Source organism: Bidens hawaiensis, unplaced genomic scaffold, assembly GCF_021521415.1.
Source record: "Bidens hawaiensis isolate Kalapana, Puna unplaced genomic scaffold, B.hawaiensis_p1.1 tig00012335_1, whole genome shotgun sequence".
Taxonomy (NCBI): domain Eukaryota; kingdom Viridiplantae; phylum Streptophyta; class Magnoliopsida; order Asterales; family Asteraceae; genus Bidens; species Bidens hawaiensis.
Window position 1 is genome coordinate 395,868 of NW_027492005.1, and position 71,237 is coordinate 467,104.

The 71,237-nt window shown below is 35.7% G+C and overlaps 6 protein-coding genes across 7 annotated transcripts; 2 read left to right on the forward strand and 4 right to left on the reverse strand.

Annotated features, from left to right (window-relative positions):
• Positions 1-11,130: 11,130 nt before the first annotated feature.
• Positions 11,131-21,935, forward strand: LOC143540780 (uncharacterized). Its single transcript, XM_077033749.1, has 7 exons — positions 11,131-11,195; positions 11,269-11,375; positions 11,456-11,557; positions 14,458-14,525; positions 15,118-15,199; positions 15,299-15,574; positions 21,594-21,935. Exons 3-7 carry the CDS (start codon positions 11,459-11,461, stop codon positions 21,933-21,935), a joined length of 867 nt encoding a protein of 288 aa, XP_076889864.1. The 5' UTR covers positions 11,131-11,195; positions 11,269-11,375; positions 11,456-11,458.
• Positions 21,936-38,529: 16,594 nt separating this feature from the next.
• On the forward strand, positions 38,530-42,366 carry LOC143540805 (3-hydroxy-3-methylglutaryl coenzyme A reductase 1-like). Its single transcript, XM_077033782.1, has 4 exons — positions 38,530-39,649; positions 40,161-40,342; positions 40,424-40,770; positions 41,880-42,366. Exons 1-4 carry the CDS (start codon positions 38,601-38,603, stop codon positions 42,120-42,122), a joined length of 1,821 nt encoding a protein of 606 aa, XP_076889897.1. The 5' UTR covers positions 38,530-38,600; the 3' UTR covers positions 42,123-42,366.
• Positions 42,367-43,822: 1,456 nt separating this feature from the next.
• Positions 43,823-49,872, reverse strand: LOC143540806 (AT-rich interactive domain-containing protein 6-like). The gene is made up of 14 exons (XM_077033783.1): positions 49,466-49,872; positions 46,228-46,864; positions 46,033-46,166; positions 45,909-45,948; positions 45,735-45,787; positions 45,474-45,519; positions 45,282-45,377; positions 45,097-45,198; positions 44,959-45,010; positions 44,814-44,886; positions 44,637-44,703; positions 44,508-44,558; positions 44,320-44,412; positions 43,823-44,215 (listed from the first exon to the last, which is right to left on the reverse strand). Exons 2-14 carry the CDS (start codon positions 46,855-46,857, stop codon positions 44,111-44,113), a joined length of 1,542 nt encoding a protein of 513 aa, XP_076889898.1. The 5' UTR covers positions 46,858-46,864; positions 49,466-49,872; the 3' UTR covers positions 43,823-44,110.
• Positions 49,873-54,866: 4,994 nt separating this feature from the next.
• Positions 54,867-57,118, reverse strand: LOC143540808 (cyclin-dependent kinase B2-2-like). Its single transcript, XM_077033787.1, has 8 exons — positions 56,767-57,118; positions 56,029-56,170; positions 55,882-55,943; positions 55,678-55,789; positions 55,501-55,594; positions 55,337-55,406; positions 55,111-55,249; positions 54,867-55,006 (listed from the first exon to the last, which is right to left on the reverse strand). The coding sequence occupies exons 1-8, from the start codon at positions 56,982-56,984 to the stop codon at positions 54,914-54,916; spliced, it is 930 nt and encodes a 309-aa protein (XP_076889902.1). The 5' UTR covers positions 56,985-57,118; the 3' UTR covers positions 54,867-54,913.
• A 1,258-nt stretch (positions 57,119-58,376) lies between these two features.
• On the reverse strand, positions 58,377-63,783 carry LOC143540786 (pyrophosphate--fructose 6-phosphate 1-phosphotransferase subunit alpha-like). Its single transcript, XM_077033757.1, has 19 exons — positions 63,652-63,783; positions 62,540-62,712; positions 62,027-62,139; positions 61,849-61,923; positions 61,658-61,771; positions 61,499-61,566; positions 61,339-61,422; positions 61,211-61,264; positions 61,010-61,090; positions 60,837-60,930; positions 60,692-60,765; positions 60,468-60,578; positions 59,677-59,721; positions 59,494-59,550; positions 59,315-59,419; positions 59,113-59,229; positions 58,934-59,037; positions 58,673-58,838; positions 58,377-58,511 (listed from the first exon to the last, which is right to left on the reverse strand). Exons 1-19 carry the CDS (start codon positions 63,739-63,741, stop codon positions 58,392-58,394), a joined length of 1,845 nt encoding a protein of 614 aa, XP_076889872.1. The 5' UTR covers positions 63,742-63,783; the 3' UTR covers positions 58,377-58,391.
• A 1,721-nt stretch (positions 63,784-65,504) lies between these two features.
• LOC143540807 (signal peptide peptidase-like) lies at positions 65,505-70,723 on the reverse strand. Of its 2 annotated transcripts, XM_077033785.1 has the most exons (13): positions 70,621-70,723; positions 69,370-69,492; positions 69,168-69,283; positions 68,398-68,439; positions 68,165-68,316; positions 67,975-68,060; positions 67,177-67,304; positions 67,045-67,095; positions 66,872-66,958; positions 66,250-66,319; positions 66,031-66,167; positions 65,853-65,930; positions 65,505-65,689 (listed from the first exon to the last, which is right to left on the reverse strand). In XM_077033785.1, the coding sequence occupies exons 2-13, from the start codon at positions 69,407-69,409 to the stop codon at positions 65,621-65,623; spliced, it is 1,056 nt and encodes a 351-aa protein (XP_076889900.1). In that variant the 5' UTR covers positions 69,410-69,492; positions 70,621-70,723; the 3' UTR covers positions 65,505-65,620. The 2 variants fall into 2 exon arrangements, with proteins under 2 accessions (XP_076889900.1, XP_076889901.1); XM_077033786.1 differs by lacking the exon at positions 68,398-68,439.
• Positions 70,724-71,237: the final 514 nt, after the last annotated feature.

Below are 71,237 nucleotides of genomic sequence, written 5' to 3' on the forward strand. Positions count from 1 at the left end.
CTTTCCGAGTACACTGTCTGCTAGCAGTTCTCTTCCGGGCACACTTTGTACTCTAGGAAGGTTATTCGGGTATACTTTGCATAAGAAGGTTGTTCGGGCACATTAAAACATTGTGAAGGTTGTTCGGGCACACTATGCCTCCAAGTATGCTTGATTGAATATGTTTTTAGTATGCTTGATTGAATATGTTTCTTATTCTGATAGGGTTTATGCTAGATTGAGTTATTTAATTTGAATTCAAGAAATTTATACTGGAATCTTAATTGATTCCTAGCAAGAATGTTTATTTGATATTTTATACTTGATTATTGCCTTGTGATTAAGTTCTCAAGAAATCTGGTATTTCAGGTGAGCTTTCTTCATAGTGTCTTGACTTTAAATTACTTAGCTTAACCAAGTAAGGTTTGTGAAAGGGATCGAGCTAACTTTGTGTTTTTAAATGAAAATTTTACCAAGCAAGGTTTGATGCTTATATTCGAGTAAGCTTGGTAAATGGAAGTATACCGAGTAGACTTTGGAAAGATTTACTTTTCCGAGTAAGGTTTGCTAAACCAAAAATGATAAAGAATTATATGTTTTATAAATGTTTTTAATACATCAAGTGGATAATGTTACTGTTTGACAGCTAATAACTCACTAAATGACAAAAAGCATTTAAAACCCACTTTCAAAAGGTATATAAGAGGGAGTTAGAAAAATTTTCAACATTACTTTTTCCTCTCTCTCCTTCCACTGCAACTGCTTACTCGCAAAGAAACCTAAACCGACTTATCGCATTCAACTTTAATCCAAACCCTAACTTGAATTAGCCCTCTAATTCCGACTCGGTAAGTAATAATAATGTGTTTTCCGATCACGATTAGACAATAATGGGCATTGATTATGTATTTGATTACTAATACTCTGTTTGTGTGTTTAGGTTGTAAACTTATCGAAGAACAGGTTCTTGATGATTTTCTCTCTTTCTTTTTCATTTTTATACCTTGAAATTATTTAAAGTACTGAACTTTATGACTAATTTCACTTTGAATATGTTTATTATGTGATTCAGATATGGCAGAAGATCAACCCAAATATGCCTTCGAACCAAAACATAACATGTGTGCACTGTTACAAGTCACACCTGACAACGAGCCGATGGCAAGGATGATAACATGGATGGCTAGGTCAAATGTCAGCTTTGCGTTCACTGAATGCCCTGTCATCTACAGAAATCATTCATTGTATTTCTGGAGATATGCAAAACTCGTTGAGGACATCAATGGAAAGAGAATCGAAGCAACTGTTGCAAGACAAGAAATACACATAACAGAAAGGTTGATAAGAAGATGTTTACGGTGAAATTATGATGATCACAATTCAATAAACTTCAGCACACCTCACTTGATGAGGATATTTGAGCAAACGATGGGGTATCAAGGAACTATACATGATGGACAGTTTCAAAAGGGGATGTTCCATATGTTGTTTAGTTTTCTTATCCATCATGTGATACATGGATTTGCCCCAAGGAAGGGATCATGCACCTTGATGAGTCATGATTTGGCAAATGCCACGGTTGGAATTATGTATGATCTACCCTTCAACTTTTCAAAGATGATATTTGAAGGATTGGTAGGAAACTTGAAAACGGCCGAGAAGAACAGATTCTTATAATATCTAAGGTTCCTACAGATAATCTTTAATAGTGAATTACAAGATTTGTCCACTGTTGGCATTACACACCTACTGCAAAATCCTGACACATACAGAAGAATCATTATCCAGGTGTTTCTAATATGTATAACTCAAATGTCCCATTTGAGATCTTGCCATGGTTGTTGGACCATGACTTGAATGTGATGCTAGTGCCTGAGTTAAGCTCAGAGGAGGAAGGAGGAGATGATGTCGAAGATGATGATGATGGTTCTGATGATGATATTGATGGAGATGAAGGGGGGCTGGAGGAGCCATGATTGTTGGTGCATACGATCAGGGGGAGCAACCAGAGCAACAAGAACAACCCATTATTTCAACACCACCACAATCACCACCACACATTGACCAACCCATTATACCATCAACACCAGAAACTCCACCACATCAAACCACTCAATCCCCACCCCAAACCTTAACCATAAGCCAACTTGAAACATTAACACATACATCCCCAACACCACCAACATTTAGCACAACTCATTCTGATCCATTCATTTCAAGGCCACCAACACCACAATCACCACCACTATCCATATTCCAAACCCACACCACAAACCCAGAACAGCCTGAACATGAAACATTCTCCACAGCACCACCTACAACACCACTCACCTACACAGACTTATTCCAGAGAAATCTGGATTTAATGTTAGAAAATGCAGAATTGAAGAAAAGAAATGAGGAGGTGACTGATGAAAATGTAATGTTGATAGAGAAGTTGGTAAGAGCTGAATTGAAAATAAAGTCCCTGGAGCAGGAGGTTGAGAAGACCTCAGCTGCCCCAAAACAGGGGGAGAATGAAAGTATGCCAACTGTCTCTGAGGTAAATGTTGAAAATTAAACTGTAACATTTGTAGAGACTGCAGACAGTTTAAAATTGATTATGAATGTTTAAGATAATGGAGAGGAGAGTAGTGAGGAGAGGAGGGCTGAGGATGATGAGTATGAAGGTGATAGATAAGATGTTGAAGAACAGGATTATGATTATAATGATGAAATAGTGAATGTGGAGAGGGATGATGAGAATGTTGAGACAGAGGATAGGATTGAAAAGACAAATGTTGAAGAAAATGTAGCTGCTACTGATACAGCTACTGATGTCCTAACTGACTTTCAGACTGGAGTAGAGACTGAAGTGATTAATGAAGGGAATACTGCTGCCGAGGAGCCCATCACTCAAACTGAACAACCAGAAAGCTCCAAGAGGGCAGAGTATGACCCTGAGTTAGAAGCACTTGAGAAGGAAATTGATGACTATGTACAGTCTGAAGATGAAGAGGATGTGGGGAGGAGAATTGAGAAAGGTAAAACAAAAATCAGTGTAGAAGAGCCTGTTAAGTCATAGAAAAAGACGTGTAATTTAAAGATGATGCTATTGCTGATGAAGCTGCCTTAAGAGAACAAGAAAACATTCTGAGAGAAACAAGGGATAGGGAGATACTGGCCCAATCCCTGACTCCTGAAGAAATGAAAGAACAAGAAGCCTTGATCAGACAAGCCAAACTTGCAAAAGAAATCATTGATGATGTGGCTGATCAAGAAGCAATTGAAACACTGATAATGATGAACAAAACTAAGGAAGCTGACAATTCCTTAGCTATGGTGGTTAGTATGTTTCAACCACAGAGCCAACCTGAAAATGAATCTAAAGAAATGCCCCAAAAGGAACCTGAAAGGGAACCTGAGAGGCCAACTGGTGAAACTGTTGAAGAAATGATGGCTAATATCACCAGAATCAGGATGGAAAGAGCCAAAAGATATGAGCAAGTGTATACAAGAAAGAGGAAGTTTGATGAACAGAAAAGAAATGATGAGAGGAAAACAAAGAGGAGATGGGATAAAAAGAATAATTTATATATTGAAACTTCTGATGATGATGGTGATAATGATGCTAGCCCAATAAGGGCAATTCCATTGCAGACACTGCAACCAGGTCAACAGATTCCAGGTGTTCCTGATGTGCCTGTTAGAACCCAACAAAATCCAGATCATCCACCCTCAGATGAGCCAAAGATAGATGCAGTGAATGTATCAACTGAAGAGGATGATGAAACTGATGATTCTGATGAGAACAATGATGATCAAGGGAAAGTAGGTGAAGCTGTCAATGTTGAATCTCCACAAGTTGAAATGATTGATGAGTAGAGAGCCAATATTGAGTTAAGTATGAGAGAAGCAAAAAGAAGCCATCCATTGGTTGTGAAGTTGAGGAGGTATGGAATAAGTTTTGAAACCTTGGCTGATCTTGATGATGATCAGTTGCAAAGGAGACTTGATAAGGAGAGAGACGGTCTCAAGAAAAAGATGGAAGAAAAGAACAGGGATAGCCAGAAATTCAGAGGATATCTCAGAAGGCACAATTATTCAGAGAAAGATCTGTCTCACTTCAACTTTGATCAACTTCAAGATCTATATAACAGTGAAAGAGAAAAAGTGATTAAGAAGTGTGTAAGAGAAAATGAGAAACTTGAAAAGATTGAAGCTTTGAAGAAAAAGTATGGAGGCATGTGTGGATATTTGCTGGAAAAAGGTTTGAAGCCTGAGATTGTTGAGAACCTATCTAGAGAATCAGTGTTGGACCAGTACAATAAACTAAAAAGAAAAGAAAAACTGAAGAGGGTCCAAACTGAGAGCTCCACCAAACAGTCTGAACCAACTGATGAACCTCAAGCAAAGAAGAGAAGAATTCAAACTATGAGGGAGAAATTAAAAGAACAAGTCAGATCAGTTGAAACCCCTACCCCACAAGAAGTGATGCCTGGACCTGAAGATGAACCCATAGTTCCTTGGGAAAATGAAGAAATGATAAATATTCTAAGAAGGATTATAATAAATCAAAGGGAAATGAGTGAAGCAGATTTTAATGTCTTGGAAAAGGAGGATTTGAAAAATCTTTCTTATATCCAAAAGGCAAAGTGGGAGAAAGCTCTAAGGGAAGGAGAAAACCCTAGAAGCTTTGTAGATGGAAAACTTGTACCTGCTAGTCTGTCAAACAGACCTGGTATGGCAAAGATGCTGCTTGATCTTAAGGAATTAGCAGGACTAGACATTGTCGATCTTGCCAACCTTCCACCTGAAATGGTAGAGGCAATCTACATTAAAGTTTTCAACTTAAGGCCTGAAAAACCAATGAAGTCTATACCTTTTAGGCCTCCAATCTCAAGAAGACAGTCACAAGGTGGAAGAGGTGAATCAAGTAGAACTGCACAACAAAGAACAATAAGACCACAGTCTGATATGGATCTTCCAAGAGAACTCTACTATGATTCTGTCACTGAATCTCTGAAAGTAATTATGGAAAGCAGATTACTAAGAGAAATTGTTTTGAGAAGTGACTTTCGTGAGTATACTAAAGAACAATTGGAAAGGATGGTCACTCTTAACTTGTATGATTACAGAAACAGAATGGCAGGAAGGCAGATGAATGACTTATCAAAAATTTTTGAAAGATGAAGCCGACAAAGGGTTCAAGTTCTTAAAGGAAAAGAGAAGCTGTAGATTGATTCAACTTCACAGGTCAAAGAGGACAGAAAAATTGAAAAGAATGGACATTGATGAAAGAGACTATATGATGAATGTCAGAGATGAGAATCCAGTATCAAACATGAATACATGCATAAGTCTTGGAAGAAGAATGATACGCCGCAACTACACAGTACAAAAGAATGGCATCATAGCTGAGATTGAGTATAAAGAAAATGCTGGTCATTATGTACTGAGAAACTCTAATGGAAAAATACTGGGGATTATTAAGAAAGATGAAGACTTGACCTGCCTGCATAATGAAGATCTGATGGATATAAGGGATTTGGTTATACGAGAAAGTCATACTCATTACCGAATCCTTAATATCTTTAAAATGAAAGCTGCATCAGAGATAATCAATAGAAGACAAGCCGCCTATAATGCAAGAAAGAGACAAAATTAATAGAATAGGTTTTGTTTTGTAATGTCTTCGGACAGCTTTTGAATATGTAATTTGTTTATGTTATTTGAATATGTAATTTGACTTTTAATTTGATGTGTATTTTTGACTAAGTGTAAGTAACCTTAGAAATGTTTTGGTCAGCTGAGGTGTTCCAATCTAGGGGGAGATTGTTGAGTCAAAGATTTGACCAAAATGAGATATATGGAAGATTGGAATCTTCTCAACCTCCTCAGAATTCACTGAGTATGGAACCGGGCACACCTTAGACCTCCGAGCAAGCTTTTACTTAGCCGAGTACGATATTTTGCCTATCGGGCAAGGTTATCTTCAAGTAGTCTTCTTTAGTGGATATCCGAGCAAGGTTTGCAAATTAGTGCATTGCCGGGCAAGGTTCACTAGTTTATGTAAATCCGGGCAAGGTTCACTTTATCAAGCAAATATGTTCTTCAAAGCCAAGTAAAGTTCACTCCCGAGTAAGCTTTTGGCTAACCAAGTCCATGAAGCCAAGTGATTGGAAGACCGGGCAAGGTATTCATTAATAATAGTAATCCGAACAAGCTTGATGTATAAATGGAATAACTCTAACTAACATCGGGCAAGGTTCAACTCAAGCAAGGAACAGTACTCCCGAGTACACTTTGCTAATAAGTTATTTTATAGCAAGGAGTTGAAATGGACCATTGAAGAACAAGGTTGCTCGTAAGGGTTTGTCGGGCAAAGTCTTGCAAAGTCAAGAAGACTGGAGTCTACCTGGTGAGTATTTTACTTGGTAAAATACTCTTCAAGTAAAGTCTACCCGGAAACTGATCCCAGGCACACTTCTATGTTACCAAGTTGTGAAGGATGGCAGAGTACACAGCGTACTCGGAAAATGAAGATTGATGCAAAGCCTACCCGGAAGACTTGTTTTACACTTAGAATATTTTCTAATTATGTAATTTGAATATGTATTTACGTTTGGGGTTTCTAGAAGGAATGACAGCTGTCCTAGGGTGGCAGGCCTATAAATAGAATGTTTGAGGGCACGTCGCCTATGGGATAAGGACAAGGCAAACAGACATATTAATTAAGAAAATAATATTATGTGTGTGACGGCTGTCTTATCTTAGTACGGATAAACCCTCCTTCAAGAAACCCTAAATAGATTATCGTTTGTATGATTGATATTATATAAATGGAAATCTTTTGAGTGAATCTTGTTTGTGTTGGTTACTTTTGAATACTGATTAAGCAACCGTATGTTTGTTATTGATTCCGCCTTTAACAAACGGTCATCTTTCTAAATATAGCAACCCGTCATTAACTCTCTTGTCGACACATTTATTGTGTGAGTTATGACATGATTAAGTAAGATCCAGCTGAAATCGGGGACCAGACACATAAATATTAAAATACTTAAAAGTGTTTTAATGTACATAATTTGGTCGATATTCAAACCATTTTAATGTAAAGTTATATGTTAATTGATTTCTTACATCGAATAAAATTTACCAAATAAATGTATTTGTTATATGCATTAACAAATAGTTGAGAAATTTATAATCAAAAACATTAAATGATAGTCGTTCATGCAGTATAATGACAATGAAAAATAAGGATAATTGTAAATATTAATAACTCATTTAAGTAATGTATCAACAAAAGGACATAATTAGGGTTTATTATTAAGTCGTTATTAACCAAAATTAGGACTTACAAACAAACAACTTCTACAAAATAAACTTAAAATACTTAAAATTGATGAAATACCATCGATTAATGCAGATCATACCTAAAATAATGAATCGTGGTAGAATAGATCGACAATTGAAAGACATATACCAAATCAATATTATATATGCGTCGTATTAGTGTTTGTGGGTGAATTTTGGAAGATGCGGAAGAAGAAGATACAATAAGGATTTAAGGGCAATGTATTTGTGATGCATATAAAATTATACATCTTTTTAGCATCAAATAATTTCTAAAAACTGCAACTTCTATCAAATAATATAGTTCAAATAGCTACTTATCATGTTAAAATGTATTTTCAGGTAAACTCAAGCCTCAAACGAATAAATGAATGAAAAGCCAACGAATAATCAAAGAAAACCCAAGAAAACACTAAAACACGCCCAAATGCTTTCATGTGCAAGAAAAGACAAAAATCTGTTAGAAAAGACAAAATACTGGACAACTGGACATGGGGCCGTGCCATAGTAAGCACGGGGCCATAGTCACATTTCAGAAAAGACAAAAAATATGTAAACAAATCACCAGAAACATGGGGCCGTGCCTCATGAAGCACGCCCCTGTGGTGTGTTGATGTTTGCGTACGGTGCGTTAAAATATTAATGAGTTGGAGATTAGCTTTGCACAAGATCGTGTTTTAAATTTATAAAAGTGAGTTTTACTAAAGTAAAGCTAAACACACACAAAATAGACAAGTGTACCTATCGTATATGTAGAATAGTATTGGTAAGAACCAAGTATAGATCCGTGGACACAAATGTTTCTAATAGTGAGTCCTTGTTTAAGTTCAATTGGAGAGTTTTAATCATTTTAGGTTGATTTTCAAACTTTTTGTAAAATATAAATACTTATCTCTACTATATATAAAGAGGGAGTGAATGACCTCTTAAATTTTAAGAGGTACAATCAAGTATGCAACATGTACAATTGTAAATGCTTATATTTTTAAAAATTTGAGGATATTTATGTATTTAACCAACATTCAATAACCGTAGCTTTTCATTTTATTTCAATAATTACAATAATTACCCTTCTATAGTTATAATAATTACCCTTGAACTTTAGATAGCATTTGTAATTTATAAGAATAGTTACACATCTAACCCTCATCTTTATCCAAAAACTTGACAAATTTGTTTATGTTTTTGTTTCCGTCTATATTTTTAAATATATTATGTTTTACAAAAAACTGAACATACCATTACGACGTGCTAATTTTTTTCGACGTTTAGATATAAAAAAATCTTCCAAACCAATATGTATATTATAATGTACAAGTTAATGAAACATTAATGTATAAGTTAGATATGCAACTATAAACCTATAAATAAATTTACATTATCTAACTATATTTACAATAACTACCCTTAAACTTTATATGGTTTTTGTAATATTTAGGAATTGTTGCATATTTTACCCTTCATCTTTAGCCAATAATTTGACAAATTTATATATTTATTTTTTTCCTCAATATCTTTAAATATCTATGTTTATAAAAGAACCAAAACCTATATTTCGGCGTGCATGTTTTTGTTGACGTTTAGATATAAAAAAAATTCAACACCAGTGTGTAGATTATAATTTACAAGTCAATGAAACATTAAAGTACAACTTAGATATGCATTATGAACCTATAAAATGTTTAAACGCATAAAGATGCCCTCTGTTTGACTTTATCAAATTAGAATTTACAAAAAACCAGTCTTCCCATTTATATAACTCAAATTAAAAAATAAAAATAAATAAATCAACTCCAATTAATATTATTTTGGATATGAGTTATAATTCTTTTAGTGGCATATACATTTATGGGTGTCCAAAAACCCCCGCGACTCGCCCAACGCAATCACTCGAAAAAAGTTGATTAGAAATTGAGTCGAGCCGGCTCGTTTTGTAATCGAGTCCAGGTGGCTCGGCTCGGTAGATAGATTAATATGCATATGTAGAGTATTTTGTTTATATATTCAACCTTTTAATATCAAAAGTGTTCAAGCTAATTTAGCTTGCTGCTTCTCAACACTGGTACACGCAATTCGCTTCCCTCCCGAGTTCAAAACATGTTTCTCTCAAATTATTTTTCACATTTTCTTTGCATGATTGCATCCCACATCAGCTGGCTCTCAAATATACTCTAAAACTTTGCATTCTTGAATGGTCTCTAAAAATAATAGTCATAACAACTAATTCAATGTAAGATATTGTGGCTAGGTTCAAACTAATGAAAAACCAAAAATAGCTCAATAGAAAAGGGTTCGAGCCATTTCGAGTTGACCCAAGCTGGCTTAATTTATGAATGAGCCAAGCTTAAGCTCCCATGTTCAGTTCGCTAAAAGTTTCGAGCTCGAGCCGAGCTAGCTCGACATGTATTCGAGTCGAGCTTGGCTCAACTCGGCTCATTGACAACCCAACATACATGTAACAACCGAACCAATTCAACAATTAACGTAATAAACTTTTGTAAAACATTAAACAATTAAGAAAACTATCATAAGTATAGGAAAACTGTTAATCTATAAAGGGAGACAAAAAATAATAGTGTGAGAAGTATTTGTAACCTCGAAAGAAACTCCTAAAAAATTTTAAGAAAAATATTAAAAAAATAATAACTCAAAATATAAATAAAAAACAAAAAAAAACATAATATAACATAATGCCAAGAAAAATATAACATAATGTAGCTTAACATAACAAAATTAAGAAAAAAGACACTATCAATAAATAAGACACAATCAATGACGAAAATAAACAAAAAACACAATGATTTTTTTTTAACATTTTTTTTTTTGAGAATGAGGAAGACGGGAGGAGCATTTTTGTTTTTTTTTTGTTTACTTTTTTTTCTTTTAATTAAATTTTGAGTGATGATTTTTTTTTATATTCTTTATTCTTTTTCTTTCTTTCTCTAATTTTTATTATTGTTTTGAGGGTTTTTTTTAGCACAAATCATTTACATCTTTCTCAATGTTATCACCTTTTTGTAAAATAACTTGAACATGTATGGATAAATACTATACATTATATCATAAGAGGATTGATATACTAACATAAACAAATATCAAATTGCAAATTCTTGTCGCCTCAGCACCGCGCGAGTTTTATACTAGTATATAATATATAGGTGACAAGAAGAGAAGTTATAAACTAGTAGTTCAATTATATGAAGGTTACCATATAAGATCAAGAATCCACTCCATTTATCCTTGATGATTATAAAGTAATCACGTGATAAACTTGTCGTGATAATACATGATAGAATAGCCCCTTATTTCTAAGTGAGCATATCCTATGACATAAAAGAAAGTAGCATGCACATTTTAAAGTCAACCCTTTCCTAATGTCATGCTACCACGAGAATGTCAATTTGAGTTTACAAGTAGTTTAATAAAGTAGAAAGATTAGAAATGACTTCGATTTCTCAAATACCAATTCTAACAACTTTAGATGGTTATAGTTTAGTCACACAACCTCCCATTGGTTTATTTAAGTAGATTATAATTACACATTCCGTTAACATATGATTTCTTTAACTAGCATGATCACCTAAGCAATTGTGTTAACGATGTTATTTTAGAATTATCAAAACTAGAGAAATAGATCATAACATATATCTCATCATTTCTAAGTACAATATAAGGAACCATGTTTCGATAAATTATCAAAGTAACTTGAAAACGCGTATCGCTTTTAAAATATAAAATAAACATTTTGAGTAATAAAAAAGTTAAAGACTTTCAGTACATCTATTTATTTACTTTGCAACTAATTAATGTTGTAGATGATTCATTTTATAACGATGGCGTTAGGAGGAGAAGGCTACCTTAATTTCATGGGAAACGAGGTAAGTTTATAAACATATATGTATATATTTATTTATTTCTTGCTCATGTTTAACAAAGTAATATTTGTTATAGTTTGGTCATCCCGAATGGATTGATTTCCCGAGATTAGGAAAGATTGGAGCTACAATAAGTGCAGACGCCAATGGGAACTTGTTGATACCGAGCACATAAGATACAAGGTTTGTTATATATATGTATGACAAACTGTCATTAGGACCATGGGACTTGATATAAAATTTAAGAATATTTTTTTATGCAGTTTATGAATGAATTTGATAGAGCCATGAACTTGCTTGATGAAAAGTTTTCCTTCCTTGCATCAAGCAAGCAAATCGTGAGCTGCGCGAATGAGGAAGACAAGGTACTACATTTCTATGCAGTTTATCGTTATCATTACTAGTTGTCGTATGGCTTTTTCCCAAGCCTTAGTGGGTGCTCTGGGTAAGGTGGCGGCTATGCCAGAGTCTGTTGAGGCGTGGGTGAAACTGTTGTTGTTACCACGTTGCACCTTACGAGTTTTCAGACCTTCTAATCGTCAGCAACGCAGGTCTGGCAATAGAAAGTCTGAGCAATGCCGAATTATTCAACGGTCGCTATCTGCTTAGGGTGACCGTGACGGTTTCTTTGAGCTCCTTATATCACTTTTTAACCAATCCCTAGGAGATGCCCCGGGTGGTGATGCGTTTGTACCCGAGTCTGACAACGCCGGGTTGGGCGCCAATGTTAAACAATGTTTACGAAAAGTTGAGGACGGGCATTTCACTGCTGCGGTCAAGGTATTATGCTCTTCAGGGGTTGCACCTTTCGGTAAGGATACTTTGAACTCTTTGTTATCTAAGCATCCCATCATGGCACCTCCGATTATGCCTGCTTCCTTGCTTTCTGAGTCTCCCCTTGTCGTGGACGTTGATAGTGTGCATGGGTGCATTAAGTCTTTCCCTAAAGGGACTTCGTGTGGGCGGGACGGTTTGCGAGCCCAACACATTTTAGATGCGTTGTGCGGAGAGGGGTCTCCGATTGCGGATGGTTTGCTCAAGTCTATCTCTGCGGTGGTTAATTTATTTTTGGGGGAAGGTGTCCTAAGGTGTTGGCAGAGTTTGTTGCATCTGCCCCACTTACGCCGTTGCTTAAACCGGACATTGGGATTAGACCTATTGCCGTTGGGGCCATTTGGAGGCGGTTGGTCTCTAAGGTGGCTATGAGGGGTGTCGGGAAGGAGATGGCTAAATACCTCGGTGACTTTCAATTTGGGGTGGGAGTCCCCAGTGGGGCAGAGGCCGTGCTTCATAGCGCGAACAGGTTTCTAAATCAGTTTCATTCGGATGGGTAATTGGCTATGCTTACTGTAGATTTCTCCAATGCCTTCAACTTAGTAGATAGGACGACCCTTCTACATGAGGTCCGGATTCGATGTCCTTCCATTTCTCTTTGGGTGGATTTTTTATATGGGCAGTCGACTAGGTTATATGTGGGTGATACTTTCATTAAATCCACCACTGGGGTTCAACAGGGGGACCCTCTTGGGCCTCTCCTTTTTGCCTTAGCTTTGCACCCACTTGTTCACCAAATCAGAGATCGGTGCAAGCTTCTCTTTCATACTTGGTACTTGGATGATGGCACGATTATCGGGGATACTAGAGAGGTAGCCAAAGCATTAGATATTATCAGGTCAGAGGGGCCTCGTTTGGGTCTTGAATTAAACGTTAAGAAAACAGAGTTATTTTGGCCAACATGCAATGGGGTGAAGGCACAGGAGGGGTTGTTCCCTTGCGGGATTGGAAGGCCGGTGCTTGGCGTGAAACTCCTTGGTGGTGCTGTAAGCCAGGATACGGGGTTTATCAGCAGTTTGGCTATGAAAAGGGCATCTAGCGCTGTGGAACTGATGAGCTGTCTCCCAAGACTTCGGGATCCTCAATACGAGCTTCTTTTGCTTCGCTCATGTATGGGAGTCGCCAAGCTTTTGTTCGGTTTGAGAACGTGCCAACCTATGTATGTGGGGGAAGCTGTTTCTATATTTGACAATGGTCTTCGAAGAGCGATTGAGGACATCGTAGTTTGTGGAGGTCCGTTCTTTGGGGATCTCCAATGGAGGTTGGCATCACTTCCGACCCGTTATGGGGGGTTGGGTCTCTGTTCGGCCGAGGATGTATCTACATATGCGTTTGTGGCTTCGAGAGCACAGTCGTGGTGTTTGCAAGACCATATTCTTCGGGGTTGTGATATTTATGGGTTGGACTCTGATTATGGGTGTGCGATGGATCGTTTACGTACTTCACTTCCAGATTTTGATCATAGCGGGTTCTCTAATAAGGACACCGGCCCCCCTAAAGCCCAACATGTTGTAGCGAGTGCCTTATTTAGTGGAATCGTCAAGAGTTTAGAAGTGAAATTTGATCTATCCCCTCGCCAAAAGGCGGTGTTTGAATGCCTTCGGGCTCCTCAGGCTCCGGATTTTCTAACGGCCATCCCCATTGAAGGATTAGGCCAACGTATGTCGGGTTTGGAGTATCGGGCTATCCTTAAGTACCGGTTAATGATCCCTATGTTCCCAACGGATGAACCTTGCCCAATTTGTCGCAAGGTCTGTTTGGATTCTTTTGGTGACCATGCGGTGCATTGCAAAGAATTGTCTGGCTTTAAATATAGACATGATCTGGTTAGGGATGTTCTGTGTGATGTTCTTAAACGGGCAAGGATTTCTGCTAAAAAGGAGGCCCCTGTTAACTTTCTCACGGATCCTCTTGAAGGGAGGTCTACTTTACGACCAGCTGATATTCTTGTGTTCGGGTGGGCAGGGGGGAAACACGCCTGTGTGGATCTTACAGGAGTGTCTCCTCTTGTTGGGCTCAGGGACCGTGGGTTTGTTGTGGGTCAGGCTGCGTTGAAGGCTGAATCGGGCAAAGTTGTTAAACACGAGAAAGCTTATTTAGATAATCAGCATGTCTTTCTACCATTTTCCTTTGATACATTTGGTTTTCTGGCTCCAGAGGCTGTGAAATTTTTGAGTAGGGTTCAGCGCGTCGTACACGGAACCTCTTCAGCTTATAGGTCCCAAAGCTTCGTTTTTAGCAGGATTGGCTTTGCTATTCAAAAGGGGGTTGCGGCGCAGCTTGTTGCCCGTTTGCCTGCCACTTTATTGTAATCGTTTTATAGTAAATTATAATAAACAAAAAATAATCATCCTAAAAAAAATTACTAGTTGGAATAGGATGATGATGATGATGATCATATCATTATTGGTTGTATTATTTTGATTCACAGGTTATCGTGTTTGAAAGGGGAGATCTAGTGTTTGTTTTCAATTTCCACCCGGATAATACGTATGACGGGTATGCACATCTTCACCCTATCATTTATCTCCATTTGTAGGAGTGTAAACGAGCTGGGTCTGAGTTTGACTGGGATCAAGTTCGGCTCGTTTCGAGCTTTATTTCTAAAGCTCAAGCTCGGCTCAGGTTCTGTTTGTTTATTATTTATTAATTTATTTATATTCATTTTTTAGTTATAACTTTCTATAAAAATATTATGTATGTAATTTAGTTATTTTTTTTATCATAACTGGATATACAATAGCAAAAAGTATATAAACATACACTCAATATATTAAAGAGCGCCCGACATTAAATAAAAACTATATAAATAACATGATGGCTCGTGAGCCAGCTCGAGCTTGATAAGTGAAGCCTGAGTTCAAGCTCAATTATTAAACAAACTTATGCCTATGCTCGAGCTCGTTTAAGTTCGGCTCGATCTAGCTAGCCGATTTGAGTAGCACACGAGCAGCTTGAATTGTTTACAACCCTAGTCAAATGTAAAAACTCAAAACACCCTTTTAACAAAGTAGGGAATTCTTGTTGACCAAACTTACAACATGAATATCATGAGTAAGTAGGTAATATCATGCATATTGTGATATGATAGGTACAAAGTTGGTTGTGATTTACCGGGGAAATATAGAGTTGTTCTTGATAGCGATGCATGGGAATTTGGTGGGCACGGAAGAGTAAGCATATTATTTAGATGTTTACAAACTTTTTTATGAAAGTCAAATATAAAAAAATTTAAATGTAATTTAAAGAGACGCTTCATGAATTTTGGTTAGTTTGGTCATGATGTTGATCATTTCACTTCACCCGAAGGACTACCAGGAGTCCCGGAAACAAACTTTAACAACCGTCCTAACTCGTTCAAAGTTCTCTCACCGCCACGAACTTGTGTGATAAAACATCTACTCACATTATCCAAACATACAACTTTTTTAAATTTTATTTTTAATATTTTAGAGTTATTAATTATGAAGGTTTATTATCGGGTTGAAGAAGATATTGTTGATGAAACCGAAGATGATGTGGAGGATGATGGAGATTTAAACATTATTGTCACTGAAAGCAAGGAACAAAGTTTAGAGGAGGAGGAGGAGGAGGAGGAGGAGGAAGAAGAAGATGATGATGATGATGATGATGATGATGATGATGATATGAATAGTGATGATGATATGAATAGTGAGTGAATATTATGGTTGCTTTTGGAGAATAATAGGAACATTTTGTTCCATGTTATGTTATTTGACATGTAATGTGCTTAATTAATTTTTCTAGTAGCAGTTTAAAGTGTTGGTGTTAGTTCATTTTCTGCATTCATTCTTCTCACGAACATGCCTAGTCAGCCATAACATCATATTTTTATCAATTCTTTTCACAAGTAGATTTTACCTTCAATGCTATTAAATTCATTCTCCCTACAAACACCTCATTTGTTAGTTGTTACCGCATTAAAAGAATTTTTTTTAATTAGATGGGCCCACCATAACCCTCATGTGAGTGTCCATCATGGCGTGTACCTCCAGCATGCATGTGTAGCCTCAACGCAAAACCTTTTCATTTACCCCATAAATGGGATGCCAGCTAGGTGTGAGCGGTTGTGGCTACTTTGCGTTGCGGGGAGTCTTAGCAATAATTGTTGTAATCGTACTTGATTCCCGAATGGAGCAACGCCTAAATCACAAATAATTCATCAACCTCATGTTTCGAAACTCTAACATAGAATCTCATATGTTATTACTGATTGTTTTCTTACAAGACTAAGTGTAGTTGGGTGGCGCCCCATGCCACCTCACCCAAATGGGTCATTACACAACATTACGCACTCAAAATTGGGTGGTGTGCCATGCCTTCTAACATTCTTTTTAAAAGAGAGATCTTAAATTCACAAATTTCTTAAAAGAACAACATACTTGTTCTAGAAAAAGAATGGAAGCCTAGTTTGTCATTGTATGGTTTCCAATCATATGACTGCTACATCTATTTAACCTTTAGCACCAAGGACGAAAATTCCTAGACGCAAGTAAAGTGTTTTGCCGATCAGAATTGGCCATTTGCCAATAAAGTAGGCGTGACGAGTAAATTGTTAAACAATAAACTCACCAGAATCAAGAACTTTGCTTACACCAAAGCACTCGGCCACGACAACTGCATGCATCTTTGTGTCTTATGTCGTCGGTGAGTGATTTTAAAGTCAATGTCGGTTTAGAGCTCATTATTTAATTCCACGCCACCACCATTTCATGGATCTCCATCATCGCCTCCCTCCTACACCTCCCTCTATAACTAAACCCCCCCCCCCCCCCCCCCCCACCACACACACCACCACCACCACCACCACAATAATAATAATAATAATAATAATAATAATAATAATAATAATAATAATAATAATAATAATAAACCCACCATCACAAGGTAGAATGTGTCTTTTAAATTATATTTGAAATTCAAAATTATATATGTAAACAATTCTGTTTAAAACATTTTATAAACTTTTTCTAAGTTTATAAAACTAACAACCTAACTTAACTAAGTTGTTAACTAATCTTCATTGGATTGGTCTAGTGATTTCTTCATCCTCTTGTTGATGTAGAGATCTTCATATAACACTTTGTTGATTTGGATTTGTTAATTTCTCTAACTTTGATCTTGAGTGTGTTGTATTAATTAAGTACTTTATTGCCTAATTGTGGCTAATGAAGAACAATCAAGTGTTAAGGAACATCTGTGTGACATATAAAATCAATGATGAACTAATACTCTTTTATGTCACGATGTCTTAATTAAGTCATTTTGAAAACATTAAGGTTTTTTTAAAGTTTAAACCATTGTTTTCCCAACACTTCTTGTGCAATTGATATCCCATCCTCTCGTTGACACTTACTTCCTCTACAAGGAGAGATATTAGGTTAACTTCTAGAGATTTGACATCTCAAACATGGTCAACATAACCTTCTTAAAATAAAAAGTTATACTCGAGCTTGTACCTATCACCAACAACTCATCCACATACGTGACTACAATAAAAAAACGTGTTTCACGTTTGTCTTTCGGTAACGTGATTGTTCATGGATCTTTGAGATTTTAGATCTTTTAGAATTTGGTCGAGATTTGTGTTCTAGGCTCAGGGAGCCTGCCTTAACACGTATGAGGCCTTTGACAACTTGTAAACTTTTGCCTACTTGCCTTTCTTTTCATATTCCTGGGGTTGTGAAATGAAAACGACTTCTTTAATTCACTGTGTAAGAGCGTTGTTGTTACGTCAAGATGGTAAATTTCCCACCCTTTTGACATGGCTAAAGCAAATAAGATTTGGACGGTCTTGATTTAGGTCAACAGAGCAAAAAAATTATCATCAGAAGTATATCTCGGTTTGCCGCACGTAGCCCTTCTCAACCAACCGAGCTTTGTACTTTTATATTGAACCATCTGCATCCCGTTTGATTTTAAAAACCCACTTTAGCCCAATAGCTTTCACACCCCTCGGAAGATCGACCAAATTCTAAGTTATATTTTGTTAATCGACTCGACTTTCACATTCATAGCACATATGCATTCTTTATTTGACTTTGCTTAGTGATAACTCGTTGGCTCTCCATTAGGTGCCAATGAAAGCATCTCGTAATCATCGATTGAGAACAAGACATAATTGTCTTTAAGTCTTCTTAGTAAAGCCGACACTTGAGTAGATCGCCTAAGACTCGGATGGGCCTCACCGTCACTCGATTGGGTTGGAGGACCCATTTTTGTGGATTGGGTTTGTGAATGCGCTAGATCCGCTAGAGGCTGACCCGATCAACCCGTCAGTATCATGGGTTTCAATTACAGAGAGTTTAGTGTTTGTCAAATAAGAGTTGTTAAACGTAAAGTGAAAAAGAACCCAAAAACATCGTCGTCCCTATAAACACCTAACTTCACTGTTGAATTCCGGCCATCATTTCTTCATTTTTTTGAGTCTCCATATGTGTAACCACTAACAAGGTACCCACATACATTAACTAATATCTTTGTAATTCTGAATCTGAATCTGAAACTAACCCAATTGATTACATATTTTCAAGTAAATTACTAGCATGGTTGTTATGTAAACAGGTAATAATATTGAACTCAATTTCTTCGTTGATCTTATTAATCTGAAACTGTTATGATGAAAACCCATTTAAGATTAATTACAAATTGTAAATCTCTGGCATCATTTTCTTGATTCTCCGGCGACCCTCCATCGACACTTTCTTGATTTTCTGGCGTTTTTTTCTTGATTCTCCAACGTGGGTCTACTTTCGTCAACGGGTAATATATTCAACTTAATATCTTTATAATATGAAGTCGTTATAATAAACATTGTAGAGGTAGGGTCCTAGACCCTAGGTACGACCTTTATTTATTATATTATTATTGTCTACTAACCAAGCCCCAATGGGCTGGGGGGTTTTGTGAATGTAACCCCTTATTGGGCTTGGTCTACTAAGGCTAGGGTTTCATAATGGTGGTCATTGACTTCCCTATATAAGTGGTCTTCACCTCTCATTTAGGGTAGGCTCTTGGCCTCCACCATACTTTTTGTATTTGGGAAACTCCAGACACTCACCTCCAACCCCCTCTTATGTGGAATATCTCAAGCAAGCCGGAGAAGAAGATCAATGTGGGGCTTTTTTCATCTTGAAGACCGGACACAATTTATTCAACCCGACCAGGGTTAAATCTATGTCTCTTCATTGGCGCCATCTGTGGGACATGGTAACGAACCACCCTTTAATTTTCTTTTCGGCTCTTCGATTTGTGCTATTAATGCTACAAAAGATTCATTGATCCAAAAATCCCTCTAGATTCGAGGTCATATCAAGTCGTCATGATACAAGAGAAAAAATCTTACTTTTTCTTAAAACACACTTTTTTATTTGGTTTTGATTTCTTATCATAAAAAAGAAATACATATGGTTTGTTTTGTTATTTTGTACGAAAAGCCTGATCACACAGACACCATACATATGAAAAGCATGTGCAAGTTTGTTATTTTATATTTATATCGTAAAACAAAAAAAATTAAGAGGGAGCAGGGAAGAAAACCCCAACTAAGAGCCAGGTCAATAACATCATTTAAAGTTTGCAACCATCAAGCTTTCCCTCATGCGAAAAATTTTGCAACAGACGCGCATTCAGATCATGACTAAAATTAATGAAGTGTATCTAAGACCAATCACTCTAGACCAGCTGAAATTGCATCGTCAAAATGTCCTCAAAGATATTCATTAGCAGATTGAAGATCTTGGCAATCAACTAAGAATCACAAAAGGTCGTATCGAGGATTTTCAATGTTTAAAAGTAGCCGGTGATAGAGATCCAATTCTACTAAGGCATGGTATGAGAGGTTAACTGACAAGGGAGTTCCGCGAGATGTTGAGGCAGATCAAAGACCTGATAAAAACATAGCTATCGCGTTGAGAACGGGTTTCAATAAATTGTTTACTTAGATAAAAAGATGTTGATCCATTTCCATCAAGAGCTTGAGGAAGAAGACTTGAGGTTGAGGTTTGAAATGACTACACAAAAGATGCGAGGAGAAGGAAGATTTACGTTGCGCGTTGCGATGTTAAAAATATGAAAATAACAACTAGTCTCTATTAAACTTTTGTTGTAAAAGTAACAATTAAGCTTATAGTAACTTCTCATATTAAGGAATGACCTCAAATCAAGCCATAATATTTTATCATTGAATTTCTATTATTATATAGAATGCATTTAATATATATTGTAACTGAATATATTTTTCTTCTTAGATTAAGCATTGGGTTATTGATTCGTGTACAACACAGGTGGAAATATAGAAATCGTAAACTAAAGACATAGAATTTGGAAATAATAAACCCAAACTCGTTTTTAACTTCTCGTGGCCGTTTTAGAACATCTGGGGATGATTTTTGGAGCTAGGAAACACCAATAAACAGTATTCGATCGATGACTAATGGATTCCAACCATCAATTGAAGATCTAATGGCTACCATGAGAGGCTAATTCCCTTCGAGTCATACCCGGGATGTAGAGTTTGTATCATTTTCGTTTTCTCATGTATTAAAGAACAAATACTTTGTAATTATAGTTTGCTTAATCTATGAGTATTGATGTTTAGTATTGTTGTGCATTCAATCGGTTTTGGTTTACTTTGATCAGAACGATTATTTTGTCGGTTGCTATAATAATTGCTCATAGGACTGTTTTGACTAGTTGAATTCAATGAAGCATGAAATTGCCCTTCGTTGAGTCACACTGGTAGGGATTGTTTGATAACCAGTGTCGTGTGTTAGCGAATGTTGGTGCCTAAGGTTTAGCTCGTCAGCCAATCTGTGTTAATAAGTGATAGTTAATATGTTAGGTTGCATGAGATTACTGTTTGTGTGCATTCTTGAACCCCGGGTGTGATTTGCTTTTATTAATTGCTTGAAGTTGTTAAAGTGTTTAATCAGTATTAAAACTAAATCTTATTTTCTTGTGTAATCAGCACTCTAATATGTTACTTCATAATATTAGAAATCTGTTGCATGATTACATTGACCACATACTCCTCGTGGTTCGACACCCTACTTACCCTAGCTTTCTTAGGTGATTAGGAACTAATATTAATTGTTTTTGAATAGATATCGAAAGTCTGGCATCAAAATGGCGCCATTGCCGGAGAGTTAGTGCGCTTAGTGTTTTTCGTGTTATTTGATTTTTGTGTTTATTTAGTTTATTTTAGTTTTTAGTTTAAATTTTATTTTTTCCATTTTACGCGGGGTGTGTTATTTGTGTATGTAACAGGTTTATGCACACCCGCCACTCGGGCAGACAGTCACCACTTAACTTCGAGCCCGAAATTGAGAGACTAGCTCGGCAGAACCGAGCTCAGAACAGAACTTCAAAGATGGAAGATCAAAACCCAAACCTAAACCAAAACCAAAATCAGAATCAGAATGAAAACCAGAACCAAGACCCAAACCAACTCCCAGAAAATAACATTTTTAACCCAGAAAATAACCCACCTCCACCATTAAATTCCATCCATCAAAACAACCCGAACAACTCAGCTCGTTTTTCCAGAAACGAAATCTGTTTCAAGCCGGACCATCAGCCCCACATAACACCCTTAGACGTAGAGTTCGGATTTATCTTGATGACGATCACCCCGTTAATCACGCCGAAGATGAAGAAGAAGGGGAAGAGAATGATGCGGGCCAAGGTTTTGAAGCTGATAACGAGGTAAATCGGCGAGGTAGAAGGAATGAGGTATTTGTGCAAAAAACCGAGGGTGATGAAAATTGGGATGAAGTGGTGGAAGAACCAGTGAATCAGAGACAGGGTGATGCAGTTAACGGAAACAGGGGAAAAAACGGTATGGGGCGCAACAGAGTTAATCAGACAGAAAGGGCCGGAAGAGTTTGAGGTATTCAGGTGAACAAATGAGGATTAGTAAATCCCGGGGGGGTGGGGCGAAACGGGTCGAGTAAAAAATTTACATTAAACAAACTACGTATAGAAATGTAAACAGTAAATTTCATTAAAGATTGCCCTGCTTGCAGTGCACACATATAATGTATATATGTGTGAACCCTCGGGTGGGAAAAAGTGAAATTGCATTAATTTTGACGTTATTTTACTAATCTCGTGAAAATAACGTTAAATGTGGCAGAAGGTTAATCAGGCATCATGTGGTGGCGTTCATAGCCTGACAAGGGTACATGCACCAATCGGCGATGTCCTGATGGTTGAGTGCTATGTGCCTTATGTCCAAGGTTTGATACAAAACTACTATTGAGTCGAGGTCTCACCGAAAGTAGCATCTCTATTCTTAAATGGTAGAGGACAGGTTGTCTACATCTTACCCTCCTGAGACCTTACCTTAGCTTTGCTATTGGTGGGATATACCGAGTATGATGATGATGATGAAATTTCATTAAAAATAAATAAAATACATATTACAATTGACCTCCACGTGATTTAATCTTTTGAAAACGTTCAATTACAGCTTCATTCGTAACAATTAAAAGTGCTTCTTTTTCAACACTACAAATTACACAAGCATTCAAAAAAACTTATGGTTGGGTCACTAAATTGTTTTTGGATGGGTCACTAAATTTTTTTGGATGGGTCACTTGGGTCTTTGGACCTAATATATTACAAATTTATAAAAATAAACTATGAACTTGAGTGGGTGCAAACGCTCCCCTTGACCGAACTCTAGATCCGCACCTGTCCACATGTCTAAGACGACAAGCTCTAGAATACCTGAATCTCCAGAAGAGTAATCAACTTACTAGATCAGGTCAAATGGGCATGTATTATAAATCGATTGACCTTATGTAACATGTATAATAAATGTTAGCTAGGGTTGGTAATTAATAAGTTAAAGAACAACCCGTTTAAAACTAGCATTAAAAGACTGATTAAACCCATATGAGACTCACATACATGGGGGTTGCGAATAATGTACGCATCCATATCTTTCATTTATGCAAGAGACTGTTTTCATTACTCATGCCCGTAATCTTTAGATCACATGACAACAACCTTATTGTTCCCTCATTTAAAATTAGCATTTAAATGTTAAATATAATTTGCATGTCACTTGCTATGTATTTTATACCCCAACAAAATACAATAAGTCCCATATACAATACATCAGGTTACCAGACGATTACACATAAGCTAGTCACTAAAAGATTATAAATCTTTGGTTGATTTTAACTAAATCCACAAACCTAACTGAAAATGAAATCGAACTCGATAGACATAGGACAAGAAATAAAACGATTGTTCGTGGAAGGTACCACCATGTATGTGATTAGTTCTAAAATTCATGTAATCGACACATTAATGGTATTAGATAATGCCCGACTTAATCATCCAAAAACATTTTTTAAACAGCCAACGAATCATTTAAATGGACTACTGGCTAACTTCCATGGGCGGTGTCACACCCCGACTAGGTAGCTGCGGAAGCGTAATTCGAGAATCTAACAGATAATACTGGTATCAACCACATTGTTTATAAAGAAATTCAATAAACTAATTTACATCATATCACATGGGTTGGTACTATGTTTACAAACTAGGTGAAAATAACATAACCAGTTCAAAGGCTTCTTATTCATTACTATGTATTTGCATCTAATTACAGCTATTCAACTCTGCTTCTAACACCAAGCATGTAAGCAATTCATTCCAACTTCGGCTTACCTGAAAAGCATGTTAAAACGGGTCAACTACGTCTAGTTGGTGAGTTTCAAGTTTCACGAGTACGAACAAAATCAGTATACGAGTTCGTAAAGTTCACAGTATGTATGCATATATGTATGTGTATGATGTATTATACTAAGCCACAAGTGAAACCGAAACGAGCTAAAACACATGGCCACCCCTGCCCATGCACTCCCGTTGGCATTTAACAGCCACTTTGCCCCAAGTATGTACTATGTCTAACACCACATATGTACAATCCATCCGAATTGTCCGAATTCTCGTAAAAAGTTCGTTTTTATCAAATTCATCCAAAAGTACGATATTTTACCACTTTTAATATTTTGACATACCAGTCAGTCCGTTAAACACAAAACTGCCCGCTTCGTTAAAACAAATATAGTTTAAATATTTGATTAATCATAATTAATTATGTACTTATATATAAATTATGAAAATTTTTGTAAAAATAAATTAAAACATGGAGAATTTTATATAAATATTTTTAGAAATTTTAAGATTAATTATCTATTTATAAAAATTCATTAAATGTGTTATAATTAAGTAACAAATAGCCAGTTTATACCAAACGACATCCGAAAAATCCGATATTTTTCCAAGTGGTCAAAATACCATGAAATAGCTCTTGCAAAATCTCCAGAATCTAACTCTTTGGCCAAATTGTCTTTTTGTGTGTTTTTCGACTGTTAAAACTCGATTAAAACACAATTGCACAAAAACTACTTAGACATCTCCAAATGTTCCCAAATTTTTCCAGTGATCTTAACGTAACATTTATGGGTTCTAGACCAAATTTCATAATTTTTCATGAATTTTACCTATTTTTCCCGAATAAACGGTAATAAATTCGCCAAATATTCTCCGTTTATCGAAAGATTACCAAATTTGAACAGGGACTCACTTATGTAATCCCTGATGTCCCTGAAAAGTTTCATGTCCTAAAATCAAGAACGTCATAATCAAATCACAAACAGCCCCTAAACGAGTTAAACGGTAATACCTTGTCGGTTTTCGGTGATTTTTGATAGTTTAAACGACTCTCCGGGTATTGGGTTGCAAACTCAGTGTATCTGCATATCATATAAAATCAAACCAAGCATAAATCATCCATTGAACAGCCTGGTTAACTAGGGTTTCGGTTTTGGTTTCAAACCGAACTTTCAAACCGTAAAAACGTTGTATTGATGTTCTAATCCGCGTTTTTGACCAAAAATCTATATGATACTGCTTTGTAGACATGTTTAACATCAAGACATGATTTTTCTGGATTTTTATGGTTTTTGGATGGTTAAACATGTTTAAAACTAATCAAGACTTAATTTTTCATGTTTAAACAATATTAACCAAGCTTGAAATCACAAGAATTTGGATGTTTACCTTGAGAGTTTTGGCTTGAAGATGAAAAGGATCAGCAGAAAATTGGTTTAGTTGGTGTTGGTGCAAAATATCTCTATTTATATATCATTTACAACCAACTAGAAAGAATGGGGTGTTTCCCCTTTTTGCGTCCGGAAGAAGGGAGGGGCCCAATGGGCCTCTTTTTGGCCCATTGGTGCCTTGGTTTTCGTGCCACGCGTAATTGTTGGTCCAAAATTTAATTCGGGTCTGGTTTTTTCGCAAGAAAATTAATTCGGGTGTGAGAAATAGCGAGAAAACGAGTGTTTTTCGACTCATTTTGCAAAATAATAAAAACATATTAAAAGATTGTAAAAACCCAAAATATTTTCACGGATTGCTTAGAACATGTTATATAAGTGTTTTATAAATCTTTTTCGGCTTGACGGATGCTAGAATGCTCGTTTTGTTGTTAACGATTGTGTTTAAACTCATAGCGTATCAATAAACGAAACATTTTTCGTTTAAATAGTTTTAAACGTACTGAGGCCTAAATATCAATATGTTTGCCACTATAATATATATATATATATATATATATATATATATAACTCGTATATGACCCCTCAGTATATATACGGGCCATAATCGGTATCGGTCGGTTACTCGTTTAAGCACTACGAATTAACCGATCTATCGTTTACTCACTACGTAGTGAATAAAGTATACCTCGTTTTGTCACGAATGTCACATTCTCCCCCCGTTAAGAAATTTCGTCCCCAAAATTTGATATGTCGACGGTTTTCTTTTTAGGGAACATGTGTGGGTATTTCTTTTGGAATTCATCCTTTCGGAACATGTGTGGGTATTTCTTTCGGAATTCATCCTTTCGTTCCCAAGTAAATTCGGGTCCTTGTTTTGAATTCCACCGAACTTTTACTAATGAAATTTTATTGTGTAGTAACTGTTTGGTTTTCCTGTCCACAATTTCTACTGGTTCCTCTACGAAGTTGAGTTTTTCATTGATCTGAACATCTTCCAGTGGTACTATTGTCATTTCATCAGTCAGACACATTTTCAGATTCGATACATGAAACACATCGTGATTGGTACTCAGTTCTAAGGGTAATTTCAGTAGGTAGGTTACGGGATCAATTTTTTTTTCAATAATCTCGAAAGGTCCAGTGTATCTCGGGGCTAACTTACCAGTCTTTTCAAACCTTATAATGTCTTTCCATGGCGATACTTTCAGAAATACCTTGTCGCCTATTTCAAAAGATAATGGTTTTCTGTGAACATCAGCATAACTTTTCTGTCGGTTACGGGCGGCTTTCATTTTTTGTTTAATCTTATGGATCTTATCAGTGGTTTCTTGAATTAAATCAGACCTTGTAATTTGAGTATCAACCAATTCTGTCCAACAAAGTGGCGATCTACATTTCTGCCCGTATAATGTTTCATAAGGTGCTGCTTGTATACTACTGTGGTAACTATTATTGCATGAGAATACAAAGAGCGGGAGGTGTTGATCCCAATTCCTTTTGAAATCTGACACACAAGCGCAAAGTAAATCCTCTAAGGTTTGGATGTTCGTTCGGATTGGCCATTAGTTTGGGGTTGGTAGAATAGTGAGGTAAAGTGACTGTCTCGATCTGAAATAATCGAAAGGGGTACTCCGTGTCGAGATACAATTTCATCGATGTAAATTTGAGCGAGTTTTTCGATAGAGTAATTGTTACGGATCGGAATAAAGTGTGCGGATTTGGTTAATCGGTCTACAATTACCCAAATCGCACTATGTCCTCGGGAGGTTTTAGGCAGATGTGTTACGAAATCCATGGTTATTTGTTCCATTTCCACTGTGGGAATTCGGGTTGTTGTTACATTCCTGAAGGTTTTTGATATTCCGCCTTAACCCTTGCACATATTGAACACTTACTTACATACAAGGCTATTTCCTTTTTCGTGTCAGGTCACCAGTAAAATTCCTTAACATCTTTATACATCTTATCAGTACCTGGAGAATAGAATATTTGGATTTGTGTGCTTCATCAGGAATAAGTTCGCGGATTTTATGAAGTGTCGGAATCCAGACCCGGTTTTTATAATAGAATATTTCATCAATTTTCTTCTCAAAATTCTTTTCGTTCTCATGTATTTCTTCCTTTTCTAACTGGTCTGCTTTTAAGGCTTCGTCTTGTGCAACACGAACTTGTTCGATTAGGCTACTTTGAACAATCATTCCGAGTGCTCGTACCCTCAACGGTTTAACTCCGTCTTTTCGGCTTAAAGTATCAACTACTATATTGGCCTTTCCCGGATGGTATTTAATTTCACAGTCATATTCATTTAATAGTTCTACCCATCTTCTTTATCTCATATTCAGCTCCTTCTGATCAAATATGTGTTGTAAGCTTTTGTGATCGGTATAAATGGTACATTTGGTGCCTTACAAGTAATGTATCCAGATTTTCAATGCAAAGATAACTGCTCCCAATTCCAAGTCGTTGGTCGTATAATTCTTCTCATGTACCTTTAATTGTCGGGAGGCATACGCTATTACTTTCTTTCGTTGCATCAGTACGCATCCCAAACCTTTACGAGACGCGTCATAATAGACCACCAATTCACCAGTTTCATCTAGAAGGCTTAATATTGGAGCTTCACATAACTTTTGTTTTAACGTTTGGAAGGCCATTACCTGTTCTTCTCCCCAATCATACGTTCGATCTTTCTGAGTTAGGAGGGTTAAAGTTTGAGCAATACTTGAAAAGTTTTCAATAAATCGTCGGTAATACCCGGCTAATCCCAAATATTGGCGAATTTCTTTCGGCGATTTAGGTACTTGCCAATCCTTAATAGCCTCAATTTTACTGGGGTCTACTTGGATTCTTTGATGATTCACAACGTGTCCTAAAAATTGGACTTCTTGTAGCCAGAATTCACATGTGGACAGTTTGGCGTATAGCTTTTCTTATTCATTACTATGTATTTGCATCTAATTACAGCTATTCAACTCTGCTTCTAACACCAAGCATGTAAGCAATTCATTCCAACTTCGGCTTACCTGAAAAGCATGTTAAAACGTGTCAACTACGTTTAGTTGGTGAGTTTCAAGTTTCACAAGTACGAACAAAATCCGTATACGAGTTCGTAAAGTTCACAGTATGTATGTATGTATGTATGTATGTATGTATGTATGTATGTATGTGTATGATGTATTATACTAAGCCACAAGTGAAACCGAAACGAGCTAAAACACATGGCCACCCCTGCCCATGCACTCCCGTTGGCATTTAACAGCCACTTTGCCCCAAGTATGTACTATGTCTAACACCACATAGCAGTATGTAATAAGTTTAAATGACAATGTGCAACTGGGTTAACATGTTCCGGCATACCCCACCGGCCCTGTCAGTTGGGTTTGTCAAACCGATAGTACTATCCACACGTCACCGGCACGAAGTTAATCACTTGTGTTTGTGGGGACTTTCAAGTGTTAGTACTTAGATAATCCACATCATCACACGTTTCCAAGTATATAAGTATATGTAAACATGCTTTCCACCCCAAAAGTTCGTAAAAAAGTTTAGAAAGTGGGGTCGTGAAACTCACCTGATCGTAGTTTGAGCGGGTAATACGTGTCAGTAAGTAATATGCCTCGATTATAGCTTGAATCCTATAACCGGTATCGTACTGTTAACACTAGTACAGTGTTTAAGTTAAATCGGGCTGTATAACTAGTCTGGGTATATATGTTAGGCCCAGAACATGACCATAGTCTTAGATTGTGACGTTGTATACTATGAAATGTTCAAAATCATATTTGGCCCTGTTTCACCGTTTTCCGAGCCTAGCCAAGTTGATCGTTTATGCGTTTCGGGATCATGTAAGATCACACAAACTTAAGTCAACATATTGATTGAATAAATGATTTGATTTATGAAAGAATTCTGAAGTTTCGGTATCTGGTTTGATTGTAGGGTTCGTTTCCGTTTTCTTACGGATTTGATTATACAAAACGCGTACAATCCATCCGAATTGTCCGGAATTCTCGTAAAAAGTTCGTTTTTATCAAATTCATCCAAAAATACAATATTTGACCACTTACTTACATACAAGGCTATATCCTTTTTCGTGTCAGGTCACCAGTAAAATTCCTTAACATCTTTATACATCTTATCAGTACCTGGAGAATAGAATATTTGGATTTGTGTGCTTCATCAGGAATAAGTTCACGGATTTTATGAAGTGTCGGAATCCAGACACGGTTTTTATAATAGAATATTTCATCAATTTTCTTCTCAGAATTCTTTTCGTTCTCATGTATTTCTTCCTTTTCTAACTGGTCTGCTTTTAAGGCTTCGTCTTGTGCAACACGAACTTGTTCGATTAGGCTACTTTGAACAATCATTCCGAGTGCTCGTACCCTCAACGGTTTAACTCCGTCTTTTCGGCTTAAAGTATCAACTACTATATTGGCCTTTCCCGGATGGTATTTAATTTCACAGTCATATTCATTTAATAGTTCTACCCATCTTCTTTATCTCATATTCAGCTCCTTCTGATCAAATATGTGTTGTAAGCTTTTGTGATCGGTATAAATGGTACATTTGGTGCCTTACAAGTAATGTATCCAGATTTTCAATGCAAAGATAACTGCTCCCAATTCCAAGTCGTTGGTCGTATAATTCTTCTCATGTACCTTTAATTGTCGGGAGGCATACGCTATTACTTTCTTTCATTGCATCAGTACGCATCCCAAACCTTTACGAGACGCGTCATAATAGACCACCAATTCACCAGTTTCATCTAGAAGGCTTAATATTGGAGCTTCACATAACTTTTGTTTTAACGTTTGGAAGGCCATTACCTGTTCTTCTCCCCAATCATACGTTCAATCTTTCTGAGTTAGGAGGGTTAAAGTTTGAGCAATACTTGAAAAGTTTTCAATAAATCGTCGGTAATACCCTGCTAATCCCAAATATTGGCGAATTTCTTTCGGCGATTTAGGTACTTGCCAATCTTTAATAGCCTCAATTTTACTGGGGTCTACTTGGATTCTTTGATGATTCACAACATGTCCTAAAAATTGGACTTCTTGTAGCCAGAATTCACATTTTGACAGTTTGGCGTATAGCTTTTCTTGTCTCAATAATTCTAAAATTACCCGCAAATGTTGTTCGTGTTCCTCCTTACTTCTCGAATATATCAAAATGTCATCGACAAACACTATCACGAATTTGTCGAGGTAGGGTTTGCAAACTCGGTTAATAATATTCATAAACACTGCAGGTGCATTTGTCAACCCAAACGGCATAAACAAAAATTCATAGTGACCATATCGAGTTCGAAAAGCTGTTTTTGGTACGTTTTCTTCCTGAATTCTTACTTGATGATAACCATATCTGAGATCAATTTTCGAAAAATATTTCGCATCCTGAAGCTGATCAAACAAATCATCAATTCGAGGTAAGGGGTATCTATTCTTTTAGTCACTTTATTCAATTCCTGGTAATCAATACACATCCGAAAACTTCCATCTTTCTTTTTCCCAAATAACACTGGTGCTCCCAAGGCGAATAACTAAGTCGGATAAAACCCCTGTCTAGTAACTCTTGTAACTGGTTGGATAGTTCTTGCATTTCAGAAGGTGCAAGTCGGTAAGGTGCCTTAGCAATGGGGGCTGCTCCCGGTATCAGATCAATACGGAATTCAACTTGTCGGGTCGGTGGTAAACCAGGCAATTCATCGGAAAATACATCTGAATACTCGTGTACCACTGGGATGTCTTCTATTCGCTTTTCATCGGGTTCCCTAACTGTTACGCTCGCCAAGCATAATGTACAACCTTGGCACAAATACTTTAATGCCTTAAGTTGGGATACTAGAGGCAGTACAGTACCAGATTTCTCACCTTGAACAACCATTGCCTCATCATTCAAAAGAGGTATCCTAACAGTCTTATCCTTACATACAATTTCAGCTTTATACTTAGATAGCCAGTCCATACCGACTATAACATCAAAACTTCCTGTTACTACATGTGGGTCTTGTCGCGCTTCGTCCGATCCTTTTACGAAGGCGCGTCCCCTAGCTGGATTGGAAGTTGATGTTTGCCCTTGGTTTTGTCCTTTTACTACATCGGGATTCAATTTGGGGCAGTGCCTCCTAAAGTGTTTCGTACTACCGCACTTATAACATATCTGGAGGCTCATTGAAGATGGGGTTTGTTGATTAGATTGTTGTCGAATTGGCTGGGGACTAGGTGTTTGTGAACGACGAGGTTGGGTTGTTTGAAACTGTCGGTTTTAAGTATTCATTATAGTTCTACCACTTGGGGCATAATGCCAAATATTTCCGCCTCTTTGACATATGGTCATTCGACATTCTCCAGTATGATGCAACTTACACTTTCCACACATTGGCAATAACCCTTTGTATGTATCTTGTTTCATGACGGAACTGGTCATAGCATAGTTTTGAGTGGTAGGGCAGATTCGTTTATTCTGAGATTTCACTTGTGTTCTAGAGGTATAACTAGTTCGTTTCAAACCGGACGATTCTCCTGGTACTCTTAATACATCATTTCTTGTAAGGTCAAAAGTAACGACGCTGGCTAGTGACACGACACTTTCTAAAGTTGGGTGGGCTGTGGAATTGACTATACTTCTCACGGCTGGGGTAAGTCCCCAAATAAGTCAATTCATTGAAACGATTTGTGTAACTTAAATGATCAGCGCCTCTCATTTTCAAATTCAAAAGTTCGTGTTCTAATTCCTGGATCTCATTTCTTGGGAAAAATTGTTCTAATACGAGGGTTTTAAGTTCAGGCTATGTCATACTGTTAATCGTTTCTCTTCCCTGAGTTTGTACAATCATATTCCACCACATCAAAGCATGATCCAGAAACATACTAGTAGCGAATTTGACTATATGCTCTGGTCAACATTCACTAATGTTAATTATGGACTCGGTCTTTTCAATCCATTTCACCAATCCGCTAGGTCCTCAGTACCACTGAAATTTAGAGGTCTACACGACATAAACTTTTCATACGAACATCCTCGACGCGGGGAATTCGTGCAACCAGAAATATTAGTATATAGTGGGGGAGTTATATTCGTGACAATATTAGTATTCAACGGGTAAATAGAATTCGTAGCTGCATTAGTGTTCGGCGGAGGTGTAGTATTAGCGGTTGTATCAGTGCTCGACAGTTGGTTAATGGTTGTATTTTCAAGTATGCCAGCAGTAACTAGCGCTACAATAGTCAGTATCACTACTTGTAGTTGGTGAGCAATCATTTCGCCCACCTCCACCTCAGATATAGTATTAGTTTTCTCCGGGGCCATTCTATAACAATAATCATAAACACACAGCTATGCCAAAGAACACATTTGTATTACACATAACTATTATTGTGCGTATGTAATCTAAACCCAGCGCATGGACTTAATCTGGTATAGGCCATCGCTTAAATAGACATACTAGAATTTGTCACTTTATAGAGGCTTAACCCGGTAAGGGTCAGTGCTTGTAACAATAGTAGATTAAAAACATCCTCCATGTCAGCGCAATATGCTACTACTAGTGCTGCATGGGGTATCAAAAGACTACGTACAACAAACCATACTACTTTTATTTATATTTATCCATTTGTATATAATACAATAACCACACACAAACAACCATTTAGGCTGCAATAATTGCTTGACATCCGCATAACTTGGTTGTCACTCTGTCCAAGAGCCGTCAATAATGAGTGTCGGATCAATGTAAGTTCATCACTACTTGTTGTATATCCAGCATGTAATCGTATAGCTCCCGTCTTCTTTGTAAGTTGATAATTATAGCTATTAAGTGCCCTAGTATCTGATCAGTCAATATAGCTAACCAGGCTGGGTCGGCTAAATGGGGAGGTTCTTGATTGGGTATAGGTATACTCCGTGTAGGGAAATGTATCTTGGTAACTAGGATACGGAAGGTTCTTCCCATATGATAAGTCAATATGGGTGGGGAAGGCATACTATCAGGTGATGGTACACTCGTACGGTCAGTCTGACTAGCTCTGTGAGTGGGTGTAGTCACCGGGGTATAGTGTGATAATGGTGTGGTAGATCTAGGAGTTCTAGTGGTAAGTACTGGTGAATCCTATCTCATGATTAGGTGATGTTCTAGGGGAATAACTGTCTCATCTATAGCCTGATAAGTAAGGCTTATCAATGGCGCCTCATATGGAATCACCTCATTTCTCTCATTTCCATCTGTGTTCTACATATCTGTTCTCCTCTTAGTCTTTTTCCGGTTCTTCCTTCTCAAGAGATAGTGTTGGTACTTGATCAGTTGCATCATATTTGGTTCTCTGCATCCCTCTGTACCAAGGTTATTATAAGAATAACAATTCTTGATAACATTAATTAAAATAATGTATAATATTAATTACAGTTTAGTACTTACACGTATTCGTACACATTAGCACAGATAATCCTTTATATAGATATATATTTATTTAATATTATATTTTATACACATATGTTGATGTTTTTACCTATTAGATTGTTCAACGACTCCTTCTCGAATTCCCTCGTACAAACAAGTCCGTTATTAAGTTCCGGACCATAATAACCCACTTGTCCATTCGAATTCATCCCGAGAATCATCAGTATATGTTATTTAATATTATTTTATTCCCAGAGCTAATCGAGCCTAAGGTTATATTAGGGAATCCTAAGGGACATCCTAATTCTTTATAACCAATGGCTCTGATACCAACTTCTGTCACACCCCGACTAGGTAGCTACGGAAGCGTAATTTGGGAATGTAACAGATAATACTGGTATCAACCACATTGTTTATAAAGAAATTCAACAAACTAATTTACATCATATCACATGGGTTGGTACTATGTTTACAAATTAGGTGAAAATAACATAACCAGTTCACGGGCTTTTTATTCATTACTATGTATTTGCATCTAATTACAGCTATTCAACTCTGCTTCTAACACCAAGCATGTAAGCAATTCATTCCAACTTCGGCTTACCTGAAAAGCATGTTAAAACGGGTCAACTACGTTTAGTTGGTGAGTTTCAAGTTTCACGAGTACGAACAAAATCAGTATACGAGTTCGTAAAGTTCACAGTATGTATGTATATATGTATGTGTATGATGTATTATACTAAGCCACAAGTGAAACCGAAACGAGCTAAAACACATGGCCACCCCTGCCCATGCACTCCCGTTGGCATTTAACAGCCACTTTGCCCCAAGTATGTACTATGTCTAACACCACATAGCAGTATGTAATAAGTTTAAATGACAATGTGCAACTGGGTTAACATGTTCCGGCATACCCCACCGGCCCTGTCAGTTGGGTTTGTCAAACCGATAGTACTATCCACACGTCACCGGCACGAAGTTAATCACTTGTGTTTGTGGGGACTTTCAAGTGTTAGTACTTAGATAATCCACATCATCACACGTTTCCAAGTATATAAGTATATGTAAACATGCTTTCCACCCCAAAAGTTCGTAAAAAAGTTTAGAAAGTGGGGTCGTGAAACTCACCTGATCGTAGTTTGAGCGGGTAATACGTGTCAGTAAGTAATATGCCTCGATTATAGCTTGAATCCTATAACCGGTATCGTACTGTTAACACTAGTACAGTGTTTAAGTTAAATCGGGCTGTATAACTAGTCTGGGTATATATGTTAGGCCCAGAACATGACCATAGTCTTAGATTGTGACGTTGTATACTATGAAATGTTCAAAATCATATTTGGCCCTGTTTCACCGTTTTCCGAGCCTAGCCAAGTTGATCGTTTATGCGTTTCGGGATCATGTAAGATCACACAAACTTAAGTCAACATATTGATTGAATAAATGATTTGATTTATGAAAGAATTCTGAAGTTTCGGTATCTGGTTTGATTGTAGGGTTCGTTTCCGTTTTCTTACGGATTTGATTATACAAAACGCGTACAATCCATCCGAATTGTCCGGAATTCTCGTAAAAAGTTCGTTTTTATCAAATTCATCCAAATATACAATATTTGACCACTTTTGATATTTTGACATACCAGTCAGTCCGTTAAACACAAAACTGTCCGCTTCGTTAAAACAAATATAGTTTAAATCTTTGATTAATCATAATTAATTATGTACTTATATATAAATTATGGAAATTTTTGTAAAAATAAACTAAAATATGGAGAATTTTATATAAATATTTTCAGAAATTTTAAGATTAATTATCTATTTATAAAAATTCATTAAATGTGTTATAATTAAGTAACAAATAGCCAGTTTATATCAAACGACATCCGAAAAATCCGATAATTTTTCCAAGTGGTCACAATACCATGAAATAGCTCTTGCAAAATCTCCAGAATCTAACTCTTTGGCAAATTGTCTTTTTGTGTGTTTTTCGGCTGTTAAAACTCGATTAAAACACAATTGCACAAAAAATACTTAGACATCTCCAAATGTTCCCAAATTTTTCCAGTGATCTTAACGTAAAATTTATGGGTCCCAGACCAAATTTCATAATTTTTCATGAAGTTTAATTATTTTTCCTGAATAAACGCCAATAAATGGTAATAAATTCGCCAAATATTCTCCGTTTATCAAAAGATTACCAAATTTGAACAGCGACTCACTTATGTGATCCCTGATGTCCCTGAAAAGTTTCATGTCCTAAAAACAAGCATGCCACAATCGAAGCACAAACAGCCCCTAAACGAGTTAACCGGTAATACCTTGTCGGTTTTCGGTGATTTTCGATAGTTTAAACGACTCTCCAGGTCTTGGGTTGCAAACTCAGTGTATCTAAATATCATATAACATCAAACCAAGCATAAATCATCCATTGGACAGCCTTGTTAACTAGGGTTTCGGTTTTGGTTTCAAACCGAACTTTCAAACCGTAAAAACGTTGTATTGATGTTCTAATCCGCGTTTTTGACCAAAAATCTATATGATACTGCTTTGTAGACATGTTTAACATCAAAACATGATTTTGCTTGATTTTTATGGTTTTTTGGATGGTTAAACATGTTTAAAACTAATCAAGACTTAATTTTTCATATTTAAACTATATTAACCAAGCTTGAAATCACAAGAATTTGGATGTTTACCTTAAGGGTTTTGGCTTGAAGATGAAAAGGATCAGCAGAAAATTGGTTTAGTTGGTGTTGGTGCAAAATATCTCTATTTATATATCATTTACAACCAAATAGAAAGAATGGGGTGTTTCCCTTTTTGCGTCCGGAAGAAGGGAGGGGCCCAATGGGCCTCTTTTTGGCCCATTGGTACCTTGGTTTTCGTGCTACGCGTAATCTTCAGTCCAAAATTTAATTCGTGTCCGGTTTTTTCGCAAGAAAATTAATTCGGGTGTGAGAAATAGCGCGAAAACGAGTGTTTTTCGACTCATTTTTTCAAAATAATAAAAACATATTAAAAGATTGTAAAAACCCAAAATATTTTCACGAATTGCTTAGAACATGTTATATAGGTGTTTTATAAATCTTTTTCGGCTTGACGGATGCTAGAATGCTCGTTTTGATGTTCACGATAGCGTTTAAACTTATAGCGTATCAATAAACGAAACATTTTTTGTTTAAATGGTTTTAAATGTACTGAGGCCTAAATATCAATATGTTAGCCACTATAATATATATATAACTCGTATATGACCCCTCAGTATATATACGGGCCATAATCGGAATCGGTCGATTACTCGTTTAAGCACTACGAATTAACCGATTTATCGTTTACTCGCTATGTAGTGAATAAGGTATACCTCGTTTTGTCACGAATGTCATAGGCAGTGTAGCTTATAATCAGGGCAGCATCCGCTACCGCTCAACTTTTCATCGGCAGTGTAAATTATTTTCTTTTTGGGTCGTTTTCGTATTTCACTACCCTTGAAAAATATTATGTTACCCTTATTTGTTTAAAGGTCAACCAATTTGAAAGTTTAAACTAAATAAAGCACAGGCGAATTTATAACCTAAAACAAATAAACAGGCTCAAACAAAATGATGATTTTGTTAAGCCCAAAGCAAACAAATTTACAGCCCAAACAAATAAAAAACAACTGATCTTTTTTTTTCTTTTGTCTAAACTAGAAACATTAAACTGAAACAACCTCAAATATAAACAGGTTTAACAAAATCATCATTTTTTAAAAGTTTAAATCGAATAAAGTTCAAACAAAGTTTATAGCCCAAAGCAAATAGAAATCATTAACATTTTTTTCTTTGTTTAAAAGAGCAATATCAAACAGATGCAGGCTCAACAAAATCATCATTTTTCTTTGAAATTTTTAATACTGTTTTGGATATGCAAATTCATGAACTTGAAAAGAGATTTAGTGAGTTCTCAACTAGTTTGTTAGAAAATATGTCTGGTTTAAATCTTGACATATCTAATATAGTGGCATTTTCGGAATTGTATCCGAATGATTTTAGTAATGAAGAAAAAGGGTGTATTTCGGGTGATCGTAGGACCTTTTACCACACATTAAAGAAAGATGATATATTTGCAAAATTGGGTGAATGTGTGACCTTGCTCGTGTAATAGTGGAAACCGAAATGCACACTACTTTTCCTTTGGCTTATCGAATATTAAAGCTAGTGTTGGTTCTACTTATTGCAACTTCAACCGTTGAAATATGTTTTTCTAATATAAAGCTTATCAATATGGGTTTACGTAAGCGAATGCGTGTTGAGTATTTGAAGAATATTTTAATTTATGTAGTCGATAGAAGTAAAAGAACATAATGTAATGGCTTGATTTTAAGCTTTCAAAAACCGAATAGGAGAAATTTGCACCTTATGTATCATGTTTCTATTTTGGTTTCGTTTACATTGTATAAATACAACAGAAATTTTTTTTTTGAACGTTACCCCTTAGATTTATGTCCTCACCTAAGGCCAATGCCCGTGAATACTCACCTGAAGTCACGACAGTATGGTGAGATAAAATCCGTTCAGTTCAAGTATCCAACTAGTGACACCACCTATTCGTCACCGAAAATTAAATGATTGGGGACAGAAATCGAACATGGGTCACATGAAACATCAAGTATCTCCTTTATTACTCCACCACGAACTCACTGACACCACTCATCCGAAACATAAATAAAAATTTTATCTTATATCATTTTCTATTGGCGCAATCGTTACGTATTACAAAATCTAAAGAAGGAAACATTTAACATGTCAATCGTGTTCAAACGAAATCGAGACAAGACAATGACATGTGACAAATTCACAAGTCCTCCTTAGCTTGTCCATTACGAAAACCATACAACAAAATTTAAACCAAAATATAAAAAATAAAAAAAATATAGATGAACGCCACGTGTCACTAACTCACACAGTCAAACCAACAAACACACCCATAATAATAATAATATTATTATTGCCGTACGTACACATCCGAGTCACGCACCCGTGAAACCACCGATCAACCGCCGCCTCTTCTCAACCGCCACCACCACCACCATTTCATGGATCTCCGCCGTCGTCTACCTCCTAAACCTCCTTCAATAACCCACCACCATAATAATAATAATAATAGTAACAATAATAATATTAATAAACCCAACAAACCCATCACCACCGTAACCGTTTCCGACGCATTGCCGCTTCCGTTATACCTAACTAACGGAATATTCTTCACTCTCTTCTTCTCTGTCTCTTACTTCCTCCTTCACCGTTGGCGCGAAAAGATCCGATCTTCAACACCTCTTCACGTCGTCACCGTCACCGAACTCACCGCCATTGTCTCCTTAATCGCTTCCTTTATTTACCTTCTAGGCTTCTTTGGCATCAATTACGTTCAACCCATCGTCGAAAACGACGTCGTTCGCCATTCTAAACCCAAACCCACCATTATTATCCCCAAATCATCAATACCCACATCTTTAAATCCCAAATTATCAATACCCAGAAGCTTAAATCTTGTAAAATCTCAAGAAATTGACAAATTTGCAATACCCAGAAGTTTAAATCTTGTAAAATTTCAAGAAAACGAAGAAATTGTGAAATTGGCAATACCCAGAAGTATGAAATCGGAAGCGGATGAAAAGATTGTGAATTTGGTGATTTCCGGGGCGATTCCGTCGTATTCGTTGGAATCGAACCTCGGGGACTGTCGGAGAGCGGCGGGGATACGGCGGGAGGCGGTGGAGAGGAAGACGGGGAAGTCGTTGGTGGGTTTACCTTTAGAAGGGTTCGATTACGAGTCGATATTAGGACAGTGTTGTGAAATGCCTATAGGTTATGTGCAGCTGCCGGTTGGGATTGTGGGGCCTTTGTTGTTGAATGGGAGTGAGTACATGGTGCCTATGGCGACAACCGAGGGGTGTTTGGTGGCGAGTACGAATAGGGGGTGTAAAGCGGTGTTTGCTTCGGGTGGGGCGACTGCGGTTTTGTTGAAGGATGGGATGACGAGAGCGCCGGTCGTAAGGTTTGGGTCGGCTGCCAGGGCGGCTCATTTGAAGTTCTTTTTGGAGGATCGGATTAATTTCGACGTGTTGAGTATTGTTTTTAATAAGTAAGGTTTGCTACTTTTAGTTGTGGTTTGATTTTTGTGAATTGTCTGTTTATGGTAGATAATGATTCATTAATCACTTATCAGATAGATCATTGCTTGAAATGTGAGTAGGTTTTTGTCTAAATATTGCTATAAAAAGCCTGCATTTTGTTTGGAAGATATTAATTACACTAAGATTATTATTATTATGTTATGATCATTAGAATATGTAAAAACTTTTAATTTTACTAAGTTTAGGGCTTTGTCTGCTAGCTGTAGTTACACCGAGTTAGGGCTTTCCGTTAGGTGCAGCATTGCATTATGTATGGTCTTTCTGCTGAATGCAATGACATGATATCATAAATAGCGGTTTATGATGTGATAGGTTATTTGACATTGTTTGGTGTCACGTGTTTTTAAATTAATGTTGCGTGTTCGGTTTCCTTTTATAAGAATACTATTCTTTGGCTGCTATATACCTACTTGCAAGAAAATACAATTTTTGATTGATTATTATTGTCTCCTATACCAGATCGAGCCGATTTGCAAGGCTTCAAAGTATTCAATGCTCAATAGCTGGAAAAAATCTATACATCAGATTCACTTGCAGCACAGGCGATGCAATGGGGATGAACATGGTGTCAAAAGGTGTCCAAAATGTTTTAGATTTTCTTCGCATAGATTTTCCCGACATGGACGTGATTGGTATATCTGGTGGGACTTCAAATCCTTTTAACTTTTATTTGCTGACATTATGATAAATCATGTTTTGACATGTGTTTCTTGTCTGCATAGGAAACTTTTGCTCAGATAAAAAGCCGGCAGCTGTGAATTGGATTGAAGGGCGAGGAAAGTCGGTTGTTTGTGAGGCGGTTATTACTGAGGAAGTGGTGAAGAAGGTGCTGAAAACTACAGTGCCTGCACTTGTTGAGCTTAACATGCTTAAAAACCTTGCGGGTTCAGCTGTTGCGGGTTCACTAGGAGGGTTTAATGCTCATGCTGCTAATATTGTTTCAGCTATTTTTATAGCCACGGGTCAGGACCCGGCCCAGAACATTGAGAGTTCTCATTGTATTACTATGATGGAGGCTGTTAACGGTGGAAAAGATTTGCATATTTCAGTTACTATGCCTTCCATCGAGGTATTCACTATTCACTGTTATATAGTGTCTTTTTTTTATACTCATTTTCTTGATCTAGAATTGTTGATGATAGGAAGTCTTGAACTTTATAATGGTTTATTGGCAATTAGGGATCATGGGCTTTCAAAGAATAAAATAACGTCATCGGGTGTAAATTAGTTGCATTGTTGATTGGGCTCAAATGTTATGCTTAAGATAGTTTTGTAGACCCCAACCGCACATGCTTTTAGTTGAAACATTTCCACTATTCTGTGATAGGAATTTAGGCTTGTAAACGAACCAAACGAACGTTAAAGGGACATGTTCGTGTTCGTTCATTTACATTAGCCGAACAAACAATCGAACGCAAAAAATTAAACGAACATAGCTTTCTTGTTTGTGCTTGTTCGCTAAGAAAATGAGTGTATCTGTGTTTTTTTATGCTCGTTTGTCAGTAGTATAAACGAACGGTTCACGAACATAAACGAATGAACATAGATGAACACGGATAGAACAACAATTAAAATTAGACGTTAACATCAATAAGCCGTGCCTGAAAAATAATAAAACTACACCAAATTGTTGTCGGTATAAAAAGTTTAACTGAATATATAAATGAACAAACCATAAGCACACGTAAGCTGACGGACATAAATGAAGGTAGATCAACAAACATAAACGAGCGTAAATGAACTAACATAAACATGCGTTCACGAACATAAATGAACGAATGATACACGTGTTCATGTTCGTCCGTTTAACTAAATGAACAAAAATTTGTGTCCATGTTCGTTTGTTTATAAATAAATGAACATAAACAAACTTCCTACCGAACAACTCATGAATGGTGCATTGAACGTTCTGTTGGTTTACAGGCCTAGATAAGATCATGGATTATAGATAGAGTTGGCAAAATGGGAAGGTTAACGGGTCAATATTGGGTTCTGACTTAACAGGTCATTCATATACAAGTGTCGGCCCGGAAATCTTTTTGTGCAAGTTTTACGTTTTCTTTATGATGAAAAACATATTCTAATAATAATCTACGTTTTCGAATTAAATCATTTGGGTGGTTTTATGTGTTGAAGATACACTTTGGTCTACTTTTGACCGGCCGGTGTTTGTTTCAGGTGGGTACGGTGGGAGGTGGGACCCAACTAGCATCTCAAGCTGCTTGCTTGAACCTACTTGGAGTAAAGGGTGCAAGCAAAGAGTCACCAGGGTCAAATGCAAGGCTTTTAGCAACCATAGTAGCGGGTTCGGTTTTGGCGGGTGAACTATCTTTAATGTCAGCCATTTCAGCCGGTCAACTCGTTAAAAGCCACTTGAAATACAATAGATCTAACCAGGATATGACAGCAATTGCATCTTAGTTGAGTATATTAGAAATAGTTTTAAGTTAATGATTTGAGTTCTGGCAGACAGATGTAAAGACCACGATCACGTGAAGTGATGTCTCATAGCCGTACCGACGATTTTTCCCTAACCTTCGTATTCTTGGGTCCAATTTGAACCCGTGTTCATGTTATATGTTGGGTCCACATTCTTGCTCAATCTTTGTTAATGTGTAGTACAAAATACAGGGCGAGTGCGAATTACGAGTTATATGAGTCGATTTATGTGACTAGTGGGATTAATTTTAGCAACATGATTACGAGTTATATGAGTCGATTTATGTGTGACTAGTGGGATTAGTTTTAGCAACATGTTTCGTTTTTTATTCGGTATGCAAGACTTTAGTCAGCGGTTAATGAGTTCAGATATCAACTAGTTTTTGACTGTCAGCGCCTTCTATTGTAGCCAGGGGTGTGGAAATAGCTCGTGATAGCGAAACTAGAATAACAATAAGTACCCGATGGTGACTGGCATGGTGACTGGTATAACGTTCATGTGATCTAGAGGCGAACTCAAAGCGGTCTTAACGGTAATGATGAAAACGATTGTAATAAAACCTCATGCCGTTAGATACGTGTAAGAGAAGCATTTGCAGTACAAATGTTATTATTAAACTTATGATAGCTTTTTAGACTTTTTTAAAGGTTTTGTAGTTTTGAATACTTCTGGGTATTCGTATATGTCTGAGTAACGTATGATCACTTTTAGAATGAAGTATTCACTTTTAGATACGCGTAATAGTATTGGAAGGACACATGTTATTATAACTTATGATTGCTTTAAGATTTTTTTAAAGGTTTTGTAGTTTAGATACTCTCGGGTATCTGTCTGAGTAATGTACACTTTTAGATTGAAGTATTTGATAATACAAAAAAATCATGTATAGTAAATACTGTGTAACCCAGGTGTGGGGTCCTCTTACATTAAGATCCTCGGTATAAATAAGCATGAGGGGCTAAAGCATTGGACACATGCAAATGTCACTTTCAACTATCTTCATGAACCCCTCTTCTCTCTAATAAGAAAGAAACCGAAAATACTCCTCATCTTCTAATTAAACAAGCGCCAAAGTTGTGTGTAACGAATTATGTGGCGGGCCTGATCATGGGTTAATGACATTTTCTTGAAACTGGTTCTTTAACGTCGTAAAGCTGAATCACCCAGTGGGCCACAACTCTCAACACTTATCTGTCTTCACTATTGCGTTTGTAAAACCATCACAATATTTAGTTGAAACAACACAAATCTTTATGAAGGAGTGTCAGTTGACGGTTATTTAGCTATCTTAGTAGTAACTCTATCACCAGGGAAATCCTGCAATAGTAATTTAGTTACTGATGAAAACCGATATGTTAGCTGTAATTACTGTTGATCGCCCAAGTTGCTGTTGATACGCAACTAGTGTGGACCAACTAGTTACTTCTAAGACCGTGGCCAATAGAAGATGGTTAAATGTCATGCCCCCAAAGAGGGGAGATGCCCCTTGGAACCCCTAGTCAATATTTAGCGCGTGTTCAATCAAAATTTGTTTTTAGTTTTTGTAGAAAGCGTAAACAAATTATCAAATCTATTATGTCTTCAAAAAGTCTTTACTCACCTCAAAAGGTTTGTTGTTAAAAGCAAGAAAAATGTGTTCTTTGAGTTATCAAATATTTGTAACTTGATACATAAAATGTGTCTAAAAGCTTCAACAAAATGTTGTCAATTTAATTAGTCAAACTCAAAACACTCATCACTAAACTGTCATCATGCATATGTTTATATCTAAGTATGTGTATCAAATGAACCCATGAAAATGCATAACTTCAAAGCAACTGCGAAAATGCATAACTTATCGAAACCTCAACCAAAAATTAATGTAAACCATTCACAGAAACCGTTTTAAAAGACGATCATTATTTTCCTGCCACTACCTCTTTCAACGTCCTAATTACCGATAACAATTATAAAAACAATTAAAACAAGTTCACATGTTTGACTGCTCAAAAGGCACACGAACCAAAAGCCGCCCATGTAAGCTCACGATTGCTGATGTACGAAGAGGATCGATTCTTGATGGTAAACTGATCACCTGTAATAATTAGTCAAAACTAACATCAATCACCCATAACCTAAAAGTGACAATTTCCAACTTCGTGTTAAAAAAAATATCAAACTTATGACGTATATATGAACCTTTTTGAAAGCTGAAATACCCCATGGATTGTCGGGTTGCTCGGGCTGACCTGTGATGACAAGGCGTCCAGCTGGATCTGACTGTACGCGTACCTAAACTCATCGTAAAAAAATGATATATGGTCATATCTTAGCTTTAAAAGTTTATAAAATTGGTATTTTAAATTGAAAAAAAAGTAAGTTGTTACCTCTTCACGCAGAAGCCCTGGAACTAGAGCATACACCTCAAAGCTATCTTTCTGTGCATGTGAAAACATTAAAAAGTCAACTTAGACATCTAGTAAACGAAAAAAGAGTCAAAATGCAAGTTAACTCACAGTTTCTCGCACGTTTATTGTGACCCAGTTAGCAGGCGGACCGACATCTGCAACTGTGGTGACAACTCTGTCATATTATTAGATTGTGAATGAGAAACCATTAAAAGTATATAATTATATATATGTGTTAATGTAAAATTGAAAAAAAAAAGAAGAAGAAGATAATTGAGCCTTAACTGCCTTGATGTTTCGGTTCGCATAGCTTTCACAGAACGCTCCAATTCACTTGGCCTCTTTTGTTTTACCGATCCTGTATATAATAATTACTCAAATAAAATAACACACTTTTGTAAAATGTTTTTACTTCAATGAAAAACCTTACCGATGCTTTTGAGACTTTTCTCCCGCTTCTGTGAATTGTTGGCATTCTTTTCCTAAAATAAGAATAACGATTTTCATTTATGGAGTTGTGAAATGACACTAATGCCCCTGAATCTACTCAAATGATTGGCTTACTAACCTCGCCGAAACCTAAAAGACGCTGAGCATGCCAACCCTGCATGGCCCGAGCCGCGGCATCCCTCCGGGCCCTACCTGATCCTGGAGTCTGATGACCGTTCGCCTGCACAGAGACCCGAGAGTTTGGATTACTAAGAATAAAGTATGGAATAAAAACAGTTAATGTTTTACCAATTATCAACAAACCTCATTTTCAGCAATATGGGCTTCTGGGAAGACAGTAGAGAGAGGGAATTCAAGCTCACCGATCTGGATTTTGTGCCTTTCGTATTCGAGAAGCGTCTACAAATAAACAAAAATAAGTTATTGCACAAAGTGATCAAGAAATAACATATTAAAGTTGGAAATTCTTGTAAAGAAGTGTAAGATAATCATTACCTTTTCATAGAACTGGCGGAATGTCCACGAGACAGTTGTGCAAGTCCTTTAAAATATACACCATACAGGATTAGTAGCATGATAATTATATTAAACACCACATATATAAAGAATTAACTAGTATAATTTGGTCTTTTGACTATAGAGCTTTGAGAAAATTGGCACTTCAATTTCTGCTAAAAGCAGTTAAAAGTTAAAACGCAAAATACAAGACTAGAAAGTAGAAACAACATGTGCTATTGAATAGACAAGAATTATTACTTTGGTGGATGAAAAGATTCTCCTATCGGTCGCCATAATTTAGATCCAGTAACCTGAAGAAGTAGAATACTAAATAAGTCAATCGAAAATATGTTGCATAGTTGCATATTTTATGACATTAATATTTGCTAATAGTATAAATCAAGAAACTTATGAGCGAAAAAAGTGTATTACCCGATCATATCCACCCAATTTGATAACAGACTTCCATAACCTATCAGAGAAGCACAAAAATAAAACTTAACTTTCAACCAAAAACAAGAATATCATGATTGAAAACAGGAACCAAGAAACTCACTTGAAGCAATTTAACGGTCGCCCATAAAACTTTGGAGGCTTAAATTCCAAGCCTTTTCCCTTATAGACAGCGTCCACCTCTTTCATGAATATTTCTTGATCCTCTTCAGTCCCAGAATCGTAATCCTCATCCATCTAACAGTTGTATAAGTTCAGTAAAGATGGCAATTTAACTTAAACTTTAATGTAAAATTACCTTTTCAGTCTCTAGCTCATGCTTCGGTGTCTCTGTAAAATGATTATTAGCTTTGTTAGGTGAATAGTCCACCACGGCATTAGATGTAACAAGTTCTTGACGTTTTTCATGTTTTTCATCTCTTGTATAATCTGCTTCTTTGTTATTCTTGGGTATCTTCAAAGAACTATCATGACCATCATCGGTATGTGTAGCATCATTCTTACTATCATCAATCTTATTATCATCACCGGTTTCTGTAGCATCATTCTTATCATCACCAGCTTCTGTAGCATCATTCTTAATATCATCGATCTTATCATCGCCAGTTTCTGTAGCATCGTTCTTACTATCATCCATCTTAAAATCACCGGTTTCTGTATCATCTTTCTTGTTATCATGAGCCTTGTCCACAGGTAGATCCTGCTCGGTTTTGCTAGGGTGCACCTCCTCTTCGTCTACCTTGCTTAGGTTTTCTTGACTTATTCCAACTTCATTACGGTTCGAGTTGACTAAACCAGAAGACTCTTCTCGTTTGTCCTCTACTTCTTTTAAAGCTATTTGGTCCTTTTCGACACATTCTTGATCATTCACAACTTCATCTTCTAAAAGCTTTCCAGCATCCTCCATCTCAACGTCTCTTTGATCCATTCAAACTCTACAAAAAAGCATTTTGATTATGTTACTTAACTTCAACAAAATATCAACTGAAGAAAAGAAATACTTCCAATATTTTCTTTGTAATTTGTACCTCTTGGTAAAATTGTAACTTCAAACATAAATTACATACTTCTAACACCAAACTAAAACAGAAAAATGCACAGATACACACATATTCAGCATAAATAGAAACGAGGAAAAAAAACACTAGTTTCCCGATAGAAACCAAAGTTTCTTACCATCAAAAACTAAGGTACTAAACGAGCTCGAGCCGAACTTAGGCTTGTTTAAGGTTTTTCTCAAAGTATGTAAAAATAATTAAAAAATAAATATAAATTAATTAATAAATAATAAACGAACCCAGCCCAGCTTGAAAAAACAGCTCATGAGCCGAGATCGAGCTTTAGAAAAAGAGCTCGAAACGAGCTTAGGCACGTTTAAGGTTTTTCTCAAAGTATATAAAAATAATAAAAAATGTATATAAAGTAATTAATAAATAATAAACGAGCTGAGCCCGAGCTTGAAAAAACAACTCACAAGCCAAGATCGAGCTTTAGAAAAAGAGCTCAAAACGAACCGGGCTCGGAAACACCCCTAGTATTCAGAACCTACCAGTAAGCACCAAGTCAGTTGTTTTTGTAACTTGTTGTGAATTTGGATGTTTGTGTTCGAATATGGTGTGTGGAGTGAATTGGGAACACGGATAGGCGGAATGGTTATTGAACCGGTTTTGGTCATGATTTTTGAATTATGGATGTTAATTTTGGTGTTTGAAGGTTAAAGCTAGGAATTATGGTGTAGAAGTTTGTGTTTTGTAAATATAGATAATTTGTGCGGAAACATGAACTGCGAATTTTTGTTAATATTGTTGATACATTTGTTATGAATTACAGTTTGAGCTGCTTTGGTGTTTACTTGTAGGTTTTTAAATACTATGGGCGTTAACAAGCCAAGCCCGAGCTTGAAAAAACAATTCACGAGCCGAGCTCGAGCTTTAGAAAAAGAGCTCGAGCCGAGCTTAGGCACGTTTAAGGTTTCTCACAAAGTATATAAAATAATAAAAAAATGTATATAAAATAATTAATAAAAAATAAACAACCAAGCCGAGCCTGAGCTTGAAAAAACAACTCACGAGTCAAGCTCGAGCTTTAGAAAAAGTGCTCGAGCCGAGCTAAGGCACGTTTAAGGTTTTTCTCAGAGTATATAAAATTAATAAAAAATGTATATAAAATAATTAATAAAAAATAAATGAGCCGAGCTGAGTCCGAGCTTTAAAAAACAATTCACGAGCCAAGCTCGAGCTTTAGAAAAAGTTCTCGAGCTGAGCTTAGGCACGTTTAAGGTTTTTCTCAAAGCATATACAAATAACAAAAAAATGTATATAAATTAATTAATAAAAATAATAAACGATCCAAGCCCATCTTGAAAAAAAACTCACGAGCCAAGCTCGAGCTTTGGAAAAAGAGGTCGAAACAAGTGGGGCTCGGCTCGTTAACACCCCTAATATTCAAAAACCTACCAGTAAGCACCAAATCAACATGTCAAACTGTAATTCGTAAAAAAAATATCAACAAGATTAAAAAAAATCCGCAGTTCGTATTTTCATAGACTCTAATTAACTCAATATTTCCTATCAAATTAACCAATTCCCACACAAACTTTGCATATTCACAAAACACAAACTTCTACACAGTAATTCCTAACTTTAATCTTCAAACACCAAATTTAACATCCACAATTGAAAAATTATCACAAAAACAGGTTCAATTACGTTCCGCCTACCCGGATTCCCAATTTCACTCCAAACACCTTATTCAACCACAAACCTCCAAATTCACAACAAATTACAAAAACCTGCATCCAACATTCAAAAATTATCATGAAAACCGGTTCGATTACCGTTCCGCCTACCTGGGTTCCCAATTTCACTCCAAACACCTTATTCAAAAACAAAACTCCAAATTCACAACAAATTAACATAACCCACATCCGAAATCTAAAAATTATCACAAAAACCGGTTCGATTACCGTTCCGCCTACCGGGTTCCCAATTTCACCCCAAACACCTTATTCAACCACAAACCTCCAAACTCACAACAAATTACAAAAACCCACATCCAAAATTCAAAAATTATCATGAAAACCGGTTCGATTACCGTTTCACATACCCTGTAATACCCAATTTCACTCCAAAACACCTAACTTAACCACAACCCCCCAAATTCACACCAAATTACAAAAATTAACGAAATTTAAACTCACATTATCTCAAATAATACAAAATTATTCATGGGTATGCTTCGAATTTGTAATCAAGCACAAAAATTAGGGTTTCCAGTTTCACTCTGTACAGCTTATTCAACCCCAAAAACTCCAAATTCACACTAAATTACAAAAAATTAACGAAATTTAAATTCACATTATCACAATAAACACAAAATTATACATGGGTATGCTTTGAATTTGTAATCAAGCACAAATTAGGGTTTCCAATTTCACTCTTTACACCTTATTCAACCCCAAAACTCCAAATTCACACCAAAATACAAAAATTAACGAAATTTAAGCTCACATTATCACAATCAACACAAAATTTTACCTGGGTATGCTTCGAATTTGTAACCAGTTACAAAAATTAGGGTTTTTCTTATTGATTACGGCGTTTCAGAGCGTTTGTAACGGTGTGTGTTTGTGCAAGTAACGGGTTTTATAGGTGGTATGGGTTTAGTGAAATGGGTCGACGGATATAGAAGTGACAGGTGGCAGCTGGTGAGTGACGGAAATTGTAACGCCGGTGACGGAGGACGACGGTGGCGTTAGTGGTTGTGTTCGCCGTTAATTATTATTATCTGCGGCTTGTTCGTCAAATAAAGAATGAGTCTTGTTATTAATGTTATTATTAATTAATATTAATGATCATGATGATAATAGTATTAATATTACTATCTCCTGGATTTAATTGGGTGGATGTGAAAGGACTAAGTTACCCCTGGGTTTGAAGATTTGGAAAGGAAAGTGTGGGTTTGTTTTGTGGTAGTTTAGGTAATTTGTGTTAAAGGTGTATTTAATTATGGGGATTAAATGCATTTTCTTACCTAATAACGTCTCTCTGTTTAAAGTTTTTGGTATTTGTTATTTAAATGGAAAGTTTTTTTTTTATATTTAATTTTTTTTCCACTTAGTTTATATTAAGTCACAAGCGAGACTAGAACACAACCATTTAGTTGAAGGTTATACACATTTATTACTAGACCATGTGTTTAGTTATTTTGATATTTGGAAGATGATAATATTAAAAGATAGTAATGTAAATGTATAATTACAAGTAATCAACTCTTAAGAGTATGTTTGGTGGACATTAGATGTGCACAAATCGGGTTCACCTTGAAAACCCGAACCGGTTCGGAACCGGTTTTTTTCAAAACCGGGTATAAAATGACACCGGTTCCAGTCAGGAACCGGTTCGGTTCCCGACCCGAACCGATGCCCAGAAATGCAAACTTTTAGGAACCGGTAGGGTTGGAACCAGGACCGGTTATTACGTAAAAACCGTTTCCACCGGTTTTTTTTGAAATTCAAACATTATAGCCGTTAGAAACCGTTTCCAACGGCTATATAGCCGTTTTTGACCGTTGGAACCGGTTTTATTACTATATTTAGCTAATTTTCATTCTATCAATGTATGAGTGTGTACTTGTTAAACCACTTCCAAAACTATAAAACACACTTCAAAACACAATTAAGCTTAAACCGACAACAAATGGCAACTAATGACGACGTTGTTATGGTGATCGAAACAACAAGATGCCCCGATGTTTGGGTTCATTACGATTTGTGTCTGATGACCGACTCACATGAGATGGCACGTTGCAAATATTGCTCGAAGTTTTTTAAAGCAGGGTCCAACTCGACATTACGAAAACATACGTATAAGTATTGTCGAGAGAAAAGAAGTTTGGATGCTAAAAAAGCGGAAGTGGGAGAATCGTCCGGCTCTACAACCCAAAAATAAGTATTCCCGAATTAAAACGACGGACTTTGTTTTTTAAGTTTTAGTTGTTATGTTTAGTATCGTTTATGTTTTAATAATGTTTGTAATAGTTATTGTTTAAATAAATAAAATGTTCGTCGTTATTAAAAAAGTAACAAAAAATTAATCATAAGTAACAAAAGTAATTATAATTAAACAAATCAAAACTAAATATTAGTTGAACAAGTTACAAATAATTTTACTAAAACAAATTAAAAACACAAATTACAACTCTTCTTCGTCTTCATTCTCGTCTTCACCCTCGTCTTCGTTATCGGCCGCGCCAATCCCTTTCAACGCCTTGCAATATGGCTTCTTGATGTGCTTTCTCAAAGTAGAGTTGGAATCGTGCTTTAATAGTGAACCACATAGTTTGCAACAAGCCTTTTGATAACCTTCGTCATCCACAATCAAATCCCAATTCTTCCATATGTCTTCGTTGCGGTTATGGTTGACTACCGTAACAACCATTGGGTCCTCCGTAGCAGGAACGGGGGCAACAAAAACACTCTTCTTAGCCTTCTTGTTAGTTTTTTTGATGGGTGCCATAATAATATTTAGTTAGATGGTCGGGTAACGGAACGGGTTTGCTAAAGGAGTAGTATTTTAGTTTGTTTTTGAGTTTGGTGGTGAAACAAGTAATGAAAAACAACTTATATATAGTTTTTGGGCTACAAGAACCGGTTCCAACGGCTATATTACTGTTGGAACCGGTTCCAACGGCTATTATTTGTCTCAAAAACCGGTTCCAACGGCTATATTACCGTTGGAACCGGTTACAACGGCTATTTTGTGTCTCAAAAACCGGTTTCACCGGCTATATTACCGTTGGAACCGGTTACAACGGCTAGTTTGACCTGTGTTTGACTTTTCAAAAAAAACCCGCCGGAACCGGTTTTTTCGGGTAGGAACCGAACCGGTTACAATTAGGAACCGGGTAGGAACCGATGGGGACATACAAATAGGAGAACCGGGTACGATTTTCGGGTACAAAAATACCCAAACCGGGTATTGGGCCAACCGGGTAGGAACTAGAACCGGTTCCGGTTCGGTTCTACCAGTTAGGTTCCGGAACCTGTTTTTTTGTGCACGACTAGTGGACATAATGAAATGCCAAAAGAGTTAAGTGTGAGACGGAATAGAATGATCCATTGTGTTGCATTATCATGATGGCTGGAAAGATGAGATAGGAGGGTGAATGAAAAGATCTCAAAGCGAAACAAAAATCTACGTTTTGGTATTATGTTTTTGTAAAAGCAAATTTCGGTTAGCTTTTCCGTTTTAAGTGTAATCGAAACTGGAAAAAAAAACTTATATATTTTCATTTTTTATTTTTTTTAATTAAAAGCATTTTCATACCTAATAAAGTCTATATATTCAAAAAATTTATTATTTTATATTATATGGAAAGTGTTTTTAGTTACTATGATATTTGGAGAATAGCTTGCAAACGTTAAGGGACATCCTGATAGTTAAGTGGTGTCTTATAATCAGAAAGTTAGGGGTTTAAATCTTATAAGGTGAAAGTTGTGTTATATTTGTGCTAGAAAATCTTGAAATTGTTGTTAAAAATAATATTAAATTAAAAGAGTAATATTAATGTGTAGATACAAGTAGGTAACATATTTCACGCGTTAAATCTATAATAAATAGCAGACAGTTCGTTCATTTAATAGTATAATGTGATGCAAAATTATGTATCTTAGACATAACTTTCGTGTGAACAGTGTACCGGTTATATAATTTATTTTATCATGGTATTTAACTTTCTTATAATAATATTTCCCTAAAGTCTATAACATGGGGAAAATTCATGTGCTAGGAAACAACCTACTAAAAACCTTATAATTCAAATCACATGTCATTAGAATGATAATAAGTGTATCATTACTCTTATGCTTTATGTTTCAAGATTATATAGAAAGTATATTTGAGGATATAAAGTGATATTCATTGTTCAAGATTTCTTTCTAAAATAGGTTTCCATGTGATAAGTTTTGATCATGGCATTTCTTGTAGTTTTAACTCTTAACTTTAGGAACCAATCATGGGTTTGATGAATGGAAAGCATAAACCGGCTACAACTTGTCCAACATATGGACTCAAATACAAAAGAATTATCTATGTTTGTATTGGTTACGATTTATACCAATAACGTCTATGCATAAAAAACTGACGACGAATTCATCGTATCTATTTTTGTAAAAAGTAGATATCTTTAAAGAAAATCATTTTCTTTTGTTGATGTAACATACTTTCATTATTGTGCTAAATGTAATAACATACTTTTAAATGATGATTTTATGCGGTTTATGGGTAATGACCTGATCAAATATATAAATATGATGCCATTGTTATTAAGTGGACCCATCATTATCCCTCTAACAGAAAGTGGTGCGTATTGGCATGTCCTTTGTAAAATTTATATAAAACACTGTAAATAAATTACAATATCAATCAATCAAGCCCTGTATATCTCATCGTATAGCACGCTATCGGTAGGGTCAGGGGAGGATGAGATGTAGGCAAGTCTTTCCTCTATCCGAGAGAATAGAGAGGCTGCTTCCAGAAAGACCCCTGGCTCATAAAGCTATAAATAAATTACAATACATATACATAAAGACAGTTAAAATATTTTCAAATGGAATAAAAAGAAACAAGAGCAAAAGAAGAGATGCCGCGGCCCAGGCTTTGTGTTCAACACGAGTCACCTAAAATACATTGTGAGTCTCCTCTAGTAGAACTCGCATGTCTCCTAAGGTATAACAACCGAAGTAATGTCTATTGGTGGGAAGACTCTAGTACCTGAAACACTTAGATCATTGAAAGCTCCAAGTCGTGTGTTGGTTGTGAATTAGTGAGTATTTCCAATTGTATATTCAACTAAGGTCACCTCTTAGTTCTATACTTAAAGGCAGAAGATGTGCAATCCAATCAATAAACTAAATTAAATGAAAATGTAAATTGTGCGTAACATGAACAATACAAATTAATCGATCTGATTGAAAAAGAAAAGCCTCAGCTTCAACTGCTGAGGAGTAGCAACATATCATAGACTCATAGTGAACTGCGTGATCTCTTGCGCACTAGCAACATCAGTGGACACTACTAGTGGTAACTAATTAGTGAAAAGGAAGCTATTTCCATCAATGGCAATTGGCAACGAGCTCAACACCAACTTGATGTTGAGTGCATTGGCAACAAACCACAACTAGGAGTCTAGGAGCAATGCAATTTTTAAGCTGCCAAAGCGCTACACGTATATATGTGCATTCGCGTGGATGTTTCACGCCCTTTAGGGCTCCTTGTTTCTAATAACTTTCTTTTAAGAATCAACTTTCGTGACATTCTTGCTCAAGCTATCGTGCCCTCTTTTAACCTATAGCCTATAGGCATAAATCTAAAATGTCCCACGTCATTTTTTGTGTTTTTACTCACTCGTCCTTGTCTCTATGTAGTGTGGCGCACCTAACACTTTATACATAATCCTTGTGAAACTCACTTTAATAAGCATATCCTTCATTATATCTGAAGTACTTCTCAAATTTACTTCACTTAATTATCGGTAAAGGCAAATCTGATTGGATGTTGTGACAACCGTGAGTCTACAAGATGGTATTGTGTTTTTCTTGATGATATTCTCGTTTCATGGTCTTCGAAGTGTTAGCATGTTGTTTCTTGGGTTGTCATGTCTTGTATAATGCCATTGTTATGTATGCTGTGATAAATGGAAGTGTAGTTTATTTGTCTACAACATAAACGCACCCAAACATGTAAAAATTAACATACATTTCTAGAGCTACAACATTGTGTTGGATATTTGTCTTAAATTATACGTTTAGGTTGTACGGATCTTGAGATTGTTCTTCATAATTGGAACATAAACAAAGAACTAAGAACACTAATCATTTCATTCAGATAAAGAAAAGCCACAAATCAGCAGTTAATTTCAAAACACCAGAAAATAAGAAAAAAAAAGTCGTATTTGCTAGAGACAAGCACACAACCGACATCATCTCAAAGATGAGTCTTGTCAAGATCATTAAAATATGGATGTTCCATTGCTTTCCTAGCTGATATCCGTCTTGATGGTTCATACTCAAACATTTTCTGCTCAAAAAATATTCATAACAGCAATAATCAGACTTTATATTTTTTTTAAAAGTTCAGTTACTTACAATAAATCAAAAAACAAGTTGAAAATTTTTATTTACCGAAAGGAGATTAAGCCCATTTGCATCCAGATTAGGTACAGCAGTTGAAACCTTCTGAGGTTTCCATTGAGGATACTCATGCCAGTCCTTGAGCTTGCTTACTCCTGGCCAAATTTCTTCATTCGGTGTACCTAATAACCTGATCAAGAACCCGTGTCAAATGAATTCAAGACACCAGAAACTGAATATGATTTTACATAAAAAAGAAAAGTTATCATTTATTAACCTGAAAATATGCAGCAACTGTTGAACCTCAGAATCTCCAGCAAAAATGGCAGTATTTGTGACCAATTCAGCTACAAATTTCAAACAAGAACAAACCATATGTTAGTTATTATCATTAACTAAAACTAATAATGAGATTATAAACTGGTATAAAACTTTTCATACCGAATATGCAGCCAACAGACCACATATCAACAGCGGTTGAGTAATGGGTAGTGCCCAAAAGGACTTCTGGAGCCCTGTACCAAAGTGTCAAAATCTGCAATGATACAAATAATTTTAAAACAATATTTGATACTACTCAGATTCGTTGTTTGACCTAAATGCTAACAATAATGTTACCTCATGAGTGTACTGCTTGAGTGGTACAGTAACCGCTCGAGCAAGTCCAAGATCGGCTATTTTAAGCATCAATGTCTTTCGATCCATCAAAAGGTTGTGAGGCTTAAGATCCCTGAAACAAATGATTAAATGAACTGAATACCAAAAGCATAATCATTCTTTCAGTTATTCTAAAGTCTTAACAGGAACAATAATAATAGGTACCTGTGTAACACACCATGGGAATGACAGAAATCAACACCCTTGCAAAGCTGGTACATCAAGCTCTACACAACAAGTATAATAATAAACAATATTATTTTTACAACAAGAAGAAATTTTAAAGCTGATTTATTAAGAAACTGTATGTACCTTGATGACTTGAGGTGGAATGTTATCGCCATGTTGGCGGTAAGATCTTATGAATTTCTTCAGATCAGTTTCCATGTACTCGAACACCAAGTAGAGAACAGTGTTTCCACTTTTGTTAACACCTTGCTTCACATCCATCAGCCTGTGTGGTAATCATGACTGTAATTAGATCCAGAAATAGGCGTGTGCAATGAAACCGAAATAAACAAACCAAAACCAGTTTAATGTTTTCATAATAACCGAACTTTTGATTTGGTTTCGGTTTTGCGTGTAACTAAAGGCGAAATAACCATACCGAGTTTATAGTTTTTCATTTTTTTATATTAGTTTATAAGTAATTTATAATAACAATTTAATACATTGTTTAACCCAAATATTTAGCCCAAATGTTTAATAATCGATTAATAATAAATTTATGCTCAAATTCATTATTTTGGACCAATTTTTTTAGCCTCTTCAAGCTTAAGCGTAAAAACCGAAAAATCAAAACCGGACAGTTTTCAAAATTCATTATTTACAAAACCCTAATTAGGTGCAATTTTGACCTAAGCATACAATTATTTAACCGAACTCAAACGAATCAAATTGAAACGATACGAATCCGAAAATCGAAGAAGCCGAGTCCTAAATCTTCAATTTTCAATTATCAATTACAGTAACGAAACCCTAATTAGACTACAATTTGACCTAAATGTGCAATTATCTAATTACAAATTAAATATAAGCATAAGCACATACTTGACAACATGAGGATCGCGAGACAGCATTCGCAAGATGGAGATCTCTCGAAGCGTGGTCGACGGCACGCCTTCGTCGTCTTCCACGAGTCTAGTCTTCTTGAGCGCGACGATCTGGCCTGTGGCTTTGTCTCTTGCTCGGTACACCTTGCCGTAGGTTCCTTCGCCGACCTTCTCGAGCTTCTCGAAAGCGTCCATTGCCGACTTCGGGAACTCCATTTTGTTTCTCAGTTTCAGATGATGATGAGAATGATAACGAAAGGTTTTATATAGCCGTTTGGGAAGAAGCTCTAACGGTTGTTAAATGTTATTATTTGAATTTTGAATGTAGGGGTATTTTGGGGATTTTCATATACGCTCCTATACTTTTATGTAATGTTCACATGTGGGTAAAAGTTTGTTATAGATATTTTGTATGGATTGCTTTTTTATCATCCGCGTGAAGCGATTTGGCTCCTCCCCGAACCTTGTGCAAGTACGGAGTTAAGTCATGTATATCGTTTTATATATATGATGGATAACAGTCTATTGTACATTTTAATATTAAGATTTACAAGATACTTCTCACATAACTCATCAGATGTTTATATTTATTATATTTTGTCTTATTATTACTTATTAGAAAGAGTTCGAGACAAGAATTAGACAGGAATCAATTTCTAACTAAAAAAACCACGTAGACGCCTAGAAGGTATTTTTGAAAGCTCGGTTCGTGGATTTTGATTTATTTGAAAGTCGGTTCGGTTTGAAACATGAACTAGTTTATTCTACCTTTAAACTTAATACATATTGCTGAATCACTCTAATTATTATATTTCATTCATAATAAACGTTTAGAATTTACAAAAGGAAAAAAAATAAAGCAATACTACAATAAAACATATTACATAGTTAAAAGACATTTATGAATAGATTTAGATATTCAATATCTTCTAAAACCATATATTTCCATGCGTTCTTTTATGACACATGGCTTGTACATACGATTATGATTTCTTTCTCAAATTTACTATCCATTTTGGCATGCCTGATCTATTTGTTTATCTTCTACTATGAGTTGATGATAAAATCAATATGCGATTTGCTTATCGATACGCAGGTAAACCATTATAATTTATAGGTGACAAAATGGCTGGTTCGAGTATAGAACGTCTTTTTATATGGGTTGAGGCATTATGGATGACGTCAGCTTACATGTGATTTTTATATAGTGTTTACGTGTTAGTTACAATTAAAAAATACATTACACAATAACAACGTAAATCACTTTTCAATTATAATTTGAAGGTCATGAGCATTAAAGATATTTTTAGTTGACGTGTTAGTTACAATTAAAAAAATACATTACACAATAACATGTTTTGAGATAAAATACAACTCAAACGGACTTGTTCATCAACGTGCATTTGTAACTTACCGTAAAACAAGTACGCACATTATTCCACTATATACACCTTTGCACAACCCAGCAAAAAAGTTACAATATACGAGCATTTCTCAACCTAAAATGCAGTTATTACTTATTTCTAATTAATTATTCAGAGGATCAAAATAAATATTGTGACGCTAATAAATCTTAGCATACAAATTTCAAGATATAAACTCAAGTTACCGTGTTACATATTATCATATGATGCCATTTGAAGGAGATGTCATGACAGAAAGAACATCCGCTACTGATGACATGGCACTTAAAGCAGCTTTTAGAATATCCTGAGAACAACCCGGTTTCACAATGCTTCGCACCTGCATAAAAAATATAATATTTTTTTTTTCATCTTATTTGTTTGACCCGTTACTGATAAAGTTCAACTGAGTTGACCCGTTGGGTGGAAAACATATTATTTGTTTGACCCGTTACTGATAAAGTTCAACTGAGTTGACCCGTTGGGTGGAAAACATATTACCTTATCAAAATATGTATTTAGTTCTTGAATACGGCCCATATAATCCAAGTCCTGAATATGCAAGCTAACCGTCATCGAATCAGCACCGGGCCCATCAAACTGAAGTGGGCCCGGGTTTCTGTACACATCTTCCATCAAAAACTTTGTTGCATTTTGTCTAAGCACCCTGCAATAATAATTAAAACTGATTCATAACAAGTTCTTGAAAAAAAAAGTCAAAATTGAGTTATTTGACTTTTCAAACCGTCATAGTTGACTTACTCGTATACTTTGCCTCTTAAATCCACAGTAGCAGAATGAACAACCGGTTTTCCTATAGTCACGGAACCAGAAGCCCGACCATATTCTTTTACCGCCATCATAGCCTATAAATTTCCAAATTGATCAAATATAAAAGTATAAAACTAATAATGTATATTAGATATACAGGGAAAACATACAGTTATTGGCGCAGCACCACATCGCCACGTGTTAACAGAATCCTTCAAGTTAGTTACAGTGGCCATATAACCGTTCAGACCAGCCGCCAAAACATGGTAACAGATATGTCCAAGAACCTAATTAATTATTACCTAACGGTTACGTGACAGACATTTAATGTTCAACATAAAAATATAAAACTTAATAGAGCTGAAAACATACATATGCATAGTCGCAATCGAATTTTGAAGGTAGAGAACCCCGAGCTTGATAGCCCAAAAAGTGGCAGATGGCGGTAAATTTCTTCCCTTTGTATGTTCCTTCTTTCTGTTAATGTGTTGCATCGATAATGAGTTTTTAAAAAAAGTTATGATGATACACAAGGTTAAATAATATTGTACCAGTCGCTTGCTCATTTCTGCTTCTACAAGTACAGCAAGAAGCTTTTCTGTTTCAATCTGAAAGTTAAATTTCAAGAATCAGTCGAAACAATGCTAAAATATACAACCTTTTATAATGATGCAAGAATCAGTCGATACAATGCTAAAATATACAACCTTTTATAATGATGCTAAACCAAGTACCTGTGACAACTGAGCCGAGTCATCTGATGCAGGATAAAGAAGAAGCTGTGGTATCAAAGAGCATATGTGAGAAATTATATGCATAGAAGTTTAGAGGTGGCAAAATGGGTACGGGTCAAAATAGGTTGACTCAGGTTTACATTGAACACTTTTATAAACATGTAATGTGTCAGATATGATTACAGAGTTATTAGGCTTGTAAAAGAACCGCACGTTCAGCGAACAGTTCGACAACAAGTTTGTTTATATTCGTTAAACGAACAAACATGAACGTGTGTCTCGTTTCATTTATGACCGTGAACATTTGTTTATTTCGTTTGTCTAGGTTTGCTTATGTTCGTGCGCTTACATTCATTAATTAATGTTTGTCTGTGTTCGTTAATATATCCATTTAAAATATTTGGGCCCATTACAACTTAGTCTAGTTTTAATAACTTTTTAGGCCCAACATATTGTTCTTCACGTTACTTTAAATGGTTTTAGCCCAGTTATGTTCGTGCATCTATGATCAGTTATGTTCATTCGGAAATTGTTCGTGTTCGATCATTTGTTCGTGTTCGATATTTTGTTCAAAGATGCTCATTTTCTTCTGAGCAAACAGGAACAAGAAAATCCCGTTCGTTTAATTTTTCATGTTCGATCATTTGTTTGGTTATGGTTAAACAAACGAGCACAAACATGCTCCGTTCGTGTTCGTTTGGTTTGCTTACAAGCCTAAAAGGTACATTATTTCAATTGTAATCAAGTTAGGGGCATATCTGTCCGCATACACATAAAAATGACAAACACACCTCTTCTCTAATAAAGGGTGGCAAAAACTGAAATAATGCAGATGCCCATGGTGACAGCTGTGATGGTATTTTATCTTTTGAAACACCTTGTCGAAGAAATCTGTGGATTTCCTGAAAACAATATATTAATGCCACGCTATCAGGCAAAATAGAGTATTCTAATTTTAAAGTAAAAAGATAAACCGCAACAAACCGTACCACATGAATAGAATGTGAGGAGTTACCTGCAACAGTGCATTAACTTCAGGAATGCTTTCTATAAGTCCTTCCGGAAGTAGAATAACACCATGATACTTTTCTGTCCAAATTAACAACTTTTAGAATGTAACTGAATATTTGATAATATGAATCAGTAATAAAAAAACAGACCTTTTTCTGCCCTGGCTTGCACGGCATCACAGATTTGTTTTGTTATGTCAAAGATGGTTAGTTTTGAAGCAACAACTTCTTCACCGAGAATGACCTAACAAGATAGCATAGAAAGTTAATAGATACAATAAATATGCAGTTAAATTTAGTTTATGACAAAAACTTATGTGCACCATGTTGGGATGTGACTGCAGAGTGCATTCAAGTGCAAGATGAGAAGACTTTTGACCCATGAGCCGAACAAAATAATAATACTGAAAGGAAAAAACTGATTTAGGTATTTCATGATAAGGCCAATAACAAATACTATCAGCCCGTTTATTTATAAATAAACGGGTCAAAACCTCCACTTCAAAAAAAATTAAGTGGATTACCTTTTCCGCTGAAACAGCATCCGTGCAAAGGTTGCTGATGAGCTGAGAGTCAACCTAAAAAATGGCAATTATATAAAAAGTTTAAAATCTTTATTGACATGAAGTTGTCAATATCATAGGACGCGCACCTTACAAACGGTATCAAAACCAACAGTAGCTTCAACAAACTGGTTCCTTAGATCTCCATTCAATGTAACAGGCACTCCTACCACCTGCAAATATTTCTATATTTTTAACAGAAATATAACATTATAAAGTTACATGTCGATTTATGAAATATTCTTCAACCTTTGTAGAACATTTTGCTTGCGAAAAAGTCTCAGCAAGATGGGCAGCATCTGTGTTTGATGTTACACCTTCGGTTTTAAAAGAAAAAAAACAGCATTATATAGATAAGAAAACAAGAAGTTAGATTATTATAATTATAATTATTATTAATAATAATACCTCCAACAATGACAAGGCCATCCAACTTCAAAGCCTTACATGCATCCATTGCAGCATTGACTTGTTCTTGTGTTATTATTTGATCTTTTGTTCGGCCCAACAGATCAAAACCACCTTTAAAGGATTAAACAGTCATAATTAAGATACATAAAAAAAACGCATTTATAAACTTGTAATTACTTGTAAGTTACCTTGGTTTCTGTATGTTTCAAGAACATCATCTGTGATCTCAAGTGTTTTTTGAGCAAATAAGCCTTCAGAACCACCTATATACATCCATGAAAAAATTGTCTTAAAAACAATAAATCATAGCATATTTGTGTGTGTACATGTGTGTGATATTTAAAAATGAACTAATAGAATGCGTACCAAGAAATCCAAGTAAAATGCTTTTAGAGTTATGAATTTTGAGAGCTTCATGTAGACCCCACACAACATTGTGTCCTCCCGGAGATTGTCTACCACAGAATACCAACCCAACCCTGCCAAACGGTAATCAACATGAGCTTGTGCTATACGGTATACAGTAGTACAATGAAAAGTTTGTCAGGTTCAATGCAATACAAATAACTACTCATAATAATAATAACAATGTTAAGAGCCTCTAAAAGGGGAATGAGTCAAATAGCCTATAGGTCAAACGGTTCGAAAGTCATCTGAAATTTTTTTAATGCATATAAGACCTCCTATAACGTTTTATGGAAAGATTTATAAATAGTTATCCATTTATTATGATCACAAAAGCAATACTGTTTCCATAAAATGTTATAGGAGGTCAATACATTAAAACAAATTTATATGAGATGAAATTGCCACCTATAATTAGTTTAAACTAGAGTAGTTAAAATTTAAAAGGAGCGTGAGTGAAAACAAAATGCATACCTGATTGCAGGGTGCTCAGTGATAACTTGTGCATCAGGTACATTGGATGTAGCTCTAAGAAAATGAGCCAAAGGTTGACCATAAGTGTTCGGAAATGATTGACTAATGGCGCTAGCACCAGACACATCCAAAGCAGTAGTTGCATCACCAAATTCTACTCTCACAGTAGTTCCCTATCATAAATGCCAATAAATCACACTTCCAAATCCAAACACATGACTGAAATTTGTTTTCTATGAATATAACTACACATCAAATATAAACATAATAAATAAGCTGCACTTTGCAGAATCACGTGTATGATCAACGTTAAGCACATGAAACTATGACGGACCAGTAAAGTCAATCATACAAATCAACGCAAAATTGGATGCATTTTACCAAAACTGTAACCATAACAATCACACCAATCAATAATATTCAAAATCCTCAATTCCTCAACCATTTTTCAAAACGTGATTCTTGTTAACATGAAACGACGCCGAGCTAAATAAGTTTCGGTTCGGGCTTAACAAGTTTTGTGTCTTAAATAAATCTGCACGTTTAAGGCACCTGTTAACCTATTAATGACCTGCTTATACGTTTTAATTCTTTTAAAAATATATATATATATATATATATATATATATGCTCTGCTTAGTTTTACGCACCCTTAGCCTTACTACCTTAGCCCGCTTACGGCCTTCAACTTCAGTCAATACTCGATAAACAATATTTAAACCCTAGTCGATACTCAATAAACAATATCGTGTCGTTAAGCAGGTCGTGTCATGTAACCTGTTTCGTGTTTGGAAAAAAATGCCACGACACGATTAGTTATCGTGTCGCGTCATGCAACCTGTGTCTAAACAAAACAGGTTTGTGTTCGTGTTTGAAAAAAATGACACGATTAATTATCATGTCGTGTCATATAACCTGTTTGTTTCTAAAGAGGTTCGTGTTTAGAAAAAATGACACAATTAGTTATGGTGTCGTGTTCGTGCCACAGTTAATCATCGTGTCTTAACGTATCATGTCTGTGTTACTAATTCACAAATCATACGCATAGAAGTTAGATCATGAAAGTAAGTGATCAACGAACTCATAATTTACGAAAAGTAAAATAATAAAACCTCGAGGCACGGAGGAAGCTGAGGTTTGTAAAGCGATCGAGCATGTTGCAGATGAGATAGTTCTCTCGGAAGTCCGTAATCAGAATCCATATTTGTGTTGTGTTGTGTTTTCACGCAGTTAAAGAATAATAATAATAGTAATAATAATAACTTTTTGTTTGTTCAGAAACCTTAGGTGATTGATTATATGCAAGAGGAATATGCCATTGTTGAATATATGTTATGTTTTGCTGCTTCTGGAATACTATTATTATTACTATGTACTGTGTGTGATGATCAACCAAGAATTAAGAAACCATGGGATGCGCCGTTGAATATGAATAATAATAATAATAATAATAATAATAATAATAATAATAATAATAATTTCAAGAGAAAAAGCGCCCCTAGTGCTTAACTTTGAACGACTATGACAACATATATTTCTTTATTCATTTCTCTCTTTTCATAACTCTTATGCCAATTACGAGTGTTCAAAGCCCGACGCAACCCGGACCCTTTTAGAAAAAAAATACACAAATGCGTGGAAATTTAGCAACGAAAGTTGTAATTTTCATGTTTGTTGACGAAAACTAGAATGTTTATCTGACGGAGAAGCAATTTCGTATGAACGGTTAATTGATTTTTATGCCAACTAGAATGTTGTACGTTTGTTTGTAATGACATAAATGTAAAGATACCAATCTAGTGACAATCTTTTTGTAACAAAAAGCATGGTTGGTTAAATTGACGTAATTAGCTAGCTAAGCTATCCTTACTGATTAGGCATGGTTTAATTTGTCAAAATTTAAAGACATGATATTACTTTTTATATTTAATATTTAATGTTACTAAACAAAGAGTCCTTGCTTGGTATTCCATATGCATAGCAAGGCTATGCGTTATGATCTCACACCAATTACAACCTAAGCTTCACGCCCTGCCAACACAATAGTTGATGAGGAGGCGTGGCACTTCCTTCGTCTCCATGGCCACGCAAACGGGTTGTGTCGAGCGGGTTTGGGTTAGAGTGGGGTTCAGGTCGGAAATGGCATGTGTAAAAATACATATGTACAGACTATATGATTTCGAGAGGAAAATGCGTTTATAGTTGGGACTGTCTGTAAACATTTTCTAAATTAAACTTAATCTCCCGCCCTTTAGTAAAAGCTGAGATTATTAAAATCAAATAACCTAAATTTATAAATTATGTCTTGAGAGTTAAAAATCCATGCTCATAATTGCTTTAAAGATTTTTAAGAGAATGTAAGAAAACACTAGAAGTCGTATATTTATAACTACTTTTGCAAAACCTAATTATGCATTTGACCTTTAAATAGCCTAGCTTTATTCACACTTTCTATATTTTATAAACCTTCACTTTATCAACAATTTTCCGCCATCGATAAAGACACAATTTCTTAGGTCAGATCCAACATCGACCAACTATTTAATTGTTTGGTTAATTTAAGAATATAGTGTACTATGTTAATAAGCTTTTAAATCATTATGAAACCCATTATACTTTTATATTATACTCATTGTTAATAAAATAATCATATATCTTAAACCACACGGTGACAGTGTTAGATTTACTGGTTTGCAAAGATTGATCCAAATTATTACAATGGATGCTTGTCTTTACATCGGTCGCCATCTCCTCTTCTCTTTCACCGAGTTATAAAAAATTAAAAATTAAAAACGCTTATACGTACAACCAAGAAAAATTATTCAAAAACTTAGTTACCATGCTAAGCCATAACTCGGTTTGTTTAGGTTAATACTCTTAATCTATTCGAGCAGTATTTTAACCGGTAAAATGTTTGTATTAAAAACGAAGTAGTAAACCGGTTAACTAAGGCGAAATGAGTAAATTGGCAGTTGAAAAGTCTATGAAAATTAAAATACTATATATTCAAAATGATGATTTCAAAATCTGTGAAAATTGCATAAGTTAGACCAAAACCTAAAGTAAAAACCCTGTATCATTTTACTCCAATTTCTTGCTGCTTGTTTCCTCTTCTGAATCAACTGTTTTTGACTCATTAAACTCCAATAACTGCACAACAAGTAAACATATCAGCCCCACAACTCGTATTAAAAATGACCCATTATGACCCATTATTCAACCCCTGACCCGCCCTTCTTGACAACTCCTTCCCCGCAAAATAACTTAGAAAGCAAAATATATTGAATTCTGGTATATAGACATGAAGGCATACCGGTTTGACTTCTCCATTCCATAGGCAATGAGCAGCCAAGAACCCAATAACTCCGGGTACAATGTATAATAAAGCCGGCTGCAAAGAAACCGACATTAAATATACATACAATCAACCATCACAAAGGGAAAATGGGTAACTTTTTGCTTGTGTTTGTTAAGGATTACGGATTACCAACCTGTGCAGCTTGAAACCAGTTCATGACAACAATTGTACAGACCAAACCAACAGCGTATCCCAGAAAAGCACTTTTAAAGTAGTGGCTTTCTTTCTCTCTTGACACGTCGAATCTTAGTGCCAATGCTACAAAAATCCCTAAAAATAAACAATTTTAAAGAAGGTTAATTGGTTAAACGATGATTTTACCATATTAGACAATCACTGATTACTTTCATACCTGGAATAACAATGTCTCCTAAACCAAGCATGGAAAACGGGCGTGCCTCTATTCTAGATGGAAATAAAAGCTGTAAAAAAAGAAAAATCAATCTCAATAAACTTTAATCGAACAAACGATCGTACACGAAAAATCAAACGAACGAGATTTTCTTGTTTGTGTTCGTTTGTTAAGAAAATGATCGTGTTCTTGTTGGTTTATGTTCATCTGTTAATAGATGAACAAACATAACTGAGCGAGCATCAATTAAAAGTAAAACATGAACATCAATCTGTTGTGCCTAAAAAACATAAAACTAGACTAAATTTAATGATTGATATTTTGATTTTCTAAAATTAAATTTAAAAAGTAGTAGGTGATATTTTAATTTTATAAAACTAGACTAACTTGCAATGAGTCTAAAACTTCAAATGAATATACGTGCGAACGAACTTGAACAAACGTAAACAAACGAACATAAATGAGCGTTCACAGACATAATGAAGGAACGAGAGTTGTGTTCATGTGCGTGCGTGCGTTTAACTGAATGAACAAGTAATTTTGTTCATGTTTGTCCGTTTATTCACTGAAGATTCGCTTACAGCCTAATTCTAGCATGTATATTTTGTACTCTTGATAATACCTTGATAGGTGCATCAAATGATTTAGCAACACTGACCATCACAGGTGTGAAAAAGACCCAAAATATATCATACACAAAGAGTCCCGACTGCAATTTTCAACCATGGCATCATCAAAATCCTTAAGTAAAATAAATAAATATATAAACAAAACTCCATTTTTGACTATAATTACCAATAAAATGGCACCAGTCTTGAAAGAGCCAAGAGAAAGCATTTCAATTCCCTACAACATATTAAAAAGAGCATATTCAATAAACATATATTCAGAATATTATTTATTTGTTTATATAACTTTAAAGCAAACCTGAATGCAGAAAGCAAGACCCAATATGTTGTTAGCTAGCCAATGCTTCTGTGCAGCATACCATGCACAAAAAAATGTACCAGGAATCGCAGCAACAACTTGCGATCTTGTGAATTCGACCTCGACAGCTGTTTACAAATGTTGAAAAAAAAACATGTCATTCAGCAGATAATGGAATCAAACAGCAAAAAGTGAATATAAAGATAGGCTTGTAAACGAACCGAAATGAATGAGCGAACACAAACAAGAAAAGAAATGTGGTTTTCGTTTTTTTCATGTTTGCACCGTTCGTTAAGAAAATGAACGTGTTGGATTATGCTTATTCATTAACAGTATAAACAAACGGTTCACAAACAAAACGAACGAACACAACTGAGAAAAAACCTATAAAAGTAAATGTGAACAATACTGTGTTGGGCCTAAAAAATTTATTTGAAACTAGACTAAATTGTAATAGGCCTAAAGCATAAACTGAATGTACTAACGAACGTAAACGAACAAGAAGCGTAAAGTACAGAACATAAAAAAATGCAAACGAACGAACTTAAAGAAACGTAAAGTAAAGAACATAGATGAATACAAACGATCAAACATAAACGAATTTAAATGAACGAACATAAATAATCGAAAGAGATATGTGTTCATGTTCGTTCATTTAACTAAATGAACAGAAACTTTTGTTCACGCTTGTTCATTCATTGAATAAATGCACTTCAAGCTGAACGTTTATGAACAGTTTAGTGAAGTACTGAATGCTCGACTCATTTACAAGCCTATAAAAAAGAGAATAGTGCATACAGCGAAAATATGGGAGTCGCCATAATATGACATCATCATTCCATTTGTTTGGTAGAAACCGTCCAATTGCAGGTAAGAGTGTAGCCCTGTGTTAAACAAAAAATCCAATTAATGTTAGTAGATTAAATAGGTGAATTATTATATTCTAATTTAAAAAAGAAAAAATAATTATGCAAACAAAAAGACATACGAAAGAGCGATAATCCCGAGTATAAAAAAGTAGCCAGTCAGCACTGCGTTGACCAAGTCTTTTGATAGAAACTTAAAGAGCAAGAATGAAGACAACAACATTGCACTTCCAACTAAGGGAAAGCGCATTGCATGCTCATTAGACATTGTTTCCTGATGAAAAAGAAGGAAAATTGTAATTTAGAACATATCTCTGTAGCTAAAAAATAAAGATAACTTGGGGACAATTGTCACCATTCTAGGTCTCCTGAACTTGTGTTTGCCCTCTTCACTCTCCTATTAAATAATGATATTAAAAGATTATATTTTTAGATATTTAATATAATTTTAAATATGGATAGTTATCTAAGCCTCCAAACTAATTTTAACTCTCCAAATTACTATACAATACTTTTTTTTATTTACTTAAAAGCTTCTATTCAAGTCTCCCATTATGTTCGTTAAAATATTAAAAAAGGATGAATAATGATAATACTTCTTTTTTATGAGTGACTCATAAAGTTTTTTAAATATTTAATGTGATTGAATGGTTTGAATGGTAAAGACACAATATGTCAAATAATAAAAAAAAATCCAAGTTATAGTTCTCAATTTTTTATATGTATTTATATATTTATATATATAACTGCAATTTAATTTAACTTAATTATGCTAAAAGAATATTTATAGTTATAGGACTAAGTACACTTTAATAGAATTAACTTTTATCAATACATAAATAACAATTAATACCCGGTTAAAAAATTGTGTAAAGACATATCTTAAGACTGCATGTGTTAACAGACTACATTATATTTTACTCAACTCATGTAGTACACAGGCTTATTCAACCCGTGCAGTACACCGATTTTGTTATGACATAACTTTTTTATTACTAAGTATCTAACATTATATTTGTTCAACCCGTGTAATAAATGGGATTCTAACCAAGTAACAGTATATGTTATATAACATGAAGTCAAAATCTCAAATAATGAATGTAACATAATAACTGGTACACTTACTGTAGGAGGTGTCGGCTTGACAGAACGATAGCAGCCCACGAACACTGTCAGGCATGCAGTCAATATGACGTTTACATTTGTGTCTATTTTTATAACTAATGGTGCCAGTGTTAACCCTGCAAAATAAACATAAATGGAAATATAAGTTTGTGTACTGGAAGAGTTAGATAATCAGAAGTGTTTAGTAATCAAACATTCAAACCTGCTAGAGCAATGTTTGCAGCACGTTCACCATTCTTCATTGTTCGATAAAAATAAGTGATTTCAACAGAAAGCTAGGTAAAAAGTGAATATTTTCTTGCTGGATGAAAGCTGGATCTATTGCCTACAGTTGAAAAACATTATTTTATTTAATCGCACAAAAGTTTATTAAACTATTATATGCTATTGGGGATTTGGGGTGGCACAATTTGTGATGAAGAAAAGTTTAATTGTTAAGGATACAAGGTACGTGTGTGTTTTTGTGTTTTCATTATCTCAAATGAATGCGATAGTGAGAACTCCTAAATAAAGAATGATAAGATTTGTAAGGGATTACAACAAACTGCATAACTAACTGCAACAAAATATAACTACACTGATACTTTTCTTTAACTTGAGATGTTATTAACTTATTGCAACGTCTTAATTGTGAATGAAAAGATTTGATAAAAGGAAAGAGCTATCCGGTGGTACAGTTGTGGTTTACACGTATCCAAGTGAGTTGTGGGTGATGGGAGTAACCACCCAGGCACCCATAGTTTTAAAAATCCCGATTAGGCGCCTATTAAACGCTATTTAGTCAAGATTGTTGTATAAATACGTATACTTGAAATATAACATATAATTTCCAAACCGATTAACCTCTAGTCCCTACTCCACCGCCCGACTAACGCCTATCGATTTCTACAACACTGTAGGTGCCTACATGACAGTGTGGTGAAGCCCCTTCCAAGTGATCATTACGCATAGCCTTATATTGCATTTTGTTCCTTTTCTAGCGGCTTGCCAATTTCTTCCCACAAACTTTTTTTTGTTTCATTATGTGATGTAATAGTGATTAAGGGCATATTATGATTGCTAACAAACATAAATATTACTCTTGTGATTTAAACTAATCCAATTATGTATCCAATCATATCATAGTCAAATAACATGAAAACATTAGCCTAAACTTACAATTGTGAGTAAACAGAAACCCTAAGTTTACCACCTCAAATCTACCACTACACAGATCAATTAAATTAAATTAAATTAGATTAAACCTAATCACAACACAGAGAGTGAAATTAAACTAACCTAAATCAACTGAATGAAACACACACGCTGCCGTAGATAAATTAATATAATAAACGGGATCGATCCAAAACCCTAACAATGTGAATTTTAAACTTCGTAATCATAGGGCAAATTGGCCAAATGAGATCGTTGACTATGAGTTTCAGATCAAAATTATTATCATTATTATTATTACCTTCAATTCAATTCAATTGCAAAAGTAAAATCGCCGGCGGTAGTCAGTCGTCCCCTGTCTTCCGGTGGTTACTTTATAATAATAATAATAATAATAATAATAATAATATACAACAAGTTTCAGTTAGTTTATTTTCATTTAAGCGTGTTCGTGTCATCTCATCCAATCAGACCGTGACACGTGTAGGAGGATTTTCAAAGATATTTTCTTTATAAAAGTTTTTTAGTATTTGATTGATTGTTTGGAAAATTATTAATTCTAAATATTAATTTGTGGGACAGCTCGTAAGTCATATGGTTAACGTCCTCAAAAATTTTGATCCAAATATGACATGTCAATAGAAGAAAAGGGATTAAAAATGAAAATTTTTGACCCATCACGATACGCGACGGGCATAGCCAAGGAGGCCATCGCGATACGCGATGGTCCTTGATGACACATCAACACGTGCCACGTGTCAACACGTGGAAGAACGTGTCTTAGAAAATGACACATGTCCGCCACATGGCAGCACGTGGCATAGGGTGTTTAAGAAAGTGACACGTGGCACTCTCTGAGAAACACGTGTCATCGCGTATCGCGATGGGACTGGATTTCAACTATAAATAGGAGGGCCA

Coding starts and splice junctions, on each gene's coding strand:
- LOC143540805 (XM_077033782.1), top strand. CDS start 38,601: ATGGATCTCCGCCGTCGTCTACCTCCTAAACCTCCTTCAATAACCCAC. Junction 40,343..40,423: donor GGACGTGATTGGTATATCTG/GTGGGACTTCAA, acceptor TTGTCTGCATAG/GAAACTTTTGCTCAGATAAA. Junction 40,771..41,879: donor TTACTATGCCTTCCATCGAG/GTATTCACTATT, acceptor TGTTTGTTTCAG/GTGGGTACGGTGGGAGGTGG.
- LOC143540808 (XM_077033787.1), bottom strand. CDS start 56,984: ATGGAGTTCCCGAAGTCGGCAATGGACGCTTTCGAGAAGCTCGAGAAG. Junction 56,171..56,766: donor CGCGATCCTCATGTTGTCAA/GTATGTGCTTAT, acceptor ATTACCACACAG/GCTGATGGATGTGAAGCAAG. Junction 55,250..55,336: donor CAGTTGCTGCATATTTTCAG/GTTAATAAATGA, acceptor GTTCTTGATCAG/GTTATTAGGTACACCGAATG.
- LOC143540807 (XM_077033785.1), bottom strand. CDS start 69,409: ATGAAGAATGGTGAACGTGCTGCAAACATTGCTCTAGCAG. Junction 67,096..67,176: donor GTCTTGCTTTCTGCATTCAG/GTTTGCTTTAAA, acceptor AATATGTTGTAG/GGAATTGAAATGCTTTCTCT. Junction 66,320..66,871: donor CATTTGATGCACCTATCAAG/GTATTATCAAGA, acceptor CTTTTTTTACAG/CTTTTATTTCCATCTAGAAT.
- LOC143540780 (XM_077033749.1), top strand. CDS start 11,459: ATGAATGAATTTGATAGAGCCATGAACTTGCTTGATGAAAAGTTTTCC. Junction 11,558..14,457: donor GCGCGAATGAGGAAGACAAG/GTACTACATTTC, acceptor TTTGATTCACAG/GTTATCGTGTTTGAAAGGGG. Junction 15,575..21,593: donor ATGGAGATTTAAACATTATT/GTCACTGAAAGC, acceptor TCGTTTTTCCAG/AAACGAAATCTGTTTCAAGC.
- LOC143540806 (XM_077033783.1), bottom strand. CDS start 46,857: ATGGATCAAAGAGACGTTGAGATGGAGGATGCTGGAAAGCTTTTAGAA. Junction 44,413..44,507: donor CAGGGCTTCTGCGTGAAGAG/GTAACAACTTAC, acceptor CGATGAGTTTAG/GTACGCGTACAGTCAGATCC. Junction 44,216..44,319: donor GTATTTCAGCTTTCAAAAAG/GTTCATATATAC, acceptor TAATTATTACAG/GTGATCAGTTTACCATCAAG.
- LOC143540786 (XM_077033757.1), bottom strand. CDS start 63,741: ATGGATTCTGATTACGGACTTCCGAGAGAACTATCTCATCTGCAACAT. Junction 61,567..61,657: donor TGGCCTTGTCATTGTTGGAG/GTATTATTATTA, acceptor TTAAAACCGAAG/GTGTAACATCAAACACAGAT. Junction 59,420..59,493: donor CAGAAATGAGCAAGCGACTG/GTACAATATTAT, acceptor ACACATTAACAG/AAAGAAGGAACATACAAAGG.